The sequence below is a fragment of the Telopea speciosissima genome, chromosome 2 (assembly GCF_018873765.1).
Source record: "Telopea speciosissima isolate NSW1024214 ecotype Mountain lineage chromosome 2, Tspe_v1, whole genome shotgun sequence".
In the NCBI taxonomy this organism is placed as follows: domain Eukaryota; kingdom Viridiplantae; phylum Streptophyta; class Magnoliopsida; order Proteales; family Proteaceae; genus Telopea; species Telopea speciosissima.
In genome coordinates this window covers 9013411-9084343 of record NC_057917.1, presented here as the reverse complement: position 1 = coordinate 9084343, position 70933 = coordinate 9013411, and the positions used below count along the sequence as shown (strand labels likewise).

The window sequence follows — 70933 nt, the reverse complement described above, 5'->3', positions numbered from 1 at the left end:
TGCATTGTTCTACCATCAAAAAAAAAATATTCATAGTTCTTGTCTAGTACTAAGCTTTAAAAGATGAAAATCACCTACTAGTAAAGTTTAGTACAATCCGAAGGTCTTTTAGGCTATCAAACCCTACTAGGGGCAATTTGATCTTTAAGGGAAGTTTTCCAGTCTCCTCTGACGAGTGTTACCAAGTTGGTGAGAGGTTTAAGTTCAGAGAAGCCTTTCCTCTTAAAACTAAGCCCTACACACCATTCCAAGATTGAATTTCATCACAGCTCCGTGCATCTTCCAAGATGACAAAATTAGGTGTGTAATTATACTATTAAAAACCTTATTTGATTGGCTCAGATTATATACTAACCATTTAGATCATCTATATTCTCTTATTTAACTTTTTGTGCAATTTTATTTTTAAATCATGACATGATGCATGTGCTTAACCACCTAACATAGACTGGTGGTCCTAGATTTATGCTTTAGTGCACAGAAGAGGAAGAGAAGGGAACCTATGTAACCCTAAGACAAGGTGGTGGAGATTAAAAGGAGAAACCCTACAGATATTTACTGATAATGTGGTCAAACAAAAAAAGTAGGATTTTGAGAGAAACACCAACACGATGCGGAACGAGATGATGACTTGTGTTAAGAGGGTTGCCAAAGATATATTAGGAGAGGTGAAGGGTAGTCATCAAACCCCTAAGGAGACTTGGTGGTGGCACGATGAGATCCAGACAACCATTAAGACGAAGAAATATTGTTTTAAGACAAGGCAAAGGACTAAAGAACCAAAGATAAAAAGAGGTATTATAATACCAGAAACGAAACTAAGAAAATTGTGGAAACGAATAGGGCAAAGAAATATGAGGATCTCTCTATCAACCTAAACACTAAAGAAGGGGGAAAACTATATATAAGATAGCTCAAATGAGAGAAAGAAAGAGTATAGATTTCGATCAAGTGACGTGTATCAAGGGAGATGATGGAAAGATGTGGATAAAAGATGAGGACATTGTGAAAGATGGGATGATTATTTTTGCAACCTACAAATTGAACATGGGCCGAATAGAGATGACCCAGACAATTACATTATTCAACAAGACATGCACCACACACCATAGATTTGTACGAAAGGTTAATGTGGCGAAAGTTAAAGAAGCCTTAAATAAGAAGAAAATAGACAAAATACTAGGTCCAGCTAAGATTCCAATAGAAATGCGGAAAACCCTAGGAAGCTACAGGGTATATTGGTTAATCAATCTGTTTAACAGGAATATGAACACAGAAGATGTCAAATGATTTGAATTACACTATGAAGCTTTGGAAGAAAGTTATTGAAGCCCGTTTGAAAAGAGAACTATATCTCAACTAAATGGGGTCTCTTACATGGATCCTTACCCTCGAATAGACTATGTCCAAGACCTAACTCCTCCTCACAACTTCTCCTATGGTCATTTTAGGCTTTGTATTGTGTAGTGGTTGACATGATGCATGTGTTTAGTTTGAAATGTTTATTATATGGGAAATGCTCTTTGAACAACTAGCAAGGTACACTAGCAGTCTAGCACCTCTTTGGCTCTTTATCTCTCTCCTCTTTACATAAAATGACCATATTGTCCTCTAATGTACCCAATGCTCAAAAAACCCTATCCCTTACCACATCATAGAAGGTAAAATTTGTTAGTCCATCCCAAATTACTTATCAGCTTGAAGGCAAGGGTATTTTTTGTCATTTCCTCCACCCTTTACCCTTCTACGTCTGTAGCACCCCTCCTCTCCATTTCCTCCACCCTTTACCCTTCTACGTCTGTAGCACCCCTCCTCTCCATCTCTTCCCCCCCCCCCCAACCCCCAACCCCCAACCCCAACCCCAACCCCAACCCCAACCCCAACAGAACCAAATCGAGGTTTCCACAATTGTCACACCCATCTCGTTGGAACCTCCTATCCCTCCATCCCAAGGTGCATGCATTCAAGGACAACAAAGATCATTTATAAACCCAGTTATTGGTCTCCTTGCCAACAACTGGGTAAATAATTTGAAATCTGTAACTATTGAACAGAGACCATCTCAACACAAGTGGACATTCATTAAGGTCGTACGCCAGAACAAGTGCACAAAAAATTGATCTATGCGCCAAGTCCACACACCGGGTCACTTCCCAGCATTACGAAACTGTCGGCACAGATAAAACAATAGTTTCACATTCACCTGTAGACCTCCATTCGATATAAACTTCTAAACCAACAGAGGACGAAGACAACCCAACAACTCTCAACTATCATTCCTGTAGCTAAACAGACAAAGCCCAAGTGGGAGAGACAGATATTTAAAAACCGCTGCTAGGAGGTAGTAGCCGTGGTTTGAGAGAGGAAGGTGAGTCGGGATTTGGGAAATCTCCATTTCTGAAACAAAGAGGGTAACGGGGCGCTGTAATGTGTGTGTGTATGGGGGGGTGAGTAAACTTGTAAATGTGAAATTACCTTATGTACCCTCTAATCCATGTAAACATACTTTACACACCCATAGAAATACCAAATAATGGGAGAATAATGGGAGGTCAATTTAATAGGATTGCCTAGAATGCCTAACACCTTCTTGAAGCTTAAATTAGTCTAGCGGCAAGTAACCCTTTCATGAGGGTTTTCACTCTATTCCAAGTAACACTTCTCCTAGGTAACCCTTTCCGTGACAACCTGTGACATGGTGACCGACTTTAATACTAATTATTAGGTACTTGACTAATACGCCAAAAGCTCCAGAGCTAATGGAACGCATTAAATCAAACACTTTAGACTCTAGGGAGAAGGATATTCTCTCGGAGAATAATCAAATTTCTCAAACAATGACAAATTTTTCTAGTTTAGCATATCTAAAGAGTTTCTCTAGATATAATTGGTCTTAAAAGTTTCTCTAGACCCCATGAAGTTTCAGCTAAAATGGAGTTGGCTAATGGCAAATCAAAGCTCTGAATATCCCGTGAGAGGAAATAAACTTGTACATGTCAATATATTGCAAGACATATGATTAAATTTGACATCTAACAAACTTAAATTACTAGATATTCATATGGCGAAACTATTGCAGCTATTCCATTGAAAATGTGACATAACAATTAACAACCTCAAGCAACGTAGATCCATATTTCATGTGCATGGGCTTCAAAGAATTCTAAATAGATATATGAGTGATCAAGTACATGGGATGCTTTTCCCTTTGGCCCTGTCCGTTTTCATACAAAATGTTCCTTTTGAATAAAAATTTACAAGAAAATGTCGCATCAAATACAAGTTAAATTGTTTATCAATGCCACTATTTATATTTTACATCAAAACAAAGGGCAGTAAAACCTGTTCTATAGGAAGAGGAAAATTTTTCATCCATCTTATGCGGAGACAAACAGAGCCTTCACATCAAATGTTAATTGCAAAGCTATCCCTAGAACAGGTGTTGCAAAGGATTCAAGCTTCCACCAAGACCTAGATCGCTCAGGATTATGAAACAGAATTAACTATCCTGCATCAGGGAGGTTTGAGTAAAGAACCTAAAACCCCTACCTAACAGCCCAAATTTTTTTGCTAGAAAGGCCATATTAGAAGCTATATGAAAAAATAAAAAGGAAAACAGGAAGTGTTAACTAAAGAAGCTAAATTAGGTGCTTTATTAAAGTAAGATCTAAATCAAGATTCACTAGAAGAATTCTAGGAAAGAGTATTTTACAATACTTACAAAAAGGAGTCACCTAGGCGTCAAATATATGCTGCAGATCACAACAAAAGATCACAGACCTTGAATCTTGCAATTTGGCTTGCTACAGGGCTTATGCTAAAATTTCAGGGTTATGCAACTGCAATTAGAATAGTAAGATCTCTCCAGCTACTCAAACAGCCAAGAGACAAGGAGAAAAGAAACAGGCAAATAACAAACCAACAAGAATATTCAAGTATTTCTCAATAGATGCTCTTCTCAGCAAAACCATTAAAAACTGTATTTTAGTTCACCATTTTTTAGGGTTGTCTAGGCCTAGCGAGTCACTTCACTATAACTGTTTTACAATTTTGAGGGTTGTAATCTTCCAAGTCAATAGGCCTGGTGAAATGATTCACTTCACTATGACTGTTTTACCCTTGCAAAGGCTTTTCGGAAGTTGAAAAAAGATGGATACTTTTTGTAATCTCTGGATTCAACGCCGGCTTCCTCTTCCCGCTCTCCTCTCCAGCGTGCGCTATATCTCCTTGCCCTTCTACTGTTTCAGCTTCCCCAACTGAGAGATGTAAAGCAGTAGAAGAGGAAATAACAGAAGTCCTCTGAGAAGGGTTTATGTCAGTTTCGGACAGAGCAGGTGTCGCAACTGGTTGGGTATGGACTTGGAACTGAGTCTGATGTTTTATGGAAGAGACACGAAAGGAATGGACTGCAAGGATAATGGACAATGTTTGACAGCAAATGAGGTTAATTAGAAGAAGTTTTGAGAAGGTAAAGATGGTTGGAAAAGGTCACATAAAGAGGGTCACCGTTCATTTTCTCATTCTCACCTCTTGGAGTGTCGCTGGCCTGTAGCCGGTCGCAAATCAAAACCGAGGAAGGTGACCACGAGAGAGCTCCACAATTACCCGCTCCTCCTTCACATTATCACATATACGCGACGGCGATAGTGACAGGTCAAATGAGGACTTCGAATTCAAAGCACTACGAGCTAATAGAAAACAGAGAAATGAGGATCCTGAGGATCCTCCCTCCCTCTCTCTCTCTCCTACTAATTATGTAAGACTCATAAAATATTATCTACAGACTAAGGTTCAATATAGACATGGTTAAGGACAGGGTATAAGGAGTATTTCATTATACTAATACAGTTTGCACCCTGTTTATTATCAATCAAACCCTAAATAACTCCAACCAAGGAACCATATACTAGACTTTAACAGTTATAAAAGGTAAGACCGGGCTGCAAAGGTCGAGTGCAGTGCAGGTTCCCAAATGATTTTACACACCAAACCAACTCCACTAATGTAGTCCTAGATAGGTAGGAGACCTACTAGGAGCCAGATAACAGGATCAATAGCAAAAGGGGTTGCTGGAATGCTGGTTCGAATGGACAACACTAGGTTGTAGGTTAATTCTAGGGTTTAGGATGAGAATTTGAGAATAGGTCTTATATAGGTTTAACATGCAGGTCTAGGAGGTCTTTATGGGATAAAAATAATTGGATTTGGTTAAGTTTAAAATTATGCAATTCTGGACAGAATTGAGCTGCAGGTTTTGGGTTTAATGGAGTGGAGAAATGGAAGGGATAGAGTGGGAGTTATGAGCTAGATTTTGGATCGAGTGTGGGGAGAGGTGTGGGGGTTATAGGCTAGAAGTTTAGTTTGGAATTGATGGACAGATCTGAAATTATGAAGGAGTCCTAGTTAAGGTAGGAGTTGCAGGTTTAATGGATATTAGAGTTTGATGGATGGAGGGGGGTGTGGATTAGGTTAGAGGATGAAGAGGGGAAGGACATATGTAGGAAACTAAGATTACTCACTGGTTTGATCTCCTTCAGAGGCACCAGCAGCAGCTTGAAGAAGCTCGATTGAAGAAAAAGAACCTCCCGGTACTGGACAGACGCAAGGAGTCGCAGGAGTCCACCCACCCTATCCACCTTGAGATCTACAAGGATATACACTCACAAAGAACAGCAGCAATGGCAGCAAGCATAAAGCTAATTTTTATTAATCAAAATTCGTATCCAATGCTGGCCTCCCTTACAAACTTATATAAAAGACTCAAAAATAGATTTAGACATTAAAAAGGAATGGCCTAACCTTATCCCTAACCTATTAGGTAACTTTAACTAACTAGGAAACTAAAATACTAAAAGAAATAGACTCAAAACATGGCTAGACTTATAGAGTCCTAATCTAGCCCAACTTACATCACATGACCACTTAACCAAGTCACATGATCACTTAAATTGAACCAATTTGAACCGGTTCAATTAAAAAAACATAAAAATAAACTAAGTATTGGACTAATCCCGTATGCAACCTATGTAACCATATTTTAGGCCCATAAAAGTGGCATATTATATTAGAAACCCAAGGGATCAAAGGCCCAACATGTATGTAACCCAACCCTAGACTTATTCCCAATGAAACAAGCCCTATTTGGTGATGAATCTGCATCACCAACCCAGTAAGGGTCATAGACCAAACTAATAGGAAGGTGGGCACTGTGCAAGACAAGGCTTCATCAGACCTGCTGCATCACAGTAACTACTTCAAAGAACAGCCCAAGGGCGGTCAGGAGAAATGGACATAAATTCTATTTTCTGGTCATATGAAGCCCTCCGTGAAGACTATGCCAGGGGCATGATAGAGAAGGACATTCCAGCAATCCAGCACACCATGATGCAATAAAGTAATATAGACAAGCATAGGTTGGGGGGAAATAATTACAAGGATTAAAATTCCATCATACATAAGAGCTTAAGGCAGAAATCATATGCAATTAAATGGGTTCTTTACTAATCAGCTGGCATTGGGATCTGGAGGCCAAAAGCATCGATCATAATTCAGTTATGGTACAATAAAAAGTTTAAGTGGCAAGGCCAAGATGGTTAAGAGCTTTGCACAATCATACATTACCTAACAGCCATGCAACATCAATTACATCACCATGGACTTAACAACCATGTCAACAACCGCTCGCCACTCTAACAATCAAATAAAACTGATTTTTAATCTTTATTATCCAAATTTCACTTCTAATAGTACAGGCAAATTTTAACAACCAGAGAATCTCAAGAAACCACAGGAACCAGTGCAGGTATACAAGGAAATAAACTAGGTACAAGTGCAGACATAAAATGAAGGAAGCATACTATCTAAATATCTAATTAGTTCAGGACAGACTTCCATAACATATTCCCAACGATAAACAGACCAGCCCAAAATCTATTTCTTGTGGGTAGTTAATTAACCTGTTTGAAGCTTCAAATGAATTGCTCAACACAAGTACCCTGGGTATATCAGAATCACCAGGCTATGAAGATAATCGTAGACTGCAATCATCAAGTGGTACATTTAGATTCACAATTGAAGTACGATTAAACTGAAGGGACCATGTTTTCGAGGATAAGCCACACAATAATTAAAAAGTAGAACTACAGAACAAAATAGGGCATTGAAAAACAGTACTAAAGAAAAGGCCAAATAACACTCGGAAGTATGTTTTAAACAAAATCCTTATCCTCGAAACAAAATTAGACTAACAGAGAAAAAAAATGGAGGAAACCGATAATTTCTCACTCGATACCATCATCATTCTTGAGGAATCTCAACGTCGCCATCGGCAATCTCCTGCTGCAGATCTTTAGGATCCTTTCCATCAACCGTACATCCGACGGAGACGCAGGTACCCAGAATCTCCTTCACCGTACCGCTCAGTTCCTTAGCCATTGATCTAGGTTTCATTACTTTGGCAATCTCGATCACATCATCGAGAGAGATGTTTCCAGAATGTTTGATGTTCTTGGTCTTCTTTCTATCCCTCTCGGGCTCCTTGAGGGCTTTGATGACCAAAGCTGCTGCCGACGGCACCACAGAAACCTTGGCCTGTCGGTTCTGGACGGTAAGCTTCACCGTCACCCGAAGACCCTTCCAGTCCTTGGCAGTTTCTTTGGCAATGTCTTCTCCGATCTTCTTGGGAGAGAGACCGAGAGGACCAATTTTGGGAGCGAGTGAACTCGCCGCACCGACCTCACCACCTGTAACTCTGACGTACACATCTACGACCTGTGACGGATCAAACTTGGGAGGCATAGCTGCAAAACAGTGAGGACACCGTCGCAATCGCCAGAGGCAAGTGCGATCAAGAGAAAAAGCTTCTGCGAGCAAGAGAAAGAAGAAAGAGAAGCCTAGCCGCTTTATAAACCCTAGGGTTTTATTAATTAGGGTTTTGGATGACATTTGGGCTCTGGCCCATTTGAAAAAACACATACCCATTTTTTTACTGGCCCAAAACACCCAAACCCACACCACGCAAAGCCTAAAAGCAGCCTAATTAACCCATTTAGTTTTCTAGCTAATATCAAAAGGGCATGCATCCGCTTGGTCGCATGGTCTCTACACCAGGGGCCAATAGAGAGCATGCCTGGGTATCGACTGAAGGCAGGGGTGTTATTTCATGACATCCTTTGAGAGGGTGTAGAGGGCACCACCAAGCAAGGATTCCAAAAGTAGTAATAATTCGGGGCGCTGTTCTCTGTGCCGCAGCACAGACTGCACCCAGATACATGGGGGTGGGCACAATGACCACTCTGCCACCTTGAGAAAGCTCCCCATGTGCCTGAACGCAACCTACGTTGCGGCAGAGAGAACCTTCTCCCTAATAATTCCACCGAATACAATTTGAGGCATTCAACCCAAATTGACCCATTTTGGGGGAAGTGCCTTTAGCATGGTGGTGGTGGCTGCCAGCACGGCCTCTCTCTTGGAGTTGGGACTTGGGACTAAGTCCAATGGAGAGGTCGACGATTTACCCCTAAATCAGATGTTAGATATCCTTATTTCCTTTCTACAAACCCCATTGTCATCCTCTCTCTTGAAGTTAGGATACCTCTTGGGCGCCCTCTTGATGTCTCTAGCCAGAGAAGCGAGGGGCTGCTATTGACAACATATGAATCATCTTATATAATTTTTTCTCACAAAAAATATTAAAGAAAAATGTTCTCTGTGTTAGGGGTGCAGGTTGTGCCCAGAAACATGGGAGTGGACAAAATGACCACCCCGCCCCCATGTGTCTGGGTGCAATCTGTGCTGCGGCACAAGGAACATCGACCCAAATATTAAATGTCTTTAATCTTTAAAGTATTATACTAATATGTGAAAAAGTCAGGCTAATCTAAACCTAAGGGTGTTAAAGTTTAGCCTGAACTGGTTGGTTTAGTTTGGGCTGAACGAAACCAAACCCTTATTATTTTGTTTTTGGGTTGGGTTTTATGAAATCAATAAAAGCCTAAATCAAATCGGACCTACAAAAATTGAAAAGCAGATTGAACTCCATACAAAATTGAGAACAGACTAGAAGTAACTTGATAAGAAACCGCAAACCAAAAAAAAAATCCCTATTGATTTCCTTCTGTATACATGTAAAACCGAAACTAGTTCAACTAAACCCGATAGTAGCATGATTAGAAACCAATAACAAAAACACAAATAACAAACCAAACCAAATCAGACTAAAAGTCTAAAACCGACCAAAACAGAAACTTCCTTAACGATTTGGTTTCGTGTTGGCCCAATAATAAATTGTACCGAAATTGGACCAAACCGACTAATGGACACCCGTTTCTAAAACTTAGCGATAATTATGCAATGATGCTGATAATATACATTGAATTTGAGAGCCAACCAAACTAGTAGAGTTGAGATCACATATATATATTGGTACAATTCGCTTATGGTTGGGTGGTGACAGGTGTTTATTTTGCTTTCATAAATATCCCTCTATGCGCTCTTAATGACAGCAAAAAAGACATATGTCACCACCTGGTTGTACGTGAAGTGATTAGGTGATCCCACCTTTGTGCCAAATTGGGTATGGGCTTTGTATGCACTAGAATACATCTTTTTTTAAATTTATGTTCATAAAAAATTTTATGAGGACACAATTTTTATGCATGGTTTTGTATGTATATGGTCAAGCACTTGTGCTTTTTCAACCATTTTTTGCCGTACCCATTTTAACTAACAATGGTCATGCATTTTCAACCGTTGGGTGTCTCCCCCTATTCAATAGTCGAAGGCATGATCGTGTGCAGACCTTTCTATGCATAAACCTTTTGTCTTTTAATATAATGAGGATCCAACTCTAACACAGTGTAGGGAAAGTTATCTCCTCTAGTTCCCTACCTGGCTAGAGTTCCCCAGTCTATCTAACAAGGGGGTGGACCCCACCCAGGCAAGGTGTTCGATTAAGAGTCGGGTGGTCATTGAGCTCCCCTTGTTAAGGGGATTGGGGAACTAGGCCAGGCAAGGAACTAGAGGGGATAAAGATCCCTCAGTTTGGAGAATTTTTATCTACTGCTGTAACTGTAGCACTGCTATGCGCATCGTGCGGTGCAACAGCGGGGCCTACTGTGCACACATGGCCACTGCTGCGCCACATGATGCGCACAGCAGCGCTACAGTTACAACAGCGGATAAAGGTCCCAGTTTAGAAGCCTTACAACTAACACCAGCTTCCTCTGGTGGTCTAGCTCTGATCCCATGCATGTCGCATAGGGTCTTAGGCAGGGTTTTAATTAGAATGAAAACTTAGTCTTACGATAATGACCATGATGATAGAGTACCAAACAAGATTTATAAGCCTTTAATTTGTTTCATCCATTATCTTATTGTACTTCCCCTCACTTTTATATATTATTTGAATTTAAGAAAATCAAATTGAAAAAGGAAGTTAATTGGAAGAATATTAACTATTAATTGTAGAAGAAAGACTGGTGGGTTGGTTGTCTCACACTTTCACTTGAGTAGGGTTCCTCGGGTCAATTATCGTATTTGGATAAAGAATTTCTAAGATTTACTTTTCTTTTGTAACAATTACTTAGAATTACTTAGAGTTGTTAATGGAAGATCAGGGTAAATAAGTCTTAATAAAACATGTTTCATTCCCCATGAAGTGAATTAGAAGGAATGCATCACGAGTGATATCTCTCTCTCTCTCTTAAGGGTGTCAATTTAGAACCAAAATCGACCGTTTAAAATTGAATCAAAGTAAATTGGCTTGGTTTTGATTTTAAATGTTGGACACTTTTTTTGGTAGTTCGATTTTGATTTTATGACTAAACTAATGACATATTTTCGAATCGAATATGGAATCGGATAAAATTATATATAGATTTTTTATATTTCAATCAACATGGATGATTGATTATGACACTAAAAAATAAGGTTTTTTATTTTTTGGGAAGATGCAAAAAGTTATTTGAAACACATAAAATATGACTTAAACTGAATATGAAACCAAATTAAAATCAAATATGAAATTGAATAAAAATCCAAACCAAATTGATTCGATTTTGGTTTCTACATTTTGCATCTTAAACCAAATAGAAACGAAATCAAATAATCAAAATCGGCCGATTAACCCCTTTTCACACACTCTTTCTCTCTCTCTCTCTCTCTCCCTCATGGCCTGCATTGCTTTTGTCCTCTTTTTCAGATCGTTGTATCTAGGGTTGCAACAAGGTCGGGTTGGGCTGGAATTTTTAAACCCCTGCCCAACCCTGAGTCCCCTTAGTTGGGTCCAAGCCCGGCTCAAACCTGACTCAGGGCCTGGAAAATTGAACCCTGACTCTCCATCAGAGTCAAGCCGGGCTAATCCTGATTGACCCTCATCATGGATTGGGGGAAAGGAGAGATGCATGGACTGGACTGAGTTGGTCTAGGTCAAAGAAAAAATTATCAATTTTACATAAAATGACACTATAATAAATCACTTATTATCTTTATATATAATATATTACATAACAAAATATGAGTGACATTTAAAGTTTATAATATATTTAGTATATCAATATATATTTCACAATATAACTTAAAACAGGGTCAGGCCGGGCGAAGCTCAACCTGAGGCCTCAACCCTGGCCCGACCCGACCTTGACTCAAGGCCAGTAATTTTCAGCCATGACCTGCCCTCAAGGCCAGGTATCTCAGCCCAAGCCCTGTTCAGGCTCAGGACGAGTTCAGACTGACAGGGCCAAACTTGCACCCCTAGTTGTACCTCAAGTTTCATCATGATTGGATGCCCTTCATAGACTAAAGAACTTTGTGAAGGTAATGACTGCACACTTAAAAGGGTATACCCAATGCACGAGGCCCCAGTAACTACGGGGCCTAGGAAAAATCATAACGTACATAGCCTTACCCACACTTCATGAAAAGACAGTTTTCTAATTCAAATCCATAATCACTAAGTCACGATGAAACAACTTTACCATTGCGTGGAGGTCCACCCTCTAATGGCTGGACATCATGAATACATGAAATTGCGTAAGAAAAGAAAGCTACGTGCAAGCAGAGTTTCTTTGACTTTGGAATCTATATAATAAGAGTTAAAATTAGCTTCACATGGAGGTCCCTGGTTTTTGTATTACTGTAGCTATAACGTAAAGAATGAAGTCTAATAATAAAAGTGGTTCTAAACTTGTAAATTTGTAAAACGAAAATGGAAAAGTCCCGTATATATGCTTTGATGATACTCTCCTTAAGAGTGACTCTATATATGCTATAGGCTAAACCACGTGAAATGCTTAAAGTAACTAGTAAGAGATTAATGTATTCGGCACCACTCCACAGTCTCACATAATACTAATAATTAATACTAATGGAAATTAAGCAACCATATTAATTAATTATTCCAAATTTCAATTAGAAAGACCTGTTTCTTCCCAGTTTCACATTGACTAGTATTTGTTTTTATAGTTAGCAATCTTAGGATTAGACTAGGTTATCGGTGTCTTAATAGGTTGCCATTGACTACCCTTATATAATTAGGCAAATTAAAAGTAATTAGGAAACTTGGATTAATGGGAAGGATGAGTTGTACTCGTACATGCATGTAAAACGGTTCCACTTTGGAGTTTGAAGCTAGGGGAGAGCTAATTGGCCCCAAGTTTCTTCAAAGGTTGGATCCGATTCTTCTATTTTCGCTTGCCTGGTACTATCGTATGCGCTCACACACAAGCATAACGAAAAATATCACCTTATGTGTGTTTGAATAAAGCATTTGGATAGGGATAAAGCGGTATATTCCGCCTTACTTGTGTGTGATCGCACAAGACAGTAGAGGCAAGCGAAAATAGAGGAGTAGAATTGTCAAAGGTTAGGTCTTTCTTGTGCGTAGCTGACTCTATCCTGAGCTGTAGTGCGTTCTGAACTAGCTAGAGTAGTCAAATCCTTGTTACCAACCACACTTCCCCACTTGGGTTTAAGAGTCCAAGAATTCTAGAAATTGATTTCTACGTGGTGGGAAACCCACCAATCAGGTTGAATTTGCTAGTTGCCACAGAAGAAAGTTGACTTATCCTCTGTTGATAATTTTAATATTCTATATGTGTGCACTGTTTACTATGAAAGGAGGGTAGAAATGTAACTTGAAGTTGATCAAAAGGCAAAAGGTCTGTGTCATGATTCTCCAATGATTCTTTATAAGTGCACGTGTGTAAAATGGAAAAAGCTTGGTTGAATGGCTTAGAAAGATTTCTCAAAAGTATTTCCCGCATCATGATTGATGTGGTGTAGTAGCATCGGGAACCCCCTTCGAAATGTTTATTAATAGTCAAGGAGAGTGTTTCTTGTCTAGGAGTGTAGTCTATGCTAAGAGCAAATGCTCAACCATTATCCCAAGAATCACCCCCAAGGGTCGGGGAAGGGGAAGGGGGGGGGATTATTGCCTATCTCCAAGGTGAGATGGAGTGTCTTCACTAGCAACGGAGAAGGTGTTACAATCTCTCTTCCTAACTTCTCTTATCCAACCTACAAAATACAAAACATCAGCCCTTAACGAATAGACCATGAATTTTGACGCAAGAGAATCTAAAGAGTTACCTAACTATTCAATTTAAGGACTAAGCCAAACTAATCCTCTACATGGTAGAAAAACGCAACCATTAGCCGAGTGTAGAGATTCTCCTCTTCATGGTACTTTATGGCAAATCCTTTTTGCATAGAATTGTGCTGTCCTAATAAGATGAGTAACGGTAGGATAACATCTTCATGTGTCTTAGTCTTATAATAATATTGATAACTTTGGTGATGACGATGGTGCAAATTGTTTATGTACAATTGAATATGTTATAAAAATGGAGTGTCGGAATGACATTTTTATAGGTGTGTTTAAAACGTGACACTTTCTTTTAAGTGCTCCTTGTTTTATTCCTAAAAGTTTTTTCAGGTAAGGGTATAAAAGGATTTTCAAAAAATTTTAGAAGTGAAAATATCATTATATCATTGTTATATATATTTTCTAAACATACATATGAAATGACAGTATTATCCTCATTAGAAAAAATTATATATAAAAATACGAGGACAAAAACATAAAATTATAAATTATTTGATACCATGAGGATTGAGAATGTCAATAAGAAAATTCCTTATAAATGAAAAAATCAACTTTGAGAGTCAAACACAAACCTTTTGCTTCTTTAGGCATAGTCGCTTGGCAAGTGAGCTACTCCCATGGGATAGATTTTTTTGTTTTTACGAAAAAGAACTATGCTTGATTGCCTGGATCTGCTGCCCAGATATAGTAGTGCAAGAAATTATCACTCATCCCATGAATAAAAATCGTATCCATATTGATGCTCTTGTGTGTGCTCACATTGGCCCACACTGGTGCAGGGGCTATACAACCAAGCAACGTTCTCTTGCCCTCTTTTTTTAGGGCAGAGGTTTTGTGTAGGACATCTCAAATCGTCAAATGAGGAAGAGAGGATTCTTAATATCCTTTATGCCCCTACTAAATGAAGGATCAAAGCGAATCATTGGATCGGGAGAATCGATTGGATCGCCCGATCCGATCTGATACACGTGTTAGGGCTGAATTTTTAATTTTTTTTTACCTCTTTCTTTTTGACTTTTTTCCATTTATATTTATAATTTGGCTTACAATATCTGTGTGTTTTAATTTCAGACTAAATGTATAGCACTTATATTATTTTCTTTAACTTTTTTTTTTTTTTTGATCAACACTCGCCGATTCTAGGACCAATCTAGCAAAACCCAATTTTGAGTCTTTGACCATTTTTAATCGATCCAAATCGATCTCAGATCAGTATCGATCTTCATCGATCCCGAGATTGCAAACCATGCTACACATACCACCCTACAAGCACTTGGAAAAGTTATATACAAAACAAAAAAAGAAAGGGAAAAGCAGTTAGTCTGATCAATATTTAAAGACAAAAAGAACTTTGTCCGAGAGTGTGGCCTACACCAGCATCTTATGAGTGTTTCTAGGGGTGTAAATGAATAGCCGAAATCCGTTTCCGTATCTGTTTAGCACTATTCGATCGAAAGCTAAATGGATGTGGATACGGATAGGCTATAACTATCTGAAAAGCTATATTTACATGTAAACGGATAAAATATCCGATCCGTACCTGTGTCCATATCTGTTTAGCACTATTCGAATCCGTCTGATAGCTAATCGGATGCGGATGTGGATATAGCACTATCCGAGCCGAATCCGATCTGTTTACCGCCTTAAGTGTGTCTATGTGTCTCTCTTTTCTCATATGAAAAGACAACTCTGCCCCTTATTTTGAGGAAGAGGGAGAGAGAGAGACATGAAAACTTCCCACATTTAAACGAAGAAGTGGTTCAAACATATGAAGCTAAACCGGTCATTGCCGTAAAAAAAAAAAAAAAAGGTAAAACAGCCGGAGGTCATCAGTTTCGCGGCTTTCCGCGCTATTTTCAAATGGAAGTTTAACTGAATCCTTCTGCCTACGAACTTACCGAAATCCCCCTAACGTACGAGCTGCCTCATCGAGAAATTTTGACGTCACTCTGCACTGAGAGCCGTGCAGTTATCGCAATGAAGCACCAATAGCGTGATAAGAAAAAACATTTTTTTTGACAGTACTCGAGGAATTTTAAATGATCTCTCTAATGCTTTCTGGTTCCACTTGGTTGGATTTCAATGATCACAATATTGAGCGGGAAAAAAAAAAAAAAACCTCAAAAAACGGGAAGATAAAATGGATATAAATTTATTACCCCTCCTCTTCATCTTGGTTTCTGCAACTCTAATGGCGGATTCTTCTGTTAGAACTTGGACTAATGGAGAGAGAAGAATAGGTGTTTTGCTTCTTTTTTTTTTTCCAAATAAACAACCAAACCCATTTGGATTCTCCCCTGTGAAAGTAAATTGCGTGCGCCATGCACCATGGGCACGTGTTTCTTTCTTCCTACTGGCCGAAGTTCGGCCAAATTGCATTACCGGATATCACTGAGATTTCCAAGTAGTTCATACGCGCTAAGTCAACCAAACCATTTCTTTACTACTTAAACCGATCTTAAGACTCCATCCTTTCTTGTCTAATATTTCCCTTCTCTGGAACTAAACGTGGCATCACAAGATCCAGTAATGGCGGTGGAGTTGAGTTGAGGTCTTTGCTTGATTTGTTGCAGACGGATTATACTCTGTTTTTCTTTCTTTTCAAGGTAGAGTAAACCTTTTTCTTATGGGGGTTTGTTTTTAAGTCAGAATTATGAATATGAGAACTTTAATTCGGTTGTGAATTTGTGGGTTTTGATTTGATTTCATAAATACTTTATAAAGCTACTTAATTTTGTCAGAAAGAAAAAAGTGTGTTCTTACTTACCTTCATTTTAAGGGAAAGCAATAAAATAGCCGAAGCTTATAAACCCAATGTTCCTCTTTAAACCTCTGCGGATTTTCTGCGAAATCTCGATTCATGAAAAATATCATTTTGGGTTTCTTAAGTGTTACATTTCCAGCATTCAGGATTTAAAAAGGAGATTAACAAGAGAAATAGAGCAGTGCCAATAACGCAGGGCTTGCCCTCTTCTCCGCCATCAAAACTGGCTTTTAATAAGTAGTGGAAGGGGGAAATGCATGAGAAGTAGTGAAGGAACCGCGTTCTAAATTTATGCTATTTCATGTGACCTTGGATGCATTTTTCATGGGGTCACCTACACTTTCACAGATATAAAACCCTTGGCACAGGAACCATTGCTCTTCAAATTTCCACGGTCATCATCTTCTCCAAAATTGCCCATTTTGATCCACTTCCTCTTCACCCCTCTACCTTCATCTTGGCTTGTTCCTCTCCCTCTCCTGCACTTTCTCATTTTGCATTACAATACCCAACATTGATTTCTGTGGCTTCTGCTGGTGTTGGAATCTGTTCTCTCACCCAGCATCAAATTATGTGGCTGTCTTTTCTTGCAGTTGATTCATACTCCTTGACCTCTGGCCCTGCCAGCTGAACAGTTTGATATTCCTGTTTGTTATTTGATTCAGGAGACAGGTGTAGTGACCTTTGAGATTGAATTATTTGTTCATTTATCATGTTTGAATTTGTTTGAAGTTTCATCTCTGTGTGGGATTATTTTTGACTGAACTCGTTGTACTCTGCATTTCTTTATAGATCAGCTTCCTCTGCTTGCAACTTGTTCAAATGGGTTTAGTTCGGACACCCAGTATGAGAAGTGGGGACTACTTGGAAGGGATGATCAATGATTATATGGGTGGAAAACCCAAAACGAAAGTTCACAGAAGTGGCACTGCCCGTCTTGTCACTCTCCTCACCTGTCTTCAATTTGCATTTGCAGTCTATGCCACCTTTCTTCTATACTACATGGGCCCTGCTATAGATTTAAGATCAAAACCAGATTTCTCCTGGGCTACCCGGATCGCCAAACAATGGAAACAGTTCATCATCCCACCTCACATCGTTGGACACTACCAACAAGCTTCTTCCCTCATTGCAGCTGAACTTCCTCCAATATCACCATCTGAGGTCTGCGAGCATGAAAAGATCGATTTCTTGCAGAAGAAATCAAATGATATCCAGATGATCAAGCTAAAGAGAGAGCTCTATGATGAGGTGGTGGAATTCCAACGCAAGTCATTTGGGACTGAGACCCTTTCAGAGCTTATGACAATGAGCTCAAAGTGGGATTTACGGGGCCCAAATAAACCAAGAATCACTGTGATTTTAAACCATTTCAAAAGAAAAACACTCTGCTCTCAGATTGATTTACTACTTCAACAGACCCTTCCCTTCCACAATGTCTGGGTGCTGTCATTTGGAAGCCCGAATGAGCTCTCCCTAAAGAGGATTGTCGATAGTTATAATGATTCAAGGATTAGCTTCATTAGTTCAAGCTACGATTTCAAGTATTATGGAAGATTCCAAATGGCACTGCAAACAGAAGCTGATCTTGTATACATCCTTGACGATGACATGATACCTGGTAAGAAGATGCTACAGATACTATCCCATGTGGCAGGGACGGAGAAGTATAAAAACTCAGTGTTGGGCAGTATAGGGAGAATCCTGCCTTTCAGGCAGAAGGATTATACATTTCCAAGCTATAGAAAGTTTCGATCAAAGGAAGCAGGACTATATTTGCCCGACCCTGCTTATGATATCACAGTTGACAAGATTGTGCAAGTGGATTTTCTCTCTAGCTCATGGTTTTTATCAGCCGAGTTGGTTAAGACACTTTTCACTGAGACACCCTTCACCTTCATGACCGGTGAAGATCTGCATCTAAGGTACGCATTATTTGGGGACCTTGTTTCATTGCTTTTCTAAATACGGAATATATAGAATACATTTTCAGGAAGTTCCATGAAACCATATCAGATGCAGTAAATCTTCTATTGGTTCACTGTCTTGGTCTAGTTTTGTTTGCTGAGTAAGTGTATATATAATACTATATACGTTTCACTGCCAGAGAGCTTATTAAAAATGCAATAACAATAAGAATTAGTAATTGGTTATATGTTCAGGTAATTAGGTTTCCCAATTTTAATCTTCCAAAAATAAAAAAAGCATCAGAGACAATCTCCTAGATGATGTGCTTACAAAGGAACCATATGTCATATTAAGCTAACAATTATTTTTGCTAATATTAACTCTCAATGAACCTGAGAGAATCCTTGTTAGTCCATCATTCTTATATTTTTATGATGAGCAACCAACAAACGATTTTCTCAGTTTCAGATTCGACCAGCCACTTTTTTTTTTCTGGATCATCATCATTCCTTCTATTGTCCAAAAAAGAGAGTTTAGAAGAGATAAACTCTCGGCAGGACAGTGAATCAAGCTACTTTTTGGCTGAGGCAATCTTGTAGATAGGACTGACTATAAGTCCAATGTATGACACATCAATACTATTATAGCTTGAGTAGATTGTCCTTATGACCCAAATATGGCAACTTATATATCATCCCCATTTCTAATTTTTTATTTTGCTTCATTTTTTAACCATGCAGCTATCAGCTTCAAAAATACAGAAACGCAGGATCTTTTGTGCTTCCTGTGGACTCAAACGATAAGGATACCTGGGGAGACAGTGAACACAGGCTTGCTTATGTGTCTGAGACCACAGTAATATTCAAGGATATTGTTCAAGTCCGTGATGATCAATGGTGGCAAGCCCTCTCTACAGGTTATCTGACTCAATGGGCTGTAATGTATCCTCAAAAAATAGATGCGCTCTTCTATGCCCACTCACTGGAAGAAGTGAAAGCACTTGCACCTCTGGTTGAAAAATTCAGGTCTACTGTTGGGAAGAAGGCTTACATTGCTGTATCCGGAGGCAGTTATTGCCCTTGTGAAGAAGCTGCAGCTGCTCTGAACTGGCCCAAATCAGTTTGCAGAGAGAGGAGATTCAAGATTTTTGATTTGGGAATTGGAGCTGTTTCAGGTTCTTCGGATTCAGAAGTACCCGTCCTGCAAGCCGTGTACTCAAGCATGAAAGGGTTGATTACAATACACAACCCTAGTGTGTTGATCACCGTATCTGATATTGATACAAATGTGAAAAAAGCTCTGAAAATGGCCTCAGAGACTAATCCAAACTGTTCGACACTGATACTTCTACCAAGGTCATCTGTACCCAAGGTTCTCTGGATGGCTGATCTACGACAAACAGCATTACCAAGTAAGAAGCATGAGTCTTTCTTTTTTCTCTCTATATATATGAAAAATGCATTCGTATGAACCCAACAAGGGATGCCTCTCTTGACGGTCAGATAGTTCTACCACATGGCTAGATGATGTGGCAATTTCAATCATTGGATAGACAGGTCAACATCCAGTTTGGCTGTGTGTCAAGTTTCAGACCCAAATTCAGTATACCTTGCCATAGATAGATACACACTCCCACAAAATGTCCATGCACCCCTTGGTAGTCCAAGAATTTTCAATGCTTCATTTTGCCACCTGGTCAACTCAGATTCAATCCTATGTAAATTTGATTCTAATCCTATCTTCCACTACATTTTTTAAGGTCTCTTGGTTTTTTCTTAAAAACTTGCTTAAGATCTAGAACACTGGTCCTGATTGTTTCTAAATTACTTGGTCCTACTTGCTTTAGGCACTATGCCTATACTCTAGTTGACTTGGTTACCTTTCTGATGAATTTTGGATATCTTCTCTTCCTCTGATATCTATTATGTAATGATCTAATTTTATCTTCTGAATAAATGCAGACTGGAACCGGATGAGGATCTCAGTGAATCTCATAACCCAAAACCGCGCTACTTCTCTTAGGAGGCTTCTCAAATCTTTGAGTGATGCTTACTACTGTGGGGATGATATCTCTATTAGCTTTAACATGGACAGTAAGGTGGATGAAGAGACTGTGAAGCTTGTGAACACATTCCAATGGCCCCATGGTACCAAAACCCTCAGAAGAAGAATCATTCAAGGAGGGCTTATTAGAGCTGTCAGTGAGAGCTGGTACCCATCATCCGATGATGACTTTGGTCTTCTACTTGAAGATGATATTGAGGTCTCTCCATACTACTATCTGTGGATCAAATATGCCCTATTAGCTTATCACTATGATCCACAAGTCTCCCTCCCCGAGCTCTCCTCCATCTCTCTCTACACGCCAAGATTGGTTGAAGTAGTGAAAGAGAGGCCTAAATGGAATGCAACTGAGTTTTTCAAGCGTATCCATCCAAACACTCCTTACCTCCATCAGTTACCTTGCAGTTGGGGAGCAGTTTTCTTCCCCAAACAATGGAGAGAATTCTATGTTTACATGAACATGAGGTTCACAGAAAATGCTAAGCAAAACCCAGTTCAAATTCCTAAATCTAGAACTAATGGGTGGCAAGCTTCATGGAAGAAGTTCCTGATCGATATGATGTACCTCAGAGGGTATGTTAGTCTCTATCCAAACTTCCCCAATCAGGCAAGTTTTTCAACCAACCATATGGAACCTGGGGCACACATTAGTGCCAAGGACAATGTTGTTAGGCATGACAAGACAGATTTTGAAGTTCCACTGTTAAAGGATGACTTCCGGGGGTTCTTGCCTGGGGGGAAGTTGCCTCCTGCATCAAAGTTGCCATCACTGAATCTATTCAACCAAGCAGTTTCCCTAAGGGGGTTGAAGGCAGCCGGAGCGAAGTTGGGGCAGGATGTGATTGGATGCAACAACATTACAGAGCTTGTCAGTGTTGATCATGTAACTGGTCTGCCAAGCCACTGTGCAAAATTCTGATTTTTTAATTGTTGTTATAAGTTATCATTCTTTGTTTTTTTAACACAAATTTAGTCTGGTAATAATTTTTTTTTATTACTAAATTAAACCATGTTCACATAAAGATCATTCGGACTACAGAGGAAAACAGTGGGAATCAAAGGATGATCACTGTTTCTTACTAGTTTGTATTGTTGTTCATTGAACTTGTTTAAAGATGTATTCTCAATCTCAGCAATGTAGCCAAATCTCTCTCTCTCTCTCTCAAAATAACACATAAGTAGTGAGTGATGTGAGGAATTCATGCTTAACTAGCCCAAAGGATCAGGTAAGACATGAAATGCCTGTGCTATGTTTAACAATTATGAAGTCTCATAATTTATTGGGTTCAATACTGGACCGGACCATCTGAACCAATTACTGATCAAGCCCAAAGAATGGACCGGACCGTGCTAATCAGGACCAGGATCCATATGATAAGCTGTTTGCTTTAACATGAAAATGAAAACCCAACCGTCGAAACCGCTCTAGCCCAACGAATAAATATTTTTTCCCTGAAGAAAGGCCGACATAGGCCTAGAGGATAGAAGGAAGGATGTGAAGCCGGTCCATTTTCATTCTGAATGCTTGGGGCCGGTCCAATTCAGTTGCGCCAAATTGGAAATGCGAATTAAGAAGGAAAATCGATCTCATTTTTTTGTCTGTGAAAGAAGATCAGAAGACTCCTCGTTTTCTTTCGATAGGTAGAGAAGACTCGTTGATGTTGGTAGCGTTCCGAGCTCAGAACTGTCTCTGTTGGTCCACTAGTTCGATCCACGAAGTTCGTTCCTTCGCTAATTTTATTCACCACAGGTTCCGTTGAATCTAAGGTTTTTTCCCCCTTTAAATCTATGGTTTTGATTTTAGTACTTCTATTTGATAATCGATTTCCAGATGAGCTTTTATCTATTCTGTAAATCTAAAGGTCTGATCTGTTTTTGTTGTTGTTGGTGGATTTATGTTCCCCCTGTATCTCTTGAATTAATAGTTTGTGTGAATTGGGTTTCTCCTTATGGAAAAAATGGAACTGAAGAGAAAACTCAAATTATATCGATCTTTGTTTTGTGAATGATTGCTAAGCATTTATAGCATCTGGTTTAAGTTCATCGTATCGCAATCGATATCCAACAACACATGGAATGCCTTTGGGTATTCCCCTAGTTACACTGAAAGTATTAAACCCTACTTGTTATTAAATTTTGTTACAGATTTGGAAATCAAGTTTTGGACCTCTTGATGCGTATGAAGTTTTAATTTTCAATTCTGTTTGGCAGCATTCTAACTTCTAAGGAGCTAATGGACATGGAAACATTCCCTTCTTTTACTCCTCAAAACTCCCCTATTTGGTAGGGGGTTTGGGGTGGGTGTGTGATCACTTGAGTCCACTTATTGGAACTAATGTACAAGAAGTGTCCTTGTATTGTTCATTGGATGTTGACTAATGCAAATCTGACTCTGTTGTAAGTTTATAGTTATCCTTTTTGGATAATCTGTTGTAAGTCGTGAAATCTTGCTTCCCCTTTTTATCAAATGGTGTTGTCTATGAAGTGAGCTCAATTTATATAATGCCTTTTAGAAATGGGAGCATTTTTTTTTCACTCCCTCTACCCCTTATATTTTCTAGTGGTAAACATTGGTGTGAAACTGTGAATATTGATTGAAAGAGAACTGAGCTCCTTCTCATTTTATGAGCCTAACGGAGTCAATGGGGGAGAGAAGATAATAATTAACATTTTCTGTTGATTTATGGAGAACACCTTATCATATGGTCACCTCAATTTTTTTTTTTTGTCTGCAGAGCTAACCTTGAACACACTTCGTAGAACATGGAGCAACATAATTATTGTTGAAGAATGCTGCATTTGGTTCCAAAGTTCTCTAAGGGCTTGCTCCAATATTCCACTGACTGTCAATACTGGACATATGACTTTTGAGTTGAGGGATATTACCAAGATGGGAACTATCCTTCGCAGGTTTGTATATAAGTTAAATGCTCTTTCTTTGTTTATTTACAGCTAGGGCTGCCACTGTTAGCCTCTGATATGCTTAAGCACATCCCATTTATTTTCTAATACTCTAGCCCACACTCGTAAGACAGGCTTCTCATACTGACTTGGGGTCTTCAGATAGATTGTTTAACTAGTCCTTTTTCCTGGTTTTCAGTGCAGTTCCGAAGAAATCGAATGACAGTGCCAGACTTATTATGACAACTATTCTGGGAATAGTATTTGGTTTTTTTGTTGGTATTTCCTTCCCATCTGTTTCAGTAACTAAGGTATATTTTGATGGTGACTCGATCTTTTTATATGTTTCATTTGTAAAATCAGTATGAAGCTTCTGAGTTGTTGTGGAATCTTGCAGCTTAACCTACATTCTGGCCTTTTATCATCCATTGATGACAATAGATCTGGCAGAACTTCTAAAACTGATCTAGATAGGAGCAAACCCTCTGAGACTCATGGATCAGGTGATATTCCAAAGGTACTTGCCTTCTGACCATTGACTTAGTTTTAGTTCTGTTGTTTTGCATGATTTGATGAGAACATCACTCAAGGATTTATGCAGCGATATGTCACTTCATTATGGCTAGATGACCAGCATTATGTGTAGTTGTTTTTATTATTTTGTTGTATTTTTATTTGGGGCTAGAATTGTTGGGTACTACTGTTGTAAGGGAGTTATTCTGGAGAAGTATTTATTAGGGAGTAGTTCTTGCTGAAAAAGTAGTTATTAGTTTTTTGTCTTTTTTTGGTCATTTTGGGGTTTAAAAAGACTGTATTTGGAGATGGAAGATGAGCAAGCAAGCAAGGAAAGAATGAAAGCATGAGTGATTCTATGCAATTCTTGGAGTGAATCCAAGATGGTGTGAAGCCAAGATGATCTTCTTTCCTGTCTATCTTTTTCTTCTTCTTCTTCCATCCACTCCTCTCTTTCAAACTCTGTATCCACAACAAACCACCCTTGTTTTGATCCCCTCAAATCCGTTGTTGTTTATTCCATCATATTTGTCCCAACCTTCTGATGCAGATTTATCACCAATTTAGGCTTCTTTGCTTAGGAATAAGTCTAGGGTTGGGTTGTATACATGTTGGGCCTTTGATCCCATGGTGGACCTAAAGTATGGGTAATAGGGTTGATACGGGATTAGATGTTTTAATTCCGTACTTAGTTTTATTTTTATATAATTAATGGTCATGTGATTATTTAATTGTTTTGTAAGTTGGGCTGGATTAGGACTCTATAAGTCCAGCCATGTTTTGAGTTTGTTTCATTTGTTATTTCACTTTCCTAGACAGTTTAGGTTACCTAATAGGTTAAGGATTGGGTTAGGCCTTTCCTTTATATTGTAGGAGTTTATTTTGAGTCTTTTATATAAGGTTGTAAGGGGGGCAAGCATTGAACACGAATTTTGATTAATGAAAAGCTTTTTGCTGCTCTTCTTCTCCAATGAATATATTTGTCTTGTGTTTGATAAAGACTGGTGGGATTGGTGTTTGATCTAATTGACACCTTGCGGTGTGAAGCCCGGGTGGTTCTTTTGAAGCTCTACTTTCAAGTTCTAGTTCACATTTGGATTTTATTCAAGAATCACATTCAAACAAGCTACTGTCCAGGAAATTCTTCAAATATCGTAAGTTTGAATCATCCCCAACCCCTACCATTCTTCTTCTAACCTTCCATACACCCAAACCCTAGATTCCCCCTTTTTGTTTTCAATTTTCCCAAGACGTAAATTCTGCCCAGACCAAACCAGCCATCCAAATCACACCCTAATCTGATCGAGTTTTCCTCTCATACTAAGAACACTCGATCCAAGTCCCATCCCAAATGGACCATCCTACGCCCTAGATATCCATCTTCTTCTCTTTTCAAAAAACCCAAACCCTAACCTTGTTGCCGATTCTTTCCAGCACACTTCCCTCCATTAAAACTTAAGGTAACCTTCACTAGAAGACTCCTAATTGCTGCCTAGACCAAACCCTACGATCAAACCCTAACCCTAATTTGACCAAAATCACCTATGTTGACCTAGCCGAACTTCCTGTCCAGATCAGATCCTGGTTATTGGTTCTTAGTTTGATTATTCAAGCCTAGGACTACATACCTTCACTACATACCTTCATTTTCATTTCTCAAGTGCTCTCCATTTGTTCTTTCAAATACAGCAGCCCGTAAACCCCAATAAACCATACTTTTGACTAGAATAGGACTGGTTTGTGGTTTGATGTGGTTTTCCAAACCTGTCCTAAATCAAATTCGGTGTCTGAGCCGGTTAGTACAGCTTGTACGTGGATCATCGAGGGCGAGCTTCAGTGCCTTAAACCTGATTTATTAGAGAGATACCAGAACCTATTTTCACCAGAGGTGAATTCTTCCCACCTGGGGAGAATTGATGAGAACATCACTCAAGGATTTTTGCAGGCACATGTCACTTCATTATGGCTAGATGACCAGCATTATGTGTAGTTCTTTTTATTATTTTGTTGTATTTTTATTTGGGGCCAAAATTGTTGTGTACTAATGTTGTAAGGGAGTTATTGCGGGAGAAGTAGTTATTAGGGAATAGTTATTGCTGGAAAAGTAGTTATTAGGCTCTTTTTTTTCATTTTGGGGTTTAAAAAGACTGTGTTTGGAGTGGAAGATAAGCAAGCAAGCATGGAAGGAATGAAAGCATGAGTGATTCTATGCAATTTTTGGAGCAGATCCAAGATGATGTGGAGCCAAGATGATCTGCTTTCATGTCTATCTTGTTCTTCTTCTTCTTCCATCCTCTCCTCTCTTTCAAACTCTATATCTACCGCAAACCATCCGTGTTTTGATCCCCCCAAATCCATTGTTGTTTATTCCATCATATTTCTCCCAACCTCCATTTTCATTTCTCACGAGCTCTCCATTTTTTTCTTTCAAATACAGCAGCCTGTAAACCCCAATAAATCATACTTGTGGCTAGAATAAGACTGGTTTGTGGTTTGATGTAGTTTCCCAAACCTGTCCTACATTACATGTTTTCTTACCTAAGAGGTGTGGTATGATATCATGGGGAACTGAATATTTTTGTAATGCATTTTTTGCTTTAAAGACTGCTGGCTTATCGGAAGAGGGTGAAATTCATGGGCACAGCCGCACAGGCATCATATTATAGGAGCTCATTTTGGTTTCAGTTTTGAGCCCATGGAGAGAAAGAAGCAGCAGAGTTTTTTGAAATACCAGGGGAACTGTAGATGAGATAATTACGAAGGCTAAATATGAGTTGGTTCAGCTGGCATCTAGTTATAATGGTACATAGGGGAATTTCAGCCACTTTATTCATTAAAATTGTAAATCCTTAATTTTTTTGTAGTTCTCATGGCATTGTATGGTAATTTTTTGCATTTGTATTCAATTGAAGAGTTTCAGCCAAAAAAAAAAAAAAAACTTAACAATCTTGTAAATATTTTGTTAAAACATTATAAGGTACAGGATAATATACTGCTCGTACAGGATAATATACTGCTCTTTGTCCTATGGCAATGTGGTTGCTTTGTCCTTGGCTGAATTCCATATGCTAAATTGGACATTGATGAGAGATTTGCTTCTTTATACCTTTTTTCCCTCAGCTGCTGCCCCAAAACAGTGGTTGGGTCTCACTAATCTTGTTTGTGTTTGCTAACAACCCCATGCCTTATTGACTTGCATCAGATAAATGTTCCAGCAAATCCTCGTGGTGCAGAGTCATTACCTCCTGGGATTGTTGTGTCCGAGTCAGATTTCTATTTGCGAAGATTATGGGGAGATCCCACTGAGGTACAGTTACTTTTCCAGTGAACCAATTTTTCTTAAGTTGCTTGTGCCCATCTTTGGGTTTCTATCTGTCCTTTATTTTAAAATGTGTGCATGCATGGATCCGTCATCCATGGTCAAGCAGGGTTAAATGGTTGCAAGCAATCTCTTGGAGGTTTTATCTTTGAGGCTTCCATTTATTATTGTGGCATGAATTTTCTCAGTGATGGAGCTATCTTCATATGATTGACAGTCTTAAACCTGCAGGACCTTAAAAGTAAGCCAAAGTACTTGGTGACATTCACTGTTGGATTTGATCAGAGGAATAACATCAATGAAGCTGTTAAAAAGGTTATATGGATTCTCCATATTGTTATATTTAATGTTGTTTATTTGCAAAATGTGCTGAGGTTTGTGTTTTTACTCTCCCTCGTAGTTTTCTGAAGATTTCACGATTCTGCTTTTTCACTATGATGGTCGGACAAGTGAATGGGATCAGTTTGAGTGGTCACAGCGTGCGATTCATGTGAGCGTAAAGAGGCAAACAAAATGGTACTATTTTTTAGGATTTTCCACTTATTGGGTTCATTTCTACAGTAGCATTTTCTCTCTCCACAGATTCTGTCTTTTAGGGGGGTGGGGGTGGTGATTCCAGACCTTTCATATAGGCAAGAACTTTACATGACTTGCTTTAACTTACCACCTCTTTTTTAGGTGGTACGCAAAACGATTTTTGCATCCAGATGTAGTTGCAGCTTATGATTACATTTTTATTTGGGATGAAGACCTTGGTGTCGAGCACTTCAATGCAAAGAAGTGAGTGCTTTATATTTCTTTATTAGTGAAACTCCTTCGAAATTGATAAAAGTATAGTATCTCTGCCTGCGTAATTAATGTTTATACTTCTTGTAACATACCAGGTACCTTGAGTTGGTAAAGAAACACGGCTTGGAGATCTCTCAACCTGGACTTGAGCCTAATAATGGACTGACTTGGCAGATGACTAAGAGGAGGGGTAACAGTGAAGTTCACAAGTAAGATTCCAAGCTAATGTCTTCTTTCCTTCAATTTTTTATGAATATTTCTCTACCATCTGCAGTAGTAAATTGTAAGCATCTTGATTATATGCAGGGAAACATTAGAGAAACCAGGCTGGTGTAGTGACCCACATCTTCCTCCATGTGCAGCGTATGCTCTATCTCCTCCCCCCTCTTCTCATTAATTTTTGTTATTTGTACATGATCAATTTACATTTAGCAGCACTGATGAGTGCTTAACCCATTTCCTAAACATATAAAACTGTTAATTTAAGAAATAAACCAAAACAAGACTCCTGTCAAATTAGACTTTTTACAGTAATGATCCTGGCCACTGATTGACACTTGATTAAAAAGTTGATCATAACTTTATATAATTTGGAATCGCAAGATCCTGGTCTTGTCAGATAGCTGACTCAATAAGATATCAAACTGCACCAAAATCAAACTAAAAATATGAGTTTTAACCTTCCAAAATAGATAATTTTCTGTAATACAATGCTTCCAAAATCCAAAACTATTACGATGGTTTATCAAACCATAGGAACTCTTCTCTAGGATGCTCCCACATAAATCTGTGATGCATTTTCCCTAGTGTTAGACTTTTTCAACCTTCAAAATGTCCAATACCATTTCAAACAATCAGTCCTTCTATAACATTTGTTGTCCCTAATAAATAACTTATCTCTCTGTTTTAAGTTATGTTATTGTGATGGCTAGGCCCTAATTCCGTGCCCTATCAAAGTCAAATCTAAGACCTAGGAATCATTGTCCATCTTTAACTGTAGTTTTCCTTGTTATATCCTAACAAATGTTCCCTAGGCTGCGAAAGCGCCAAGTTTCTGCTACCTTTAAAACTCTACAGGGACTGCAACTTGTGGAACCATCCCTTCGGATTTCGTACTACATCACTTCCTCCCAACTGTTTTGCTGCCCTATGTTTAAATAGGAATCATCTGTATTTGACCTGGTGGTTTTTGTGGTGTAGTATAGAATTCAAAACACGTGGTTATGTTTGAGTCCAACTAAACTCTTAATCCCTGAACTGTTTATGCTTTTGTTACATTTTTTATCAATAATTATTTTTCTTCGTTCTTCAGGTTTGTGGAAATTATGGCCCCTGTTTTTTCACGGAAAGCTTGGCGTTGTGTGTGGCATATGATTCAGGTATGAGTTGATTCTTTAGGAATCTAATGCTCCACTGCTTAGGCTCTGGTACCCATATTCCAGTACCTGTTCCATTCAATGCTTTCCTGCTTGCGCTACGGTAACCAAATAAGTTGCATATATACTTGTAGAATGATTTGGTACACGGATGGGGACTGGACTTTGCACTAAGAAGATGTGCCGAGGTGAGAATTCTCTTCTCCTTACCCTTTCCCTTTCTGGTTAAATACATGTATTTCATTTCATTTGCATTTTTTGTGAAATTGCCGATTGATCACCCATTTGTTGTCTTTAAAAAAACACAATCTAGATGTTATACATGTTGCAATCTTTTGTGTTGTTTTTGAATAAAGATAAAAACTACTTATTCAAGAGACTGCATGCTCTGCAAATCACTGAGGCATTCATCTGATTTAGTTCACAATCCAAATGAGCATCTGAATCACTCAAATAAACATTGATGGATTGTATGGTGGATTTGAATGTGATTGATTAGAGCCATTTTCATTTTCCATATTAAGAAACCAGATTTTTTTTTCTCAACCTCTATTGGACCATTGTGTCTTCCATCATTCATTGTCATCAAATTCAATGTAACTTTGGTTCATATGGACAATGCTTCCTTTTTTAAATTTCATTAATCACTTATTCTATTAATTGTTATTGTACAGCCTGCACATGAGAAGATTGGTGTGGTTGATTCGCAGTGGATTGTTCATCAAGTGATACCTTCCTTAGGGAACCAGGTGAGACCCCTTCTTAACGAATTCATGATGTATTTGCTTGAAGCCTTTGTGGACTTTCTCAAGATGCTTTAAGTGTGTGTGCAATAACGACTGGATGGGAGAATAAGATAACTCTAACATTCCAGAAGTAAAGAACTTATGTTGTATGCACACCAGGAGCAACAGTCAAATTCAGGACCCATGTATTGAGACTCCACCACCTTCCCCACCCCAGCCCAAAAGGTAAATAAATACTTCAAGCATCCAGAAGCAAACTAATCAGTGTTGCTTGGATACAGGTGCAAATGTAGTATAACATAGGTTAATGGGTACCAAGGAAAAATTGAAGTACTAGTATTGAGAGGAGTATCAGAAAGGCAACTTCAGGAGTTACATTGTGGATGCCCATGGATTCATATGGATATGTTTAGAAATTTTGATAGACACATGGAAATACAACAACTCAGCCTTGTGCCAACTAAATGGGGTCGGCTACGTGGATCCTTGCAAAGACAAAATAATCAAAATAAAAGTAAAAGAAAAGGGTACAACAACGTCGGCAACAACTCAGAAATATCCCACCTAAATGGGATCGGGTACATGGATCTTTGCCCTCCAATCAGCTCTATTCGAAGTCATACTTGAGACCAGGCCTAAACTATGCATGTCTTTCCTCACTACTTCTTCTAGGGTCATTTCAGGCCTGCCCCTAGCTCTTTTAGATCCTTCAATATGAATCAAATCACTCCTCCGTACTGGTGCATCCCAAGGCCTCCGTTGAACATGGCTATGCCACCTCAAACGACTTTCACGGAGCTTATCCTGTATCGAGGCAACTCCCAAATCAACTCTAATATGGTCATTCCTTACTTTATCGTTCCAACTTCCAAGTAAATAGGAAACAGTTATAAATCTTACATGTAACTAAAGAATTATTTTTTCTCAGGAATTAAAGAATTATCTTACCTGCACGAGAAGGAATGTGCAGGTTCTCGTGGATCTTTTTCGTAATTTTTTTTCTTTTTCCTATATGACCTTTTCATTATCTCCTTTTTCTTCTGTTAGTCTTTTCATGGCCAACTAATCCCTTCAACTTAGGGATAGGATGAAGCCATGGGATGAGGTAGAATTGACGATAACCTAACTTTTTTTTTTGTTAATTCTGAAAATATTATTTGTGTAATCCACATCACATATGCCATCATTCTTGATTTGTATGTGTGATTGTCGGTTCGGATAAAGTAATATTGCAGTATATTTCATTGGTCCTTGCATGTTTGACATATTTATCATATAAGATAATCGACGTCATGTCCATTCTCTTCTATCGATCTATTTCAATTTACATGGACCGAATTCCATTTTTGGATTGTGGCATCTGAAGATGGTTTTCAAGAGCCGAAATTGATCATCAATTTTACCTTATTTGATGGTAGATCCTATCTCTAAGTGGTTCTTTAAATCTGAAATTTGCATTCCGTCATTTACATTTGTCAATTCGTTCTTGTTTAATTGTTTGTTACATGACAATCGTTAATCAATTACTGTGCTTTGCCCAAGTTGAAAATTGAATCCAATTAAGATCTTCCTCCTCGTGTTCGACCTGCATCTACATACGGACCCGTACGTTTGCGGATTTATTTTGTGCAAACAAGTTTTTGGTCCTTCATTCTTGATTTAATCGACCCAAATCCCAAATAGTAATGCAACAAATGTCTTGGTTGTGAGTTCATGATTGTTAACTGTATTTCTTTTAGCCTGAGGTTCTGAGTATATTCTATTTTAACTTAACCGTTGGACATGTTATTAAAGAAATTTTGGAGGTTTCAATGAGAGTACTAAAGACCGGTGAGAGTGCCAAAATATTCTTTCCCTAGTCTGCTATGGATGTGTATGATGCACCTAAAACTTCAAGAACCAAATGGTGAATCACTCAACAGCATCAATACCCTTTTCCCGGGATGAACTTTATAGTGGATTATTAGTTTTCTGAGCAGCGCTCAGCATTTTGTCTTTATCTTGTTGGAGAATACTGAATAGTCTGCCATTCTATGTAGGACCATATTGTGATCCTTAAACTTTCTTTGTTTTATTGATATTCATTTATTTAGTTCGTTTTAAAGTTTCATTTGTTACCCGAAACCTTTTCAAAATTTGCAGGGCCAGGCTGAGATGGGGAAAGCACCATGGGAAGGGGTATGTTCGTAAACCAATCTGTATTCATGTTTTCTTCATTAATGTTGATTCCTTCTTCTTTTTTTTTTGGGGGGGGGGGTGTGAATACGCTTCTCTCTCTCTCTCTCTCTACATCACTGTAAATTATTGATTTCCTTCCCCCCCCCCCCCCCTTATTTTGCTACCAACCACAGGTAAGAGAGAGGTGCAAAAGGGAGTGGGCGGAGTTTCAAAATCGCCTTGCTAATGCAGACAAAGCATACTTTGCTCAGATCGGGATGGGATAACTACATGCACCCTTTGCTCTGTACTTTTCCTTATGTCAACTTTTTTGTGAATGCCTTTCATTTTCTCCTTTCTTCCTCTAAGGGTGTTAGCTTTTTGTTCTTTAAGTGAATTTTTCTTACTTAGTATAGCTAGCCTTTTCCCACAGCTGTTGAGATACATAATTACTAAGGGAATATAATTTCACTTTCTGTCCATAAAACAAGACTTTGATCATAGTTCCAGTTACCTTTGTTTAGTTTTTTTTCCCCATCCCCCTCCCCCTCCTCTCTTTTTTTTTGCCCTGTAGGCTACATTTTGTCGTCCAGGAAGCACAAAAGTGCATTTTGTAATTAAAAACCAAGTCCAGCCATGCTTTCCATTGGAAAACTCTATGATTCTGGACAACTAAATCTTGTGCTACTTTGTTCAGTATTGTTTCCAATTATTCTGTAATTATTTTGATATTTTCCTTTTCCTTTTCCTTTTATTCCCGCACCCCCTCTTTTGCTTTTCTGTAAATCATAGTAGCACTTGATGACAAACTATCAGAGGAGAGACATGTCTCAATGGAAGATTGGAGGAAGGTAAGCCCCCTCAGCTGTTCACAGCTGCAATTGCAAGGCAGCCAGGATCAACCATATTATACACACCATCTGGGTGATGATGATGAATTTTTTTTTTCAGGCTCAACATCTGATGTCATTGTTCACTTCTTGATACAGTTGATCGTCTTTGTAGGCACTTAAGTTCAATCCTGATATGATTCTAAATGGTATGGTTCAGGGTGGATCAGTTGTGAAACCAGACTAACAATTAAGTATACAGGTCTGATGTGGGTAAAAAAATAAAATAAAAAAAGTTCTACTAACTTCATAAATAGTTTGGACCATCTTTCAGTGAAATTTAATTAGCCCTAACATGAAATAGGTTGCTCTCGGGGTTAGAGGGCTGTGCTTGGTTAGAACGGTTTTAAGTGTACCAATTAGGTATTCGTTGACTCAGAAGTTCTGTTTGATTCCGAATTCGTGCCCCCTTTAGCATCTTTGCACTTTTTTCTCTCTTTTTTTTTTCCTTAGGAGAGGGGCAATGGGAGGTGAGATGATAAGAAGTTTAATGGTCCTATGGATTTCTGTATTTTAAATATTTTTTTTTATAAATGTTTTACTATTAAGAAAACTTTCTTTTATCTGGGGATGAGAAGAAAGATTTATATTTTATATATTAGCAAAGAAGGAATTTACATAACAGGGGAGAGGAATTTTTATCACCTCCAATTCGCTGTCCCTTCCAATTCCCTCCAATCCTTCACATAGGAGCAGAAATGACCACCCTACCCCACCTTGGGCAGTGTGTTCGGGCAGTGGGTAAGGTGGTCATTTCTGCTCCTATGTGGGAGAACAAACCCACACATTACAGGATAAAAGAGAAGAAATAAAGGAAGTAGAAATGTTGAAACATTGGCTACTGTATTAGCTTGGCGGAAGCAATGTTGAAACAAGACATGCTCAAACTGAGAAGATAGGATTCTACGGTCTTCTAAATTTGCCGCAATTCTCCATGGGAACAAAGTTTTTCTATCCTTGAGGAAATTGATGACGGAGAAATTATCACTTTTCACAATAAGATTGTTCAAGTTCTTGTCTCCGGCGATAATAAGAGCTTGCCTATAGGCCGTAGCAAGGGCTTCAGAGACAATAGAGAATGTATAGCCAATATATTCAGAAAATCTAGAATTGAAGTCACCATTACTTCCTCTAAACACACCACCTATTCCAGCTTATCCAGGTGAATCCAAACCTGAACCATCAACATTAAATTTAACAAAAGATAGTGGAGGAGGGATCCATCGAATGAAGAGAACCTGCTTGTCTTTGAAAATAGCAGCAGGGAAGATAGTGTACTCTTCCGCGAAATGAATAGCTCTTCTCAGCAAACTTGAATTGAAGAAGGTAGAAAGCCGGGTATCCCAGGGTCAGTCCAAAGGATTGATGCTATGCCCATGATTCACTCTAATGAATAGCCCTTTAACAAGAAGATCACGAGCTTTGAAAATGGACTTCCAACCCCAAGAATCAGATGAGGGATATTTGGTATGTAAGAATGATGAATTAGGAAAGTATTTGGCCTTCATTTATCTACCCCACATGGATGAGGATGACTTGACGAGTTCCCAAGCTTTTTTAGTCAGTAGAGTTTTCATGGGGTATGACATCTATAGATTTAGACTGCTAGACTTTTTTGGAGGTGCAAAAAAACTTTTTATTTTATGGAAAAGAAAAATATATTAAACCATTAATAACAACATTTGTACAATATTGTCACTAACCATCAGGTGCTTCATATTGGTAGATACAAAATTTGATAAAAAGTTAATAAGGTCCAAAATGTGGCCATTAGTAGTGTGAGTAACAAAAGCAGAAGCAAAGTCGTGATGAGCCTTAAGGAGCATAGTAAGTAAACGCCAAGGCCTCACAGTAATAGTTGGATTCTTTATCATTTGTACCAGTTTTTGTTACCACACCAAACTTCCTTGATTAGAACACCTTTTTTTGCAGATTATTCCAATCCCTGGCGTATACCAAAAAGTTTTGTTTCCAAAAAATTGTTAATCCTAAAAAAACCTGCAACTATGAATGTAATTTGGCCCTGCATCAAAATGTAATTGGACGTGCAAATTGTTGACCAACTAACAGGAGGAACAAACCCTTTGTCACCTTTGTTCCAAAAGAATTTTCTGCTAATAGTGTCCAATTGATCTAGAGTAGATGAGGGTAATTGAAAGCAAGAGATGAGATACTGGGGCATTGCCGCTAAAGTTGATTGAATGGGTACATGTTTACCAGCGATGGTAAGGTATTTGGACTTGCACCCACTTAGCTTTAAGTTAATTCTAGAGAGAAGATTTTAACATTGAGATTTACTTAGACGTCCTCCCATAAAAGGTATCAATACGTATCGATACTGCCAGTATTGGATACTGATACAATATCAATGTAGATACCGTATTGGTAAAGGTTGCTCCATTGTGACCAAGTGGTCATGGTTCGAGTCTGGAAACAGCTTCTCTGCGAAACCAGGGGTAAGACTGTGTACATTATGACTCTCCCCAGACCCCACAATGGCGGGAGCCTTGTGCACTGGGTACGTCCTTGATGATATCAATATTGTAGCGGTGGTATCTGTATAGGCAAGGGTAAAATGGTCCAAAAATAACAACGTATTGGTTTTTTTGAGGAGCAAAATGGTTGATCTGGCCAATACACCACTGATCCATATCAGTATCGAACGAGACTGATACTGATACCTAAGACCTTTCTTATGGACCAAGAGTCCATGTGCTTTGTTCTTGAATCTCGACCTCTTCTTCATTGTAAAAATAATCCATGAACGGCTACACATGTCATGTGTATTATCACTTGAAAGAGAAATAAGAAGTGGGGGAATGTTGATAATAATCTCACATTGGAAAACTATAGGACCTTGAACGCCTTCATATAATAATGGAGAAAGTTTTCCTCCACCAGGCTGGAGCATTCACCACATAATTCTAGGATTCACAAACCCCTATAGGATATGTACCTTGCCCTCTTATTCATCATTAAGTAAGATCCCTTGGACTGATCTTTCATTCTTTGACCTAAATCCATAGGCAAAATCCTCCTAACATCGCATTCTGCTCCCAACATAAAAATCTCTCTCTCTCTCTCTGTGTCTGAGAATTGAGACAGCCAATGCGGGGCAGATATAAGTATGTATCAAGCAATTAAGCTTATAGAGTATGGCCACAATGAATGATAGAAGGGCAGAACGTGTCTTGCTGGCTTCAGAATTGAAGTGGGAGAACATAGCCTTTGTCTATCGCTTTCTTCTTAAGCATTAAAATTCCATCCATCCATTTGGTTCCCTTCCCCTCCTTTCACCAATTAAGGGTTCATTTGGTGTAGTATTCTCTTAGCCTTTAAGGCTTTTAGGGTTAGGTGGAAGACCATGGTGTGTATGTCTCACCATTTATGATTTTCTTTTTCCTTCTTTTTATTTTTTAGGACTTGTTTGTTTTGTTGTAAAATTTTGTATATAAATGATGGGGCGCTATTCTCTGTGCCGCAGCGCAGGCTGCACCCAAGCACATGGGGGTGGGTGCAATGACCATCCTGCCCCCCTGCACAGCTGCCCATGTGCCTAGGCACAGCAGCCTGCGCTGTGGCACACAGAACATTCTCCCATAAATGATAGTTACATGATTTATTTTTTGTATTTTAAGTTAAAAAAAAATTTGAATCCTATTTTACAGGAAAATCTTCTTTTTCCGCCTTTTTACGTTGAAACAATCAAAGCCTAATGAATTGATCTCCTTGTATTACACTGACATTGAGAAAAAAATTGGGTGAATTTTTGTCGCGTGGCTGATATTGAAATTTAACTTTTGTCTTAGACAATATTGTTAATTCATTAAAATTTTTCCTTATTAGCTTTTATCGTTGAACTTGGAGAAAATGGAAAAAAGGACATACCCAGTGCACGAAGCTCCCGTCACTGCGAGATTTGAGAAGGGTCATAATGTACGTAACCTTACCCCTGTTTTCGTAGAGAGGTTGTCTGCACTTGGAGAAAATGGTATGCTCCCCTTTTATCAATTTTGAGATATGCTTAAATCATTTCTCACTTTGATAAAAGAGAAGATAGGGATACGGTAGGGTTGGTACTTTATCAATTTTGATGTACACTCAAATCATTTCCCATTTTGGTACATGAGAAAATAGGGATAAGGTAGGTTTGGTCTTTTATCAATTTTGGTGTACACTCAAATCATTTCTCACTTTGATAAAAGAGGAAATGAGGCTAATTTAGGCTTCCATCTCATATGCCTACCAAGCCAAAAAATTAAGAGGCCTGCTTCCCTTAATATATGATATCTTTATAAATGATGAGAAATGGGCTTTAATAGCTAGGGTTGTTTTAGAAAACTTCCATATCAGTTTCTTTGTATTATTTTTCTATCTAAAGGTGTTAAACAACCGGTTTGTTTCAGTTTTGGTTGGTCCAAATCGATTTTATGCATATAGCAGTCCAACTCGAAGCCGAGTTGTTAAGGTGAGATTTGGTTCGGGTCAATTTTTGGATTTTGTAGGGTTTTATTAAGGACTCTTGTTAGTTCAGTTTCAGTTTACTATATATTGAAAACAAAGTAATGTCTTTTTATCAGTTTTTTTCTTTCTTTAATTAGTGTTTTAAATTTTTGTTGGTCTTATGTTGGATGTGTGACCATCAAAGTCTAATTAAGCGTATTAGTTTGCATTATCATTTTATGTGCGATGTATTTTTTTTTTAAAGATATACCTTAAAATATTCACAACTTGGGATAATATTGGGCAACCCGCTCATAAGGTTGTCATGTTGTATATTTCTTGAAATGTGATTCAAAAATATAGTCGTATGCATTCATATTTTATGTGTGTTGGATATGATGATTATAAGAGTCTTATATGGATAACTGTTAGTTGTTTTGCAACAACGCTCTCTAATAGTTATTTTGTACCGATACAATTGAGAGGTTTCTACCACTATAGGTATACTTTGTACGTCTTGTCGTGTCAACGGTTAATGTCTACACTAGTTTTATGTCGGTAGGCCAAATTAGTAATGTGTACATGTGAGTAGAGGACTCAACATGGAATACACTTCATGATTAGGGAGAATATTTTGGGAGAATTAACAGACTGTTTGACCTTGGTGCTAGTTTTATTAATTGTTTGTAAATACATTTAATAATAATAATGAAAATTAATAGCGCCATCTCCTGAGGTGTGTCATTATTTTAATGCACCCAAACTAAGTATACAAATATCATTCACGTAAGGTCTACATGGTCAAGACAGGAGGAAGAAAACAATTAAATTATATGATATGAGAGAGTGATTGTACACCGGCAATGTGAGAAACTTTTTCTTATAAATAATAGGGCAAGAGAACACTATCTGGTCGCATGGCCCTGTGCTAATGCGGGGGCTAATGGTAGCAGACACGCAAGCATCATGAGGGGGGGAGCGGAATTTCCACCTTTTCATGGGGGTGGAGATGTCATTTCGTACCCACCTGTGTCTAGGCACAAGGGTCACCCGACCAAGTAGTGTTATTTTCCTCTAAATAATATAAGGAGAAAAGAACACTGCCAGGCTGCGTAGCGTATGCTAGCACCTTCCTGTGTCTGTCGCTCTCCTCCCTTCTATGAAATGATGTATTTATCCTTCCTTATGGGAAGAGAGATAGACACAAGGGGCACTAGCATATGCTATGTAGCCAGACTAAGAACTCAATCCCACAATATACTATTTTGTTTTGTGATTTATCGATGGAAAACTTGGAGTCCGGATCCTCTCTAGCTCGTCAGTGCATCCAGTGTGCATCAAACAGCTGGACAGATTGGCACGCACCCCAAGGTCAACACACAACCGTCCGATGTGCGCTGGAGAGGATTTTTACCCGAAAACTTGTGCCAACTTGTAGGGATGCGATGGTCAATTAATAGAATCAGTAAAAAAAAAAAGGAGGTTGAGAAGGGCCAGTTTGTGGTTTGGTATTGTCAAGTGAGGAGAGGTGTGGAAGGTTTTAAGTGAGTTTCAAGTTTCTCCACCAAACACTTATTGAGTTTGTGGGTCGCAAGCTTTGCTTGCTTTGCCAGATACCCCCAACTAAAAAGAAATGCTGACTACTTAAGAAAATGTTCAACGTATCATGTCACCTTCCTAACTTCTCTGATAAGGCCCATATGTCTTTGCAAATTGCAACTGGGTACCTAAAATAAAGCTGATTAGTAGGGAAAATATTCTCTTAAGAAAACTTATGACATAGGACCATAATACCCTTTTACTGTTGTGAGTTGGACCAGGTGCAGCTCAAGAGCATATATATCAGGGATGCCCTAGAAGAGCTTGATGGGCATTAATGTCATTTGTGCTAGCTCTAATTGTTTCTGGTTACTATGGTAATGGTTATGTAATGAGTTGGGATTTAAATGGTCCCTATAAATTTAGGGAATTCATATTAAAAAAAAATGGTTTTCAGAAATTTTATTTGAATCTGTATAAAACGAATTAGACGTGGATACATATATTTCAATAATAGTGTTATAAATAATACTAAAATACTCTTATCAATTCATGGTATATTACAAGTAATTAACTCAAAAAATTAATGAAAAAAATATATATTCATGACAACATTTATCTAATTTCAAATATGGCACTTCACATCAACCCTAGTGTAGCAGTGGGATTCAACCTTGCACCTTCTCGTCTTCTTTAGTTTTTCATTGTTCAATTCAGACACTAAGACCGCAATGCCATTCTCTCTAGACTCACGATTAATCCACTTTCCATTATCCAATGGGAAGACAAATGGAAAATCGAAAATCTATATTTAATTCTTATCTTTATATCCATTTAGAGGAATCTGTATTCCAAAAAACTATTTCCGAGAATTATCTAAATTCGTTCAAAAACTAATTAGATACCCATACGAAAAATGCGGTATGGCCTATGTTTATTACTTTTGTGAGTTGGGGCCAAGTGCATCTCAAGAGGATCCCCTCTCACTGCATAGGATGTGGGAACCACCTCTGTGGTGTGGGGACCACACCCATGGGATGGAATGGTTACCCCCGCAAAGGAGAGGAATCTGATTCCTAATAAGGACCCAAGAAGAAGAGCCTTATGGGCATTAATGTCATTTGCGCTCTAGTTGCTGCTGGTTAGTGGTAATTAACTAATTACCAACATAATCACGGCTGTATGAGCAAACTGTAACTTTGTTTCCTCCGATGTATAAATAGAAACCACACCGTGAAGGATGACGGCGTTAGTGGTCTTACCAACTCTAACAACAAATTCAAAAATAAAAGGGCATCAAAGGCAAGTTTGCGTTCTCCATCAAGCCAAGCCAAGCTGCCAATGCCCCATCACTAACTCTCTCTCTCTCTCTCTCTCTCTCTCTTTCTCTCTCCCCTCCTTAACAAACATTATTGAGGTCTGTGTATTCTTCTCTCCAGCATCTTCGCCAGAACTCTTGGTGGGCAATTTCCATCGTCGATTTCCGGCCGAGTTCGCAGCTTTCTTGGAACTTTAGGTGTTCTTGTTTGCCAGCCATTAACGGTACTACAAAGCTTTCTTCTTCTTCTTCTGTTTTCTGGTTTCAATTAGTAGAAGTTTAATGTGAGATTTCTTTTCTGTACATTTCCAGGATACACGTTTTCCAAGATTGTTGATTTTATTGATCGAGAAGGTAATTTGAACATCTCAATTCTCCATGTTCAGTTCTCCAGAAAGCATATTAGGATCCCGTCACTGTGGGGTCTAGGGAGGGTCATAATGTCCGCAGTCTTACTCCGGATTCTGTGACCACTTGGTCACCTAACCGTTGCACCAAGGTCCACCCTCATGAAATCGGTTCGGTTTCATGATTTGAGGGTGTAACCCGAAACCGAGTCGGTTCTGGGACCGCCAATCGAATCCGAATCTACTCGATTTGGTTCGATTACGGTTCTAATTCGATTTTCAAATACGGTTCCAATTCGGGTCTAAATCGGTTTCGGGTTACAGTTCTAATTCGGTTGCACTCTTGAAGAGTTGAAGTTGAAAAAGGAAACTGAGAGAGGGAAATAGAAAAAACCTGGAGAGTGAAATATGAAAAGTAATTCTGTTAGATAGTTATAAAAAATACAAAGAAAATTTATAAGGTTTTTTATTTTGTCCCATGAAAAATGAAATATGAAAAAAAAAAACATAAGAAAGTGAAATATTTAAAGTCATTCGATTAGATATGGTTACCAAAAATTTTAAAAGATATATGACTTTTAATGAAGTGTTTTATTCGATTCGATTTTGGTTCAAATCGACGAGTCTTTGGTATAAAACCAAAGCTGAATGGAATCGAATTAAAATACCATATACCATAATCGAAACCAAACCGAATTAATTCGGTTCGACTCGATTCAATTAATTTGATTCGGTATTAGGTTTGGTTTTCGGTTTGGGTTTGATTTTGATACCCTTATGATGGCGATTCGAAGTGCTACTTGTATGCTAACTTAATTAATTCTTTAACAGCTAATAATACCCAGGGACTGATCACAGAGTTAATTTATTAGCTCTCCTAGCTGTATTAGAAATTAGTATATTAAAACAAAAAGCAAGAAGACAATAGTGTTTTAATTCTCAATAGTCATTCTCATTCAAAGAGCGAGGGAGAGAGGGAGAGTGGAAATGATCATTTAGGGCAATATATCTTTCTATAAAAAGGGAAACCAACCAACCTTCAGCTACTTTTCTTCCTTTTGCAAGCATTTTTCTTTTTTAAATTAGGTCCAACTAACATTAGGAATGTAATGAGAGAAGGAGGATTTGGATTTCATGACAGAACATAGGGTTCGAGTTTTCCTTAAGCCACGATGAAGGAGAAATTCTAAGTTTAGGAGATTTTCAATATGAATTTTTATCACCTGCGGTTCCTCTGTCTGGTACGGTTCCCTAGTGCCTCTAATAAAAGGGGGTGGATTCCACTCGGGCAGTGTATTCGATCGGGGGTAGAATGATCATTTCAACCCTCCTATGAGAGGAACCGCACAACCGTACCGATCAACGAACCTCAGGGGATAAAGATCCCTTTCAATACATAGGATGGAGTAAAGGAACGTGTTCTTTGTCCAAGAACATGGCCCATGAGCTAGCATGGGGGCCTATAATAGCACACACAAAAGTATCAATAGTGGCAGGATTTCTACCTTTCATTGGGATGGGCAATAGTCATTTCACCCCCTCCATGTCTGGTGTAGCATGCACACTCCTCAATGGAGTTCTTTTTCCTTAAAAATAAATTATATTCTCAAATATAGTTTTGGATAAAATATCTTAAAATAATCATTAATAACAAGAAGAGAGGTAATTATTTATGCACCACAAGATTGTGTTTGGATTTACCTGGTTTTACCAAGTTAAATACACAAAACAACCTTGTGTCACATACCATTTCTCTATCCTAGCTAGTCTACTAGTTGCAAGAGACCACAACCTTGTGTCACATACCATTGTGGTGATACTCAGGCAGTGTTTGGTGTAATTTTTTGGAATGCATTGTAGGTTGATTTTACATTCTCGGACGATATAAACAATTATTTTTATCGTCCAAGAATGTAAAATTGTCTTGGAATACATTCCAGGAATAATGCATACCAAACACAGCCTTAATTAATATCTATTAACACTAATCTTAAAGGGTGCATCTTGTTGTCACCAAAATGATAAAGTGAGAAGTTGTAATCTTTTGATAGCCCCTTATCTTATTCCCAAAATTATTTATTATACGAGTTATAAAAGAGTTTTAAAATATTAAAAGCTGCACATTTTTCAAATAAACATGTGAAATGACAAGATTTACCTTCATTGGAAAAAAATATACTATACTATTATTAACGTGTGCATTCGCTATCGTTAGCAACATAGTGTAAGAAGCTGAGAAGCTTGTTAGTTAGAACAGGCAAATTCTAATTGATATTTAGCTTTTGGGCTCATGTTCTCTGTGTCGTAGCGCAGGCTGCGCCCAAACACATGGGCCTGCCACTCAGGGGGGAGGATGGTCATTGCACCCACCCCCATGTGTCTGGGCACTGAGAACATTCTCCCTTAGCTTTTATATACCTTCTTAGTAATCTGATACTGTATCACTCTTAACAATCATGAATTATTATTTCTCACCCCCAACAGATTAATTTTCTTTTATTTTGTCTTCAGATTAATTCTAGAAAGAATAAATATGGGGGAAATACATGGCTTCCAACTGGGTGTTGCTGGTGCTTTGGCACTTTCAGTTGCTTCATCAGTATCCATTGTCATCTGCAACAAAGCTTTAATGAGCAATCTCGGCTTTCCATTCGGTAAATTAATTGCCTTTGTATTTCTGTGTTTTCTACTCCTTCCCCCAAATATTTTGAATTATCTTTGTTAGTTTGTGTTAGGGACTTAAGAATAGTTGAAAAATCTTAAAAAATAAATAAATAAAAAGAAAAAAAATTGTTACACTGCTCGTGTATAGATTCCTTTATATCCTCCTTACATAACAAACAGTGAGAGCCACATTGATATTTTTCTCTCCTATTTTGACTATGTGGGCCCATTTAGGTCCCATATGGATGATACCATTTTCCTATTGGGGGTACTATGTCTTGTTTTCCATCGCTTGCATAGGTGGGCTGATTCCGAAGAACCATAAAGAGTTCGTAGGGACTATATGAGCATTTTGATAAATTTCTTGTATAGGGTTTTGCTATATATTTGTGGTGAGGGTTAATTACTTTCTTTGTAATCAATCTGAGAGAGGTGTGAGGACGAGCGACTATCACCCTATTTTCCATTGATAGTGAAACAGATCTCATCTCACTGTGGACATAGGCAATCTTGTCAAACCATGTAAATCTATGTGTGCATTGTGTGATCGTTGTTTGCGATTTCCATTCTCGCTTTAGATTCTTGTTTTCTACATTTGCAATCCCTCATTGTTTGTAGTGTGTAGATTCCTACTCACACTGCCCTTGTAGGAAACCCTTTTCCAAAAAAATTTCTCATTGCTTGATAAATATTAGTATTGGACTGAAAAAGAAAACTAGAATATTTTTTTTTTCTCTTTTTGTAAAACTTTACATTATTGTGTTGGTAATCTGATGGATATGTGCCAACAACTTAACCACCTGACTTGTTTAACACTCCAACAAGGCTAAACCAAACCAGTACCAATTGTTTAGTACAAGGTCCCAGACCTTAGGCAACCTCCCTTGCAGCTGGGACACAAGCCCCTTAATCAAGTGCAGCATAGAACAACAATAAAGCTCTATGCATTGATTCCTGATAATGGTGGTCTTCTTTGTTCTTCTGGACCAATTTCTAAGGGTTTTTAATGTTGTGTTTATACCCACATTGCAGCTACAACATTAACAAGTTGGCATCTGATGGTTACATTTTGCACCCTTCACGTCGCGCAACGTTTCAATGTATTTGAGAGTAAGTCCATTGACATGAAGACAGTGATGCTATTTGGCATTCTAAATGGGGTGTCAATTGGATTACTCAATTTAAGCCTTGGGTTCAATTCCATTGGTTTCTATCAGGTCACTACTACTACTAACCTCTATATGCTGCTTTCTTCTGTTTGTTTGATTAAGAAAGTTTGTGATTAAAATGACCATTTTTTGGTTAAATTTTGAAATAATTTAAAAGGAAAATTGTGTTGTTTGGGTGTTGATGTGCAGATGACAAAGCTTGCAATCATACCCTTCACTGTATTATTGGAGACTTTCTTCTTGAAAAAGCAATTCAGGTTATGTTTCCACACTCTCTCTTAAGTTTATATATCACTTTTATCTATACATGCCTTGCAAGCTAACACAGTAACAAATTCCCACCAACCCTTGCTTTCTCTTTGGGTTTTGCAGCCAGAAGATAAAATTTTCTCTTTTCCTGTTACTCATTGGAGTTGGTATTGCATCCATAACTGATCTCCAACTCAATCTTGTGGGATCCATTGTCTCTATTTTGGCCATTGCAACAACCTGTGTTGGTCAAATTGTATCCTTACATTTTCTTTGGAAGGTCCATGCCAACTAGGCCATATGGGCTTTAATTTCAAGGCCCAGAAAGACTTAAGGGTGGGCTAGGCCAGGAAGTTCTGGACCTAATAACTAAAGGCAACAGCCCAAAGAGTTCCAGGTGTTTGCTATGTCTGCCTATTTTTAACTGGCAGGTTTGTCTAAGGCTAGAGAGAGGACCTTGGCACAAAGGTAAGGTTGCTCCATTGCGACCTAGTGGTTGGGAATTCAAGTCGGGAAACAGCCTCTCTGCAAAGCAGGGGTAAGGCTGCCCACATTATAACCCTCCTTCGACCGAACAGTGATAGGAGCCTCATGCAGTGAGTACACCCTTTTGTCTAAGGTGGTGCTTGGTATGTATTCTAGGTCGATAATACATTCTGAGATGACAAAAGCAATGAAAATTATCATCTTAGAATGCATCATCGACCTAGACTGCATTCCAAGAATGCATACCAAACGCAGCCTTAAAGTATCAGAACCTGGATGGAAATTAAGGAGCTGATCGAGAAAGTATTCCACCACTGAAGAGTGATGAGAGAATCTCGTCATCCAAGGTGATTCGATGCTATAATTAGATTCTTGGAATAATGAATATCATCATTAACTCCTTATTTACTCAATCCAATCCGAGGGTCAGATCCCGTGGATTGTATTAATAGGTTCTCTCTTCACCATGAGGGAAGGGAAACTTGGCCCAAAATTGTATCTGGTTTTGTGTTTTGGTGGCTCATTTGGGCCTGGCCGCAAAGCATATAAACAAGTTCATCTTTAACCATATGGATCAAATTATGTAGCTGACAAACACCATACAGAAGAGATTGAATGTATCATCTACGCAGCTGTTGTACCAGTCAGCCCCATTTCAAGCAGCCATACTATTTGTTTCAGGTCCCTTAGTAGATCAGTGCCTCACCAAGCAAAATGTCTTTGCCTACCATTACAACCCTCTGGTCTTGGTATATTATCAAACACTTATACCCTCTTCCTTCAATATTTATATATATGATATATGATCTAATGAAGACAACTATGTATGTGTATGTGTAGGCATTCATCATCCTTTCATGCGTGATTTCAGTCTCTGTAAACTTCAGTACCTTCCTTGTGATTGGCAAGACATCACCAGTGACTTACCAAGTTCTGGGTCATCTAAAGACATGCCTTGTGCTTGCCTTTGGTTATACCTTATTACATGACCCCTTCACAGAGAGGAACATTATTGGTATCTTAATTGCCATGTTTGGTATGGGCTTGTATTCTTACTTCTGTACCCATGAGAATAAGAAGAAACAGGTCATCGATCTCTCCTCTCTGTCTCAGGTCTCTCTCTCTCTCTCTCTCTCTCTGCTATTATTTACATTTACATACTAAGTAGGATGGTGAACTGATGAACTCAAGAGCTTCAATTGAACTTAATTTGCTGTTTCAGATCAAAGATAAGGAGACTACACCCCTTTTGGCAAGCAAGAACATGGGTCTTGAAGACAAAGGAGCTCATGAAGTTAAGAAATCAACCAAAGACTCTCTAGTTTAGAAATTATGATGAAGAAGGCGGCCTGGGTCTTCATCTCATTATTTTGGCAAATCTCAGTTCTTAGAGGGAGTAGGCGATTGAGAAGTTGTAAAATTAAAAAGGAAATTCAATGGTACTGAAATGTATTCTTTTATGTATTCCAAAGACATCCTCCTCTAATAACTTCTATTGGTCTCCTCTACTGTAGAGGGATTGTATTCTCCTCTGCTTGATGTTGATAGATGTATTCCACCAGATCAACATGACGGATCAATGAACACAATGACAATAATAATAGATTCGATTGGATTCATACCCGGATCTATATATTTTGTTATATCTCTTCAAAAGCTCTTTCTCTCCCTCTTGTTGGTTTTGTTTGCTCCCTTCTCTACACAATTGCTCAGGTTTAGCAACTAATAGGAATTATTAAAATTATATAGACTGGGAGCAGAGGCCAATCTTGTCATACTGAACAACTGACGCTTCTCCCATAATGGGCTCAGTTATAATATGCTCATAGATATAAAACAATGCTTTACACTTTACGACAGATTAATTGAATTGTTGCCACCGATTATGGATATCACCTCCCATATTGGGCTCCATCCAACCAGGCCCATCAGTCAACATCGATCTGACTAGATGCTAAAGATATCCACCATATATATGCATTCTGTATTTTATCTGTACATACCTATAGTGTACCATTACTTGTCTTACAAGGACATTAAGGTCCAATGGTTGTTTTTTAAACATGCTTAATCAATCCTACGGCTTAAAGTGTGTCAATGTAGGAATGTAAGGGAGATTCTTTTACACCCCTCTTGTTCAAAGAACCCTCTCCTCTCCCTTTTCTTAAATCATGATGATAATGTTTGAAACATAAAATGAGAATGTGAATATATGTTAAATGCATGGTTGGGAATTGAGAATGTCTGGAGTTTGAAAACCTACAATATTGGGTAAGTGGGAGTCTAAGAGAGAAAGTACATAAAATGGTTGGTGTTTCGTAAAATAGATATAGATGTAAAAATATAAATAAAGATATATAGTACCTAGTTTTCCTTAAGCCATGATGGCCATCATTGGCCTTGGATGGGTGTTAGAGAACATAGAAGGGCATTTCAGACCTCCTAATGCGGCCAAAAATGTCCGGCAATCATTCCACCGTCATTCGACAGTTCAAAGGCCGGGGAACCCGATGACCCAATTTCATAAAAAGGATTTCCAATTTAAAAATAAAAATAAAAATAAAAATTGTAGATCATTTAGGGCCTTCAATAGCGGCCTCTGGTCTCTTCTCTTCCAATTCCATTCTCTCTCTCTCTCCCATTTTTCGTTTCTATTCGTTGTTTTTTGGGAGAATGTTTTCTGTGCTGGGGGCGTAGGCTGTGCCCAAACACATGGGGATGGGCACAATGACCACCCTACCCCTCTAAGTGACAGGGTCATGTGTCTGAGCGCAGCCTATGCTGCGGCACAGCCCAACCCTCCCCTCTTTTCCCCTGCAGCCTACCCACCCCTTTCTTGTCCACCCTCTCTTGCAAACCCAACCCATATGTAACCCTCCCTTGTTCCCGTTGAAGCATCCCCACTTTCATCTTAGGCGAATCGAAGCAATTCACTCGACCTCACCCTGACATTTGAATACCCCATGCCATACATCCTAGCCCTGCACCCCTTCCTTCTCCCGCTCACACTCTACTTTTACCAACCCCTCCCTCCCCTGCAACCCCAACCCACCATGATAGCCAATAGCAGATTAAATTAATGAACGGTTAGGATTCGAATATATATATATATATTCAACAGTTTAGATTTGGATGGTGAGTTTAAGGTGCGTTTAAGATGGTGAGCCTACCATTCACCCTAATAAGGACCTTTATCCCCTGAGGTTTGCTGACCAGTACAGTTGTGCGGTTCCTCTCATAGGGAAGCTGAAATGACCATTCCACCCCCTTACCGAACACACTACCCGGGTGGAGTCCATCCCCCTTTTATTAAAGGCACTAGGGAACCGTGCTGGGCAAGGAAACCGCATGTGATAAAAATTACCCTAATAATGTCATACATTCAACTCTTAATATTCGAAGGCCATATCTAGCCCAGTTTAGAGTTCCAGGAACTGGTGAAACTGCTAACAGAAGACTGGGCCAGAATGAAAATATGGAATCTAAAGTGGACAGGCCAATGCACATCCATTCTGGTGGAGTGGTGGTAGTCAGTCTCCTTTTATGCAAAGTCCTGACTCCGAGTTGAGGTCAATCAGACAGACGAGGAACAGAGACGACCAGCCATGGGAGCTTTGCTCGCATTTCGATTTGCCCTAGTTTTCCTCCTTTTTTCAGTTCTTTCATTAACGGCTACATCTTCATCTGTTTCCGCACAGGACCTTCAGATTGTCAGCGCAGAACGGAGGGTAGGATTTCTGAACTGTGTCGTAATTTCTTTATGCTATGGCAGGCTTGTTGAAGTCAGAAATTGAAGTTTGTATAATTTGGTTATATTCGATGCATTATAATTCTTCTTGGTTCTCGACCAATCAAATCAAAATAGTTCGTTGGGTGATTGGATCTTTCTGACCTTGGGCATTTCGAGATGTTTCCTTGCGAACTTGTTAGCTTCAATTTGGATTTGGAAATTATCAGCTCATTCTGCTGATCTTTAGTATCCTTTGACATTTTCTGCATAGGAAAGCCTGTCAGTGCTGTTGCTTGGGTAAGGAGGGGAAAATTTTGGATTTTCAAATTTTTATAACTTTATTTATTCAGTCCAGCTTTCATAAACTGCTTATATTCCTTCTCTTCTCGAATATCTTATATTTATCGGTGTATTTGAAGTTTGGCAAAATTTACTGGATTTCAGCTCAAAGTTGTACTTGATTACGTATAAAGGACGGATAGTTCAGAGTTTCAGTGAACATCACAAGTAGCACTGATTAGAGTTCCTAATGATGCATATTCTAAATGGTGTCAGCGGGTTAAAGTTTGAGTTTCTATGTCTCCATCATTATGATTGCAGTGATATATTTCAAACCTGAGGTCATGTCTCTCTTGATCCAACAATGGTAGATCCAAAGTTGGTCACTTTGTTCCTCTGCGTCTCATACAGTATACGAACAAATAGGTTTACTTGTGTTGAATAACTAGTTAACAATGTCATTTATCTTGGAAAAAAAACCTCCCATGCCCAATAACTTATCTACTTTGTATCTTTGAATTTTTCCTGTTTTATTCCAATCATTTGTTCTATAAAACCACTAGTTCAACTGATCTGAACTTTACCGTTGATATATTGTTTATGGATGCAGATTGACGTAACATCTCACATTGTGAAGGTTTTCTTGACTTTAAAGGTATTTTCTTCCAACCTAATTTCATTGAAACCTCAATGTTTGATTGACCTGTGTAGAATTTCCTTTGAAATACAATTTCAATATTTTGAATGATTATTTGGAGACTGGGGCAGAGAAACTCTTCTATTTACTAAATGGGAGAAAACTTTATGGAACTTGATTCTCTTTGCATTATGCTTGTGTTGGAAGGAGAGGGAGGAATGAAATAGTTTAATGACTCTACCAAACCAAGAACAAGTAGCTTTTTTTTATTGACTTAAAGGAGAAGGCATTTTAAAGGCCTTTAGCATGCTAGTCCCGGGCTTTAGTCTTCAAAGAATCTAACATTGATCTGAAGTTCTAGTCATTATGAAGATCTTTAGTGTGTTAATCACTTAATCCTATGTGTATATATCTCAAATGACCCATCTGATGAGAGGAGGGTGTTCACATATATATTAGGAAATAGATTTCTCACTCACAATTGAGGTGGGATTAACACTCCCACTCACACGTAGGTGGATCAGAACCACCGTACCCATGGATGAAAACAGGAAGGAGAGGATGGAACCAGACAAAACCGGAAGGGAGGCAAGACGTATCCTGCTCTGATACTATGTAAATCTCCATCACAAAAAAATGAACTGATGAGATGAGGATGTTCACAAGTATATTAGGAAATGGATTTCTCACATACAATTGAAGTGGGATTAGCACTATGGAGTTCAGTCACCACAGAATTTAACGTTATGTTATATTTACATTGTAAACTTTAAGGTAGGACAACTAGACAACAAAGCTCTGATGCCAGTTTGATATAGGGCTTGAGTTCCTTCAAAAATTTCAATCCATAAAGAGTGAACTAGAATCCTAAGTGGTAAAGTTAATTTTTTAATTTAATTATGGGAGAACAAGGAGCATAAAATAATATACCATAAAAGCCAAAATCCGACCAAACCTGAGACCCAGAAACCCATTTACAGTTATAATTGCAAACATACCTTCCCTGCAGAAGTTACTAGAAAACTCTGATAACTTCCAAATGAGTTAGATTCTTTGCTTTGCCACATCTATTGTTCAGAAAACTTCACCTGGGATACCCTTGTTCTCTTATCATCATCGTCATTACCATTAGCAAAATTAATAGTCTGTAGTAATAATCCAAGTTAGAATGATAATTGGTGATGTTGGAAAGCATTTCTACGTTATCCTCCAACAGTTTCTAATGTTTTAGTATTTATACATGGTTGATGGATCTCTTTCAGGTTGAAAATACCGGGGCATCTCCTGCTTCAGAAGTCCTCCTTGCCTTCCCACCCACCCAAGTTAAACATTTAGCAGTGGTCAAAGCAGCAGCAACTGTAGGGAAACGGAAAAAGAAATCTTATGTGCCCCTTGATGTCAGCCCCAAAGTGCTACCTGATGCACCAAATGGAGCACAATTCTTCTCTATTTCTTTGCGCAATCCTATAAAAAATGGTGAAACTGTGTTGCTGGAAGTGCTTCTTGTGCTAACCCATGTTCTAAAGCCTTTCCCTGCAGAGATTGGGCAATCTGAGTCTCAGTTAGTGTATTATCATGACAGTGCAATGATATTGTCACCTTATTTTATTAAAGAGCAGACCACATATATAAAAACACCAAGTACCAAGGTTGAATCTTTCACAAGTGTAGAACCCACTAACCGTGTGGGTACAGAAATAAATTATGGGCGGTATGTTGACCGTCAACCATATTCGGTTGCTCCAATAATTGTTCATTTTGAAAATAATAACCCATTTGCGGTTGTTGAGGAACTTGTACGTGAAGTCGAAGTATCTCACTGGGGCAGCCTTCAGGTTAGAGAGCATTACACACTGGTTCATGCAGGTGCTCAACACAAGGGCGTCTTTTCAAGGTTCGTTTGGCTTCTGGTTGTATGTGATTATGTTTTAAAATTAATATGTTCCTTAAAATTGGTGGAATTCTTGGCTATGTTTTTTTTTTTAATTATATAATATGCAAAATTTAGTTACAAAGTAGAGACTGTCATCATATTAGTTATATCTGCTATCTGGGAAGACAAGTTTAGCATGATTATTCGTTTTATTGACCATACCTTCCACACCCCACCCCCCCCCCCCCCCAAAAAAAATAATTTTTGAGCTTGAGAAGAGGATGTTGTTATGAAGAATATCAAATACCTGGATGGAAAAGAAAATTTCTGTTAGGGAAGTGATCCCAGTTGGTTCATCAATAGCTACCCTTGACCCAATATGTGGAGGAATGAGATGTCTCAGAATCACTCCCACCTCCTGACATGTAGAAGGAGTTCTCCTTTTCAAATTTAGTGAAAACTTTGATTGAACTAATGAGTGCCAGTTTGTGAATGTTGAACGTGCCAGCTCATTGAGTTGGTAAAATCTTTGTCGTTTGATAACTGAGTCTTGTATCTGAAGCTGGTCCTCAACTAAGAATCTTGATTAAACCAAGTTTTCCAATTCAACCAACCTTTAACTTGCTTTCCTACAAAGGGGAAATAAAAGTAAGGACTCCTCCTTTTTACTCTTTTTTTTTTTTTTTTTTTTTTGGGGGGGGGGGGGGTGGTGCGTTAGTGGAAGTCAAATGAGTCAATCAGGATCGATCTCCAAAGTAACCATCGAGAATAATGGGGAATCATCCATCATACCAGCCATAAAGTGCCTTATTGGGCAACTCAGGATAACACCAATAATTCTGCTGCATGCCACACCCTTGAAACACAACTGTTCCTTTAGGGCTAGATCCATCAAATCAATATGAGGAATTAATAACTCAAATTATTTTAACTGCGAGCATATTTCATTTTTCCTAGAAATGAGTGATTTAGGACACTTTTTGTTTTAAGTCAAAGGTAGTGGAGAAGTATCAGCAAGTTGTTGGGAGGAAAAGATCTTAAGAGGATAAGAAACTAGTCGTGGACAGGATTCGGCTTGATCACGAAGAAAGAACTATTTACTCTGTGCAACTCGAAGAGTGCAAATTTGATACTTTGCAACTCAAAGACTCTAGGTTTTAAAAAAAAATTATTATAAGGAGTGTGTTCTCAAACAGCAGAGTGAAGAAAAAGGACACACCTTTCTACATTTGACGACTGAAAAAAAGAAAGCTCTCTTGCATTCATTTGTCCTGATCTATGTTCTATTCATAGTTGTCATGGCGTCGCCATGGCGACGCCATGGCATCCTGGCGCTGGAGAGGGCTGCATGGCGACCTACGCCATGGCGACCCTTTTTGATTTCTTCTTCCTGACTCTCTTTCCCTCTTCGATTTCTTCTTCCTGTCTTCGATTTCTTCTTCCCTCTTCGATTTCTTCTTTCCCTCTTCAATTTCTTTCGATTTCTTCTTCGATTTCTTCTTCCTGTCTTCTTTCCCTCTTCGATTTCTTTCGATTTCTTCTTTCCCTCTTCGATTTCTTCTTCGATTTCTGAATTTTCTTCTTAAAACTTGAGAAACAATAGAGAAAAAATAAAACATGGCTTGAGTATACATCTATTAACACATTAAAAATAGAGAAAATAAAAAATAAAACATGGTCGACATGCTCGCCATGGCAACGCCATGGCGGGCGACATGTCGATATATCGACGTGACACCCCTCCACCGACTTGGATCGCCGTGACGCCGTGACAACTATGGTTCTATTTTTTGGTTTTAAGTTCATCAGCATGCTAATCTTCTAAATCTTCCTTTTGGCAGGGTTGAATATCAATCAAGGCCATCTTTTAGTGGTGTTTCTTCATTTAAGCATCTTCTTGCAAGACTACCCCCGCGGGTGCACTCTGTTTACTATCGAGATGAAATAGGGAACATCTCATCATCACGTTTACGTACTGATTCACTGAAGGTACTTATTGCATCCTCTATTTTCTCCTTTTAGACGGGAAGATGTTGACTATTGGGGTGAGATTAATTTTTAAAAGAAATTTTATGTTACAAAGTAATGTTTATGATGTATATGCAATTTCCAATGTCCTAATCACCATTGACTGTAGGAGATAAATCTTAAAAAATATATAAAGGAAATTTATCATCACTATGAAGTAGCTTCTCAACTTCTTGACTAAGAAATATCATTAAATTGTCAATTGTTTAATGTTCAAGACTAGTTGTCTTTCTCGAATGTAATGTATGGACCATACAGTTGATCTGCTAGGGGCTGTTAATAATTTTCTGCTATTGACTATAACCAAGTTAGGGCGGGCCTTGGTGCAATAGTGAAGGTTGCTCCATTGTGATGAGGGCAGGCCTTGATGCAACAGTAAAGGTTGCTCCATTGTGACCAAGTGATCAAGGGTTCGAGTCTGGAAACAGCCTCTCTGTGAAAGCAGTGGTAAGGCTGCATACATTATGACCCTCCCCAGACCCCGCAGTGGCGGGAGCCTCGTGCACTGGGTACGCCCTTTTATGGGACCTGGTTCTGAAGCAACCATCTGACTAGTGCTCGAGATATCTTACTATTGGCACCTGTTAGCTAGACCAAACAATGATCTAACCAAATGGAACTGCAAACGTGAGCTTGCAAATTAAATACCCAGTCTTGTTTTCAAAAATTATGGTATCAAAAAGATTCATGAAGTTAAAGAACATAGACTATTGCATGGCACAGGAATATCTCCAAATAGAAAGAAATCGGACACACCAAAAAAGAAAATCATCCTTTTGGGGTTTGCAAAGACTACCTAATAAGGGTGAACCCATTTATGACTGTTAGGTGGTGATAGAAGCAGATCCAGTCATTTGAAGTTATTACTAGACGGGAAAATATATCCACGTAGAGCATTAACCAACCTGTCAGCCCCTCCCGCCCCCAAAATCACCGTCACTTTTTCTTTTCTCTTTGGGAGAAAAGCTTACCATGTGGAACAGTGGCCCAGGTTTTGCACCCACTCTGCGCCTTTTTTGTTGCTGTGTAATTTTGCTTGGCTTTTGGCCTTGTTCCCCTTAGTGGGCTGTATTTTCTATTTAATCTTTTCCAAAAAAAAACTTGGTTATTCATCAAAAAGAAAAAGTATCCTCCTCCTGGTATAAGATGATGCCTTCTCTCTTTCCTATTTCTCCTCATTTTACCTGTTGGTTTTACAACCTCTATTTACCCGAACAATCTATCTTGATGTTAGATTGAACTAGCCTCTATGCCATTTGGAGAGTTTTATCCTTATTTACTGATTTTTCTTTTTGAATTTTGTGGTAGTGATGGTTTTGGGGCCTAACAAGTTGATGGGGTTGGGAAAGGTGTGTTCATTGATTATATGGACCTAAGAGTCTCCCTAATAAGGTGAGATTAAAACTTCTAAGGCCTTTGGTGTTGTTGCTATTGCTTCTTTCCCCTGAAGAACTATTGGAATACATGCAAACTAATACTAAATTATTTTAATAATCACATAGTAGAAACAAGGTTCGAAAACTCAGGTCTCGGAGGCATCTCGGCCCAGCCAAAAACCGAGACGAGTCGAGATCTCAGCGACGAGTTGCTGCATTTTTTTTTTCCGACTTGAAACCCCATCTCGGTGGGTTTTAGACCTATTTTGGGTTTAAAAGTTGGTATTGAGCCTATTTTAGGCCATTTAAACACAATGGCATTATTAGATTTTACAAAAACAAAGTCCAAATCGGACTTTTACATCGGACCCTAAGTTGGTAGGCGACGACGTACTAAAATACCATACGCTACACATTAATGACATTTTTAGTAATAGAAAGCTAGCAAAACATTCAATTAATAGTAAAACAACTTAATAAGCATTACAAATGTTAAAGTGATACATCAAATTGTTTAAGTTTGACAATGTTACAACTATCATCACATAAAATGAGATTGAATCACGTATTCATTCCCCACTTGTTCCACATAGTCTTCCCATGAAATATTGTTGCTGCACTGTTACATATAGTGCTCCACAGCATTCATATAAGAGTTGTCATCCACATATAGTGCTCCACAGCATTCTAGAGAGGCCTGGTGTAGAAGAGAGGTTTTGAGAGAAAAAGAAGAGTAGAAGAGAGGTTTTGAGGCTTTCTTGACAGAACTCGCCGAGATATGCAAGTTCTGTCGAGTTTGCCTCATAAATCATAAGTGAAATGGGCCAAAAAATGGGTCAGACCCGAAACCATGAACCGAGATCCAATATCTCGGCAAGATCTTGGCGAGATATTGTACTTTTGTGACTCGATACCCATCTCGTCTCGGCTTTTTGAAATACCGAGAAACTCAGCGAGATCTTGCGAGTTCTCGAACTGTGAGTAGAACATTGTTTTCTGTTTAATTATGCTGACTTGGAGCTTTTTCTGCAGTCTGAACTTGAAATTGAACCGCGATATCCTTTGTTTGGAGGCTGGAAAGCCACTTTTGTTATCGGATATGGGCTTCCGCTGCAAGATTTCCTCTTTGAGTCATCTGATGGAAAGCGCTACCTTAACTTCAGTTTTGGATGTCCTCTTGCTGAGACTCTAGTTGACAAGTTAACCATAAAAGTAAGTGACCCACTTTGATTTTGCATTATTTACTATTCTATAATTATGGATATTCCTTGCCTTGATTCCTTTTCCAGGATCTGTTAACTTCTGAAACATGCATACAGAAAAATATTTTATTTTAGACACTGAATGAGTGTCGTGATTCAGGTGGTGCTCCCAGAGGGATCGAAAAATGCGAATGCTGTGGTTCCTTTCCTGGTGAATCAACATTTTGAGGTAATTATAATATGCAGTATATTATTTTCAAAAAAACGAGAAAAACTCCGGATGTTTAAACCACACAGCTTGAAAGTGATTTTTTTTTTGAAAGAACATTGAGATGGACAAGTCTTAAGTAGGACAATGATCTGACGCAAAGGAAGCCAAAGAACAAAGGGAAGCACAAGGTCACATGTAGTAACCCAAGCAGGGCTGGCCATACACCTATCCAACCACTCCTTTATCAATTTGGGGGCTTTTGCATGTTTGTCCAAGTAAAAATAGTTCCCTGATGGTTAATATGCACTATATTATTATCTTCCAAATATATATGTGGTATGTGTTGATGCCTCTACAATTTAACCAAGGCATGATCTATTTAAGGGTTAAAGAAAACATTCCCTCCCCCCCCCTCCCCCCCAACAAAAAATATATAAATATATAGCATTTTAGGAAAGATGAAACACCAAGATCATCTTCATCACTTTCTAAGTAAATATTCATATGCTGCCATATTTGTAATTAAGTTATAGGCGAGGGTTCTCTGAACAAGCAGGGTACTCTATACCCTCTCACATTGATATGTTTTAATTATTATTTGCTTCCTTTAAAAATATAACAATCCATTGTGAAGAGGTGCAGTGTACACCTTAAGCTCAGGGAGCCTTTTCCCTTACGCATTTCCTTTTCTGTTGCATGCTAATAATCATTTGATTCCTTAAGAACGAACATTTTCATCATTTTGGGCTATGAAATTATGTATGTGAGAAAAGCATTTGGATTTTGTATTGCTATCACATTATCTAAAATTTCATTTGATATGGTTTATGCAGACAATGTATTCATACCTTGATGTTGTTGGAAGGACCGTGGTGGTTATTGAAAAGGAAAACGTAGTTCCTGAGCACAACTCTCCTTTCCAGGTGATTTTTGAATCTGTTAGCATACCAATATTGAAAACTTGTACTTAAAAATTAGTGTTTCATATTCAGTCTGACATGTCTAAGCTATTGCGGAATTCCAGGTATGTAAAGATTGAGTATGAAAACCTCTGTTGGCACCAATTGTACTAACCTAATTGTATAATGAGTTTGATATGAACATAATAAAATTGAGTTAAAAAAGAGATAGGTAGCTTGTATGGATTGAAACACCGCTCATCTGTAAATGATGTTTAAGAGGCAACCTCCTTTCCAGCACCACTCTTAGGGTATGTGGCACAATTGAAAGCCGCTAATTAGAGGTGGTCCTAAGTTAATCTGGCTTTATGGTCCAATGTATAAGGGTCTGCAAACATTGAAGAGTGATCATTATTCCTGATGTCCTGCATAGTGGTGTAAGGTGCAAATTCATAGGACCCATCTAAGAGTCAACGTAGGTTATAGACTAATATATCCACTTGATTAGTTCATCAGAACCGTCAGATTCATAGAATTATTTTTACAATATAGGGGGTTAATGATTGCAAGATTTCTCCCTCTCGTTTTCTCTCTCTTCTTCCCCTTGGCATTTCTCTAGGAGCATGTCTCAATGGATCACTTAAAGTGTGACTCATTTAGCAGAGTTTTAGTGATTGACATTGTTGGAATTGGATACTTTTCTGGTGGGAAGATGACTCATACATAGTTGTCATGGTGTCTAGGGGACCCAATGCGTTGGAGGGGGGCCTGGACGCAAGGCGACACCAATAAGGTGACCAAAATGCCTGGCCTAGGCGGCCAAGGCGGCGCTAGTTGTCAAGGGCCTGGATGCCAAGGCGGACACCTATATGATGCCTTGACAACTATGATGGACTCACATAAAAGCTACATTGTCTAGTCTCTGTTGCTAATTACTACCCCTTATGTGGTTCTAACGTTCGTTGCCAAGACACAGAATATACAAATAGACTTTTTGTGATGGGATCGGAAGAATGTTTGAAGCATAGAACTTGTGTGTACACTGGAAAAAAGATATGGGGGCATTGGCCAATGTTCTGATCATAGTTGTCAAGGTGTCCAGGCGCCTTGGTCGCCTACTTGGTGTTGCCTTGATTTTTTACCCTCTCCACCGCCTTGGGTCGCCTAACCACCGTGAAAACTATGGTTCTAATCATAAAACCTTGTTATGTGTATAGGTATCTGCAGTCTCAGTCTCCCTCTCATCCCTGCCAGGCTTTCCAATCACCATTGTGCTCCTATGCTGGATAATATCCGCAAGCGTCTCTAGCTTTGGAAAAGCAAACTCCTATCCTATGCTGGTCGGCTTGTTTGCATCCGTTCTGTCCTTCAAGCTTCCTACATATACTAGAATGGGATCTTCGGCTTGCCCAAAGCCACCATCCAGGCAATGGAGCGTCTCTTTTGTTCTTTCCTCTGGAAAGGGAATGATTCTTCAAGATTCCTCCATCCTACTAATTGGAAGTCTATCTGTCTCCCCAAATCCGAGGGAGGTCTAGGAATCCAGCGCATCCGTGACTCCAACTCCGCAAGCATTCTTAATCTTATTTGGAAAATCTCCTCCCACCAGGATTCCATCTGGGTCAATTGGGTCTACTCCCACCTTCTCAAGTCTGACTCCATCTGGATTGTTGCCATTTCCTCCAACTCTTCCTAGATCTGGCGCAAGATCCTTGCCCTCTGCCCCTTTGCCCTTCGTGGTATCTCTTCCTCTATCGTTGATGGCACCACCACATCCCTCTGGCTTGACCCTTGGCATCCTCTTGGAGTTCTTTATTGTGTCTTTGGCCCCAGAATGATCTATTCTTCTGGTCTCCCAAAAGATTCCTACCTATCCTCCCTCATTTCCTTAGGCTCTTGGTCCCCCCCCATCTTAATCCCTCTATATCCTCTCAGATTTGGCCTGCTCTCCCCCCCTTTCCCCCTCCCCCCTTGCGGACAAGATCCTTTGGCTGCCTTCCCCCAATGGCCTCTTTACCACTAGCTCTACTTGGAACTTTGTTCGTGAGCCTGCTCCCACCGTCCCCTGGCACAAACTCATCTGGTTCAAAGGCCATATACCTCGCCATAGCTTCACAGCCTGGAGATCCCTTCGCCTTTGCCTCCCAACCCAAGGCCTTCCTGCTTCACCGAAACATCCCTGTCCCCCCTGCTTGCGCCCTTTGTTGGAATGGTATTGAGGACACTCCCCACCTTTTCTTTGCTTGCCCTTTTACTTCTACCGTCTTAAAAAAAGCCCTCTCCTCGATATGGCCCCGTAGCAGGAGACCTTTACCCTTTGAACGAGAATGGCTTTGGTTGGACATGACTTTTTCTGGGTCCTCTATATGCAACACCATTGGCAAGCTGGTCTTTGGAGCTGCTATCTACCATATTTGGATGGAGCGGAACCTTAGGAGATGGACTTCCAACTCTCGATCTTATGATCTGATTTGGAAAGCCATCTCCTTCGATGTCTCTTCCAAGCTCAGCTATACCCATCATCGTCCAGTTTTGGATTCTCCTAGGAACAGGCATATCGCTGTCTCCTGGGATCTTGATTTGTCTATTTTATTTCCTTCCACCTCTGCTTAGGTTGGCTTATTGTTTCTCCCCCCCCCCCCCCCCGCCCTTCTCTTTTCCTCCTTTGTATATCCCTTCCCCTCTTTTCCTGCCCCCTCCTGGGGTATGGTAATATATTTATTCACCCAAAAAAAAAAAAAAAATGAAATGGGAGGAGGTTTCCCACGCCACACCAATGGGTGGGTGTCAATCTGTTTCTTCAGTAGGGGGTTGTCAGGGAGGAGAGAGAATCTGAGAGAATGTGGTATGTAGCGTCATGGGAAAAATTTTCCCAAATAAAATTGAAGAAATGTGAAGGAGAGAAAGAAGAGATAAGGGAATGTTCTTTATGAATCAGTAGTGCGGCATATTTATTGGCTAGATCTAGGCTACTTTATTCAAATTCCTAGTCAATCTCAAGAGTCTTTAATGGAGACTAATCCCGAGCCATAAAATCCAGCGAAGAACTAGTACAGGATCGCAGAACAGGAAACTCAAGTCAAAATTGAAAGAAAAATAGTAACTTAAGATACACAAATCAGAATGCTCCAAAATTGCAATCGATTGATCTGTTCTGCTGGTAGAACAGATCTGCAGAATCTCAACTGATTTTGATAACAAAATAGCTAGTTTCAGCAGTCCTAGTGCTATCAGGATTTCAGGTAGCAGGTCTAGAACTCTTAAGAATGTTCAGAAATTGATTTAAATCTGAGCACAAACTGAGTAATATCTTATATGAATATGCAACAGCAACAAAACATAATTGACTGAATAAATAGAGGTGCCATTGGGTATTGAAATTGAGATGATCTTACCCTTGATCTTGATGAGGTTGAAAAGACAAAACACTAGAAAGTAGAAACCAGAATCACAGTGAACCAGAAAACTGAGATATAGGGGCAAAAACTAAATGGAGTTAGAACTAACAAATCCTACATGCCTACATCCGATGGAGATGAAAATAATATAGAATGGAGGACCTAATGGGGTGACTATTTGGTTAAAATATCAAAGCAAGATGGTTAGATTGGGAGAAAGCAAGGACAGGAGAAAAAAAAAGAATGTCCCAGCGCACGAGACTCCCGACTGCAGGGTCTGGGAGGGGCAAATATCCGCAGCCTTACCCCCGCTTCGCGGAGAGGCTGCTTCCATGTTTCAAATCTGCAACCTGATGGTAGCAGTTCAACTTAACCGTAGCGCCAAAGATACAACAGAAACTAAAAATCCAGTTTAGAAACTCAATGAAAAACAACTAAAACTCACAAGTAGCTGGTTACAAGAACATCAAACTTGGATCGAATGTAGAGGGGAAGGAATAGAACAACATACTACAAATTGAAGATCATCTGAACTTGGATTAGAGAGGAATGCATGTCTGAAATTACAATTCACAAAATGGACTGAACAGAATATTGCATGGAGGTATACTTGATGAAACGCTGCAGAATATTGGATGAGAAGCAACAGCAAAAGTTGGACTATGAATACAAGATAAAATAGACGTTAGAAATCACCATTACAGGCCACGGTTGATAGTATACTGTTGTTGGGCTTTCTGTAGAACAGTATTGGAAGAAAGAGAAAAGAGAAGACAAAAATAAGAACGGGATATGACCAAAGGCTTCACTACTTATGGCCTGCTGAAAGGTTTCACCACCAGTCCCAAATCAAGGATTCACCACTTTGGGTTGCATTTGTTTCACTGCAAGAGCTACTCTCAGCATCACCACTGAAGAGAAACATTCAATTGAACAATAGCCAAAATCTGTGGGTAGTATTCCTCTCTCCTTTATTTATTGTAAATGATAGCTACATCATTAAAAATAGGAAACTCTTCTAAATAGAAAGAGATCCTTTACAATATGGCAACTCTCTAACATTAGAAGTTTAAGAAAAAGGAAACAGCTAAGTGGCAATACTAGCTACTTAATCCCGTACAGGCCTTAACTCCCTAATATTTGGGCTTATAAAATGGGCCTGTTACAACTCGATATTACTTAACCCATGATCCATATAACCCATTGGGGACTTAAATTTGGGCCTAACTTATTGAACTGTGGGTTCAACTTGACCAAAGAACTGAACCAAATCCAAAAACAAAAATTATTCTTCTTCCACGGGCTGTGATCTACATCAGATCTTGACTGACTTGGAATTCAAACTACTAGTTGGGAAGTCAAAATAGATTAGTATTTGACACACTTAAAACAGAATGTAGACTTAGAATGTAAAATGGACTCAAATTCCTAATGATTTTAAGACTTGACTTAAACTTCTGACATTTTTTTTTAAAAAAAAACCCTGACTTTTAACATTAAAAATGACTCTAAACTACTTGACTAAATTTCATAGTCCTAGCTCCTACCCTTATTTTAGGCCCATTAAAGTGGTCCCTCCACTGCCTTGGGTTGCCTTGTCGCCTGACAACTATGTTTGGACCATAAGGTAACATTTTTGGCTTGGAAATAAATCCAATGGTTCCGTTAAGATAATGTTTTGGTTTGGAAATATCTTTTAATGGGAACAGTTATAAAGGTAGGCAATGCCAGCATAAGTATTCTGCATATGCTGCTATGGTCTTGTATGTGCTTCAGTTCAGTACGTAGAGCCATATGTTACACAGATACATATAGAATGCCTTTCTTTTTGGATGGTCTTGTATGTGCTTCAGTTCAGTACGTAGATCTTTATGTTGCAAATACATATAGAATGACTTTCTTTTGGGTTTCAGTTCTGCGCTGTCAGAGTAGCTCTTCCTCAATTTGATTGGGTTCATTTTGCAGGTTTACTACGACTTCAACCCTATTTTCATGCTAGCGGAGCCGCTGATGTTGACATCTGCATTTTTTCTATTTTTCGTAGCTTGTGTGGCCTACCTATACATTGATCTTTCCATCCGCAAATCATGAAATCAAACATCATAGGGATAGTTAAGAGGTTTGTTTTTGCAAATTACTGGCAGTTTACTCATGAAATTCTTATATGAAACGGTTGAATCCTAATTCAGATATATTTCTTTTACCCTGTAGATTAGACCTGGTGCATCAAGGAAACCCGTTGCCTAGGTGACCTGCATTGCACTTGGGAGGGTTGCCCTCCGAGCATCATATAATTGACTTTTTCTTCATCAAGTTCAGAGCTCAAGAAGCTATAGTACTTCAAATTAGCATTAGAAAGAGAAAAATTGTCTTCCAACTTCTAACAATTTCTTTTATAGAAATTGAGTTGCATACAGCAATTTTTTCAGTAAAACTGTCTGATCTGGCACGGCCGATCAATTGTCTTCCAATCTGTTGGTGAATCTCTGGTAGCTGTCTTCATTGAAGAAATTGGAGGATCTGAAATTACTAAAAACTGGGGGAAATTTCTTTAGATCAAGCTCATTGAGAATTCAACATTGTAGTTCCAGCAAAAAAAAATATTCAACATCGCAGGTTCTGCATGTTTTATGCCCTTAAATCTTTTTTCTGTAGATCAAGCTCAGTGAGCTACTTCAAATCGTGATTGGAACATTCCACTCTTAAGCATGGTTTTAGGTATTGGGATCGGATTGGCTGATATTGCCCGATACTATATCGGTGGTATCAAAACAGAGTAAAATAGTTTAAAAAACTGTATTGTTATCTTGAGGGGTAATATTTGTCTGCCCTGACATGGCAGATCAATATCAGTTTCAGCAGCAGTCAATACTTAACGCAATTGGAAGGATATTGGGTTAGATATCATTCTAGCACAAACAAACATTAGAATCGTTAAGATAATAGAAACCTTTGTTCTAGTGAGGAAGAAAATCAAATCCGAAACTTTTGAGTGGAAAATGTGAGATAACATTACAGAAGCTCCAAAGTGACCTTTTATAGCTAGGTTAACTTACAAAAGGGCAAAAACATTAAAAACACAAAAAAGGGAAGTAGTTTCCTAATGGGAGCGTGGCCCATGCCAACACTCCCATGTGTCTATCTCTCTCCTACTTAAAACAAGGGGGCAGAGGTATCTTTTCAAATGGGGAGGAGAGAGATAGACTCATGGGAGTGCTGGCGTAGGCCACACTCACGGATAGAGTACTTTTTCCCAAAAAAAAAAAATAGGAAACTAGAAAAACCCCTAAAAAGTGCACCAAACTTCATGGGCACGAAAAACCCCTAAAATGGATGATTTGGGCGAAGCCATTGGTCAGATCCAAAAACATAGTTTTTGGGTCGTTTTCGCTTATAGAGTACTGACCGGCTTTGGCAAATTGGGGTTATGGCTACCGTAACTCTACCTAAGTAAAAAATTTGGGTCTTAGTGGTGACCCCGAGAAAATCAGTATTTTTGGCCGGATCACGTGATCTTCTCCCGATCCAAATGATCCTTTTATAGTGGTCAAATGAAGCGAGTCGATGTAGAAGCTGATGCAGAAGACGATGATGTAGAAGAAGATGATGAGATGCTGAAGCAATTCAGCCTGGTTTTCCACTCAGGCTCATGAGGACGAAGAGAGTAGTCGAATGAAAAATGTAACCCTTTTTTTCACTCACGAAGTCCCGATTTTTACGGGCACACTTTTTTCAAGTATTTTGAAAAACGTAAAAACAACTCCTACATGTTCCGTCAAACCAGTCCCATGGTTCATAAATTTCAATTTATGATTCAAAAAACACTAAAAACGAAATTGGTTTATCAAGCAGTTTTTTTATGGTGTTTTTTCGTTTCTCAAGACAGGAAGACACTAAAAACAGTTTTGGGGAAGGTTATCAAGCGGAACCTAAAGCTTTACATATATTTTAAAGGGTAATCTTAGACAGCATGATGGGGAGTGAAATGAATTGCTTCACTATGACCATTTTGCCCATGACTTTCACTCATGTGGTTCATTATGTAGAGTAGGGGTGTCAACCGGTCGGTATCGGTCGGTTTCGGTCGGACCTAATCGGGCACCCCTTATTTTAAGTCTCACACCGTTCCTGACTGATTATACATACGGGCCTTCCCAAGTCAGGCACGGACACGGTAGCATTCGGTCGGTCGGTTACCGGGCCACAAACGGGCTAGCCTGTTTGTCAATCTTCGGCAGCAATGGTGGGTCATAAATCATCACCATCTTCAAGCGAGTTACAGTAGCAGTAATTGATTAAAACCACAACCCAATCACAAACTCAAACGAAAGTAAAACAGAAATCAATTCTTTCATAGAGTAGACAGAATTAGAAGAACTTTAACTCAATCAAAACACATTAATGATGAAACAAAAAACCCATTCAGAGAGGGGAATATCATATAACAAAAACACTATGTCGAGTGAACTACAAATAAGGGACAATCCGTTCTCACTCCCCCGATGACTTGCCAATCCTTTCTCATATTAAGATCAAACAGAGTGAGAGAGAGGTCTCAGATGCCATGGACTCTGGCATTCTATTTCTCTTGGTCCATCACTAGCCTAGAATAACATTCCTAGCGATGTGATTCAGGTCGTCCTCTTGCTGTACAGTGTAAACCGAGACACTATTGGAGATTCTGGTGTCTTGCTATGGCGATGCCGTTGCTGCTGCTGCAAGTTAATTCCGTCTTGAGGGTTTCAAATTGCGCTTTGTGAAGTTTGAAAGGGCAAAGAGAGCATAAAGAGGGAGAGGGGAAAGTAGATCGATGTAGTGGTTGTGGGTAAAATTTTTATTTTGATATTAAAAAGTAAGGAGTGACGTGATGGGGGTTGGAATCTTGTCTACTAAATAATATGATATAGAATATATTAATGTATATATTACATAGTCACAAGGAGGAGATTTAGACTTTTTGCCAACTATTGTCCACTTTTTATCAATAAAAATACATTTCGGTCGGTGCAGTCGGTCGCATACCAAGGACTGGGAACGACCGGATAATATTTGGTCCGGTCCAAGGCCCGACATGTTTATTATTCGGTCGTGTCGGTATCGGGTTTTGATCGATCGATACAGATCGGTCCTAACGGTGCGGGTTTGCAATTGACACCCCTAATGTAGAGGGGGTAGTGAGGAATTTCACAAACTGATACAACTATACTGAATCTCTACATCTGCTCCCCTCCCTCGTCTTCTTCCTCTCCGGCTCCGCCTCTGTTGTCCCCTTCATATCCCTCCTCGCAACCCCAGACTCATTACCTTTGGCACCCTCCTCCTTCCCCCTTTCAGAACCGCCTAGCCACCGTTGCAGCCTGTGAGGTGTTAGTCGATTGACCACCGGCATTACCATTGGTGGTTACCGACCTTGAACTTACCCCCTGCCACTCACCTCAAACCGCTATGTTGACAGGTTGCAAATCGCACACACGGCTCTCTGGTCCGACTCACTCTCTTTCCGTTTATTTTTAATTAAGGTCTCTCTCGCTGCTAGCTTCCATACGTAGTTCCCTCCAAGTCTGAGTTTTCACGGCGATGCCATTCTTCTCTTCCGCCTCTGTACGGTCTCTTCTTCACCCCAAATCATTTTCTCCAAGCTTAACCACCGTTGCAGCCTGTGAGGCTTGAAGCGAAAGCAAACATTGTCGCCCGCAGACCAATTTCTGCTCGAGTTAGCTCGAATAGGTTTTTGGGTATATATCAAATGGAAGCAGCTCCCGTTGATGAGCAATCTTTTAACACCTTCAAAGGCCAATTTCAGGTATCCGACGACTCAAGCTAGAATTAGATGGGAATCTCAGGGGTTATTATTAGTACGATTCGAAGTGGGTTTCCGAGAGAGAGAGAGAGAGAGAGGACGGGGAGGGGGAACCGGAGTGAGGGGAGAGAGAGAGACATAGCGAGGGAGGGGGTGCTCCGGGAGTTGCAGTGGAGGGAGTAAAAAGAGAAGTGGTAGGGGAGGGGCACCGGAGCCGGAGAGCCGCAGGGGGCAGGGATTTACTACACTGATTTATTAAAATGAATTGACAAAACTATCCTTTCATTTTAACTTAATAAAAAATAACTTACAAGGGTAAATAAAAAATAGTGAAATGACTTGCAGCACTCTTTATAGTGACAAATAGAAGGATCCTATTTTAAATGGTTCCTTTTAGGTGTCACTATGTCTAATGCAATATAACGTTTCACTATTTGTCACGTCACAGTACATGGGTTAGTCCATGTGATAGAGGATCAGACAAGCATCTCATTGGTACAATTTCAATTTTGAATGAATTGATGAAGTAGCTAAAATTGCAAAAAGATGTCATTTTGTATTTGATATTCATCACCATTTAATGACATTTTGATAATTTTATTAAAATTTTGAATCAAAGTTTGAACAATTTTCTTTATTTTCTTTGAACTAAAATTTGATCATTGAGATATATGTGGGGTCTTCTATCACATGGGCTACATGTGTGCAACTAAGTGGCTAATAGTGAAGCATTATGCTTTACTAGACCTAGTGACATCTAGAAGAACCCTAAGAAAATATACGAGAACGGTGATAACAACACATCAAAGTTGGTATTCGGTGTACAAATAGACCTTATTACATATAAAATTTTAGTTTAATCCAAATTATATAAATGGAAGAAATGTTGGTCAAATTTTGGTTAGAAAGTCAAAGATAAATACCAAACTATGGAGCATCCAAAATACACAAGTATAATTGAATACACGTTGAAAATAAAAATGGTTGGAAGCTGTCAAATAGAAATGTACGTGTTGTTAGGCTTGATGACACCTTTATAATTACATCATTGTCCTACACAATTTCAATAAGTCAATGAGGGGAGAAAAAGAGAGAGACCTCTTTCACTTTCAATTTTTTTTGGGGTAGGATAGGGTAGGGTAGGGTAGGGTAGGGTAGGGTGGGGGTGGGGGGTAGGGGGTGGGTATAAGGATATCAAAACCTAGCTCGAACCGTTAAGATTGACTAAAATTGATCAGAAAAAATCTGGACTGAATCGATTTGATTCTTATTGGATTGGTTTTGGGTTGGGGTATGGCGGGATCAGTTGAAAATCAAATCACACTGGATCGATCGATAACAAATCGAAAATCAAATCAAATGAAACTGGTAAAAAAAATTGAATATAAGGTTATAAGGATTGAATTGATTTCAATATTAGTGAGTAAATTTATGGTTGTAAGGAGAATTGTTACAAATCAATAAATATGATGTTATGAAATTTGGAAATTGATTTGTAGCAATGCTTCTTCCATTTATCTCTTTGTTTAAGTGTGTGGCTAATGAAATATTTTATGTCGTTGAAAAATAAAAGAAGAAAATAGGCAACAACGAACCCAATCCATTTTAAAAAATTCAGTATCGAACCGAATCCAAACCATTATCATAAATCGAAACCATTACGAAACCAAACCATACCAAAATCGAAACCGAATTGAAACCAAAAAATCCTTATCGATTCGATTTCCCTAAAAGTCACACCGAAAATGAAAAACCGCCCGAAATCAGACCGAACCGACCTATTGACACCCCGTTGCTATCTTTCACAGTTTACAGAATTATTACAGTATCTCAGAAAGGAGACAAAAAAATGTTTCATGAAGAAGCTGGAAAAGCAGCTATGAATAATATGGCCTTTTTCTGTTGCACCATTTATAGTGTAAAATATAACTTGGAGATGAAGAAATGATGAGAGTGGATGGGATGGGATGAGGTGCCCATCACTCACCCCTACTCCCTTAGTCTGTCTATCAGTCACAGACTCTTTTCCACAAGGTCATAATCCATCCTTTTCCCCCACACCAAAAGCCTGGTTCTCATAATTGTTGGTTGTACGCGGTGCCTTGTCAGAGATAGAAATTAGAACCGAGACTACAGTAGGGAAAATTATCACCTCCAGTTTGCTGACCGGCCCAGTTCCCCAGTTCCTCTAATAGGGGGATGGTGGATCCCACCCGGGCAGGGTGTTTGGGCATGGGTTGAGAAGTCATTTCAGCCCCCCTTTGTTAGAGGAACTGGGGAACTGGGCCGGTCAGCAAACTGAAGGTGATAAAGATCCCTACAGTAGAGGATGACCCATGACCCGTACCGAGTCAGTCAACGATTCGAATCATGAGTCATGACTCATGAGTTTATCTAAACTAGGTCTAGTTGGGGCTTGTTGCGTCAAGAAATCTCCACAAGCTATGCTCCTGTGATAGTATGATACAGTCTGCACAAACAGGTAGAAGAAACACCAGAGAACCGGTTTGTACTGGAAGAGGATTCTCCGATGCCTAAGTTAGATCTCTCTAAATAACAATTGAGAATAATTGTTGCATGTGAAAACCACCGATGCTTGGTTCGCCCACAGATGAGCCTACAAAGACCAAGTGATGAGCACAAGAGAGCCGATGTGGCTCCGGCCTAGGACTCTCCGATGCTAAAGTTAGATCACCAGTGCAACAGCGTAACAACTAGTAAAAAGTGAGATGATCAATATAGCTTCATACCTTAGTATTTATAGAGGGAGATGAGGCGGTTGAAGGAGTCCTAGTATGGTAAGAGTCCTTTTTTGGTAAGGCTCTTCCCCGCGGAGCGGAGCGGAGTGGAGAGTTTCTTTCGGGGTCGGACTCTTGTTAAGGTAAGAGTCCTAATGGGAGTGTGATTCGATATCGTGATGAGATCGTGACCCGATTCTTATTCTGTGATTCTCGGGTGGTGCTGACGTGGCGCCGTGATCTCCGGTGGGACGTTATAGTAGCCTTCGTGGGGAGATCGGCCTCGGCCCGCATGACCTGAGGGTCATGATTAGTTGTGTGAGCTTGGCCGCTCTATGGTACTCCAATCGAGGCCGATCTGCGTAGGCTCGGACCATGGGGTCGGCGATCGTGCAGCTCAGCCGTGATGGGGGATCTTTGGGTAGGTGCTGATCTGCCGCGTTGTGTGGCCAGAGATCGGCCGAAGAGCTCGGCCTACTAGGTCTGCCTCGTCGGACCCGTACGAGTTCGGCTCAGCGTCTGGTTGACTTGGATGTGTTCGACGAGCTCGGCCAAGCAGTAAGGTTTGTCGAAGATCTGGTCGGCCCGATCTTCCGCTGAACTCGATTCGGTTCTTGGAATGACCTCGACTCGGCCATGTGGCCTTCTTCTGATTGGTGGGGTGCTTTATGCCTTATCAATAATCAAGATGATTTATATGTGGTTATACCTGAGTAGGGGCGTTGAAGGAGAGAGTTCCAACATCGTAAGTTTTGCCTTTGGCAAGAGGATCTTGGCAGAGTTTCTTTAGGAGTACTGTGATCCTTGATTCATAGGGATCGTGGAGCGCTTTTCTAATAGCTTCCTTATAGGAGTAGGTTGACATAAGAAAAGATTAATCCATGCCAACGTGGAGTGTTTGCACTGTTTTTTAGTAGATTCCTTATTGGAATAGGCCAAGGAAGTGATCCGTTAAATCCTTGACCGTCTTGGGGCTACGATGTTCTAATGACGTGGTGTAATCTATTTGTGTAGTTATATTTGGGTATAACAAGGTCTTTCCAAATCTGGGTCTATTGGTTCCTCTTACAACTAAAGTACTGTTACAAAAAAGGACGTATCGGCTATCGAGTGCATGAGGTTCTCATCATTGCGGGGTCTGAAAAGGATCACCTATAATGTATGTAGTCTTACACTCTTACCCTTTCATGGAGAGACTGTTTCCTAATTTGAACAACTCACAATGAAGTGTATCCAATCTTGTGAGAAAATAAAACGTAGAAGTGAAGGTTTCTTGCCAAGTCAATGCGTTTGGCAAGAAAACAGAAAATAAGACTCAAGTCGTCAATGGGTTTGGCAAAAATCCTTCATGGGAGAAAAGAAATATTAAACCTCAGACAGTATTTATTTTCAACAATGAATGAATAATCTCTTTTCTTTCTTTTGATAAATAATAATGGATTGATGGATTGAGTTTTCCTTCAATCACGGTGAATGGAAATTTTATTCATAGCAGGTTAATAGGATGGGCCAGAGAA

The 70933-nt window shown here is 39.1% G+C and overlaps 5 protein-coding genes across 11 annotated transcripts; 4 read left to right on the top strand and 1 right to left on the bottom strand.

Moving 5' to 3' along the window:
• Positions 1–7023: 7023 nt before the first annotated feature.
• On the bottom strand, positions 7024–7879 carry LOC122652501 (60S ribosomal protein L12). Its single transcript, XM_043846262.1, has one exon. The coding sequence runs from the start codon at positions 7795–7797 to the stop codon at positions 7297–7299; it is 501 nt and encodes a 166-aa protein (XP_043702197.1). The 5' UTR covers positions 7798–7879; the 3' UTR covers positions 7024–7296.
• An 8235-nt stretch (positions 7880–16114) lies between these two features.
• On the top strand, positions 16115–21302 carry LOC122652396. 3 transcript variants are annotated; one of them, XM_043846119.1, is made up of 4 exons: positions 16115–16209; positions 17160–18292; positions 19016–19686; positions 20237–21302. In XM_043846119.1, the coding sequence occupies exons 2-4, from the start codon at positions 17190–17192 to the stop codon at positions 21256–21258; spliced, it is 2796 nt and encodes a 931-aa protein (XP_043702054.1). In that variant the 5' UTR covers positions 16115–16209; positions 17160–17189; the 3' UTR covers positions 21259–21302. The 3 variants fall into 3 exon arrangements, with proteins under 3 accessions (XP_043702054.1, XP_043702055.1, XP_043702056.1); XM_043846120.1 differs by lacking the exon at positions 16115–16209 and adding an exon at positions 16964–17039; XM_043846121.1 differs by lacking the exon at positions 16115–16209 and adding an exon at positions 16965–17039 and having other exon boundaries at positions 17165–18292.
• A 682-nt stretch (positions 21303–21984) lies between these two features.
• LOC122652397 lies at positions 21985–32622 on the top strand. Of its 3 annotated transcripts, none has more exons than XM_043846122.1 (15): positions 21985–22089; positions 23075–23249; positions 23440–23551; positions 23638–23757; positions 26956–27060; positions 27304–27387; positions 27473–27588; positions 27751–27852; positions 27957–28070; positions 28168–28224; positions 29174–29240; positions 29372–29425; positions 29909–29986; positions 32126–32161; positions 32335–32622. In XM_043846122.1, exons 2-15 carry the CDS (start codon positions 23200–23202, stop codon positions 32425–32427), a joined length of 1188 nt encoding a protein of 395 aa, XP_043702057.1. In that variant the 5' UTR covers positions 21985–22089; positions 23075–23199; the 3' UTR covers positions 32428–32622. The 3 variants fall into 3 exon arrangements, with proteins under 3 accessions (XP_043702057.1, XP_043702058.1, XP_043702059.1); XM_043846123.1 differs by having other exon boundaries at positions 22000–22089; positions 29912–29986; XM_043846124.1 differs by having other exon boundaries at positions 22026–22103; positions 23068–23249.
• Positions 32623–40585: 7963 nt separating this feature from the next.
• On the top strand, positions 40586–62009 carry LOC122651761 (UDP-xylose transporter 1-like). Of its 2 annotated transcripts, XM_043845291.1 has the most exons (10): positions 40586–40681; positions 43193–43331; positions 44374–44558; positions 44700–44767; positions 44883–45015; positions 45833–45994; positions 46086–46358; positions 46468–46598; positions 59500–59505; positions 61999–62009. In XM_043845291.1, the coding sequence occupies exons 2-8, from the start codon at positions 43211–43213 to the stop codon at positions 46570–46572; spliced, it is 1047 nt and encodes a 348-aa protein (XP_043701226.1). In that variant the 5' UTR covers positions 40586–40681; positions 43193–43210; the 3' UTR covers positions 46573–46598; positions 59500–59505; positions 61999–62009. The 2 variants fall into 2 exon arrangements, with proteins under 2 accessions (XP_043701226.1, XP_043701225.1); XM_043845290.1 differs by lacking the exons at positions 59500–59505; positions 61999–62009 and having other exon boundaries at positions 46468–46617.
• LOC122651760 (dolichyl-diphosphooligosaccharide--protein glycosyltransferase subunit 1B) lies at positions 48771–63258 on the top strand. Of its 2 annotated transcripts, none has more exons than XM_043845289.1 (9): positions 48771–48973; positions 49865–49909; positions 51154–51785; positions 53606–53753; positions 56201–56380; positions 56531–56599; positions 57415–57504; positions 62844–62989; positions 63090–63258. In XM_043845289.1, the coding sequence occupies exons 1-8, from the start codon at positions 48851–48853 to the stop codon at positions 62967–62969; spliced, it is 1413 nt and encodes a 470-aa protein (XP_043701224.1). In that variant the 5' UTR covers positions 48771–48850; the 3' UTR covers positions 62970–62989; positions 63090–63258. The 2 variants fall into 2 exon arrangements, with proteins under 2 accessions (XP_043701224.1, XP_043701223.1); XM_043845288.1 differs by having other exon boundaries at positions 62844–62997.
• Positions 63259–70933: the final 7675 nt, after the last annotated feature.

Excerpts from the sequence above, each read along its gene's own strand:
- LOC122652501 (XM_043846262.1), bottom strand. The coding sequence starts at position 7,797 with ATGCCTCCCAAGTTTGATCCGTCACAGGTCGTAGATGTGTACGTCAGA.
- LOC122652396 (XM_043846119.1), top strand. The coding sequence starts at position 17,190 with ATGGGTTTAGTTCGGACACCCAGTATGAGAAGTGGGGACTACTTGGAA. Across the intron at positions 18,293-19,015 it reads GGTGAAGATCTGCATCTAAG|CTATCAGCTTCAAAAATACA; the intron begins GTACGCATTATT and ends TTAACCATGCAG. Across the intron at positions 19,687-20,236 it reads ACGACAAACAGCATTACCAA|ACTGGAACCGGATGAGGATC; the intron begins GTAAGAAGCATG and ends GAATAAATGCAG.
- LOC122651761 (XM_043845291.1), top strand. The coding sequence starts at position 43,211 with ATGGGGGAAATACATGGCTTCCAACTGGGTGTTGCTGGTGCTTTGGCA. Across the intron at positions 43,332-44,373 it reads CAATCTCGGCTTTCCATTCG|CTACAACATTAACAAGTTGG; the intron begins GTAAATTAATTG and ends CCCACATTGCAG. Across the intron at positions 45,995-46,085 it reads ATTACAACCCTCTGGTCTTG|GCATTCATCATCCTTTCATG; the intron begins GTATATTATCAA and ends GTGTATGTGTAG.
- LOC122652397 (XM_043846122.1), top strand. The coding sequence starts at position 23,200 with ATGACTTTTGAGTTGAGGGATATTACCAAGATGGGAACTATCCTTCGC. Across the intron at positions 23,250-23,439 it reads ATGGGAACTATCCTTCGCAG|TGCAGTTCCGAAGAAATCGA; the intron begins GTTTGTATATAA and ends CCTGGTTTTCAG. Across the intron at positions 29,426-29,908 it reads CACTAAGAAGATGTGCCGAG|CAGCCTGCACATGAGAAGAT; the intron begins GTGAGAATTCTC and ends ATTGTTATTGTA.
- LOC122651760 (XM_043845289.1), top strand. The coding sequence starts at position 48,851 with ATGGGAGCTTTGCTCGCATTTCGATTTGCCCTAGTTTTCCTCCTTTTT. Across the intron at positions 51,786-53,605 it reads CACAAGGGCGTCTTTTCAAG|GGTTGAATATCAATCAAGGC; the intron begins GTTCGTTTGGCT and ends TCCTTTTGGCAG. Across the intron at positions 56,600-57,414 it reads TGGTGAATCAACATTTTGAG|ACAATGTATTCATACCTTGA; the intron begins GTAATTATAATA and ends TGGTTTATGCAG.